Source organism: Triplophysa rosa, linkage group LG13 (assembly GCF_024868665.1).
Source record: "Triplophysa rosa linkage group LG13, Trosa_1v2, whole genome shotgun sequence".
NCBI lineage: Eukaryota > Metazoa > Chordata > Actinopteri > Cypriniformes > Nemacheilidae > Triplophysa > Triplophysa rosa.
Window position 1 is genome coordinate 10,782,134 of NC_079902.1, and position 72,089 is coordinate 10,854,222.

Genomic DNA, 72,089 nt, shown 5'->3' on the forward strand with positions numbered 1-72,089 from the left:
CAGAATGCCACACCTCTCAGAGTGAGCTCATAGGGTAGACTAAGAAACTAAGGGTTCACTCTGAAACATGCCCATCCTCCCTTCCCTAACACACGGATCCAATCTTACACCGTGATGATTCATCTTTTTTCCCATAAGGCTTAGCACGTCGATAACCAAAATGATCCGTCAATGATCCCCATCACCCCGTCATCGGCTTGTCTGGTGTCTAGATTTTTCGCTTCTTACGCTGGCCAAACACCTGTGTCTAACCGAGAACAGAAGTCTGTCGTGAACTTATGGGTGCGTGTTGAGTCAGAGCCTTTGGTGCTGATAAGCAGATTTTCAAGTATTTACAGATTGCAATAACTAAACCGTATGGTGTCGTATTGTCGGAACAACATGGCTTGTGTTCCTCTTCTAAACGTCTCTCAGGAATGTAAATCATTTCTGTAGCTCAGCCACATAAGGAAACGTTGTTAACTCATTGTACTTCCATTTCAACTAAACCTTTACTATTGTTACCACAAAGATTATTGTTCTCTACGTGTAAAATATTGTTTCTTTGTCCAGCTAGGTGTCACTGAGTTACAGTGCTCATATTTTATTCAGTAGCCAATGCATTGAATTTTATTTAAACTTCCATCACATACATGAAGTAAGTTTGAAATCCACAGAGAAGGCCATTCTGTGTGTGGTACTGGAGTGGCCTGAATGCTCTTTATAGATTTAAAGGCCAAACATTCTAGCTTGAGAGCACTTGTATTGTAGGGTTGAACAACTCCTTGTTTGGTGTGCCAGGGAAGAGCAGCTGTTTGTCTTGGTCTGCTCTGAAACCCTGACACCAGAAAAACCGTCTTGTCTAACTCAAGCTGTCATATTATTTTCTTATAAGACCGCCAAAATTATAGTCAAACCAAAAATTACTCAGACACCAGATATCATGTTTGATATTTTTTACTAGTGGGTGCAGGGGCCGGATTCACAAAACTGCTCTTAAAGCCACAATATGGAATATTTGGACCGCTAGATGGCGCACTTTCGAAACAACAACAAAAGGCGAAGCTAAATGACGTTATGCAGGAGAGTGGAATTATGGGACATGTCGTTTTCACCATCCAGGCGTATAGAGATCACCCATCATGTTCACGGACGGGGTAATTAATTAATTTTATTTTATGTCATCGTATTGAATTAGCTTGCAAGAAACGTGGAATGTAATGCTACGTTAGCCCGTGACTGATACAGGCCCTTTTCACAATGACGTCACTTAACTTCTGCCTTTTCGCAAAGCAGTGTATCATAACATCCGTCTTGCAACAAACAAGAAGAAGAAGAAGAACTTCCGTTCTGCCGTCGCGGCAAGAAAGAACCCACAGCATTTACAAGTAATGTTACTGGCTACATATTTTTGTGCGTATACTGTATTTCATAGGGTAACTGCATTCATAACTATTCAAATAATCTGTGCATGAGTATTTCGTGTACAATAAAAAAATGTGCTTACCTGTCTATTAAAACACATGTGAGAGAGGAGTCTATGTTGAGTCCAAGTTGGTCGCGAAGCTCTCTCCTCTTAGAAAACGCTTTTATTAATATTAAAAAGGATATTAATCCTTGTTTTATTTCTTCGTTTGTCCATAAGCCTGCTCGCCTCATTTGGCCTACATTTACGCTTTTTTGGGGTTCCCTTTACTCGCCAAAGAGTAATCGTGATCATAATAACAGAACAACAGATGCTACGTCCCAGATGCTGTATAACCACTTCCGCATTTGCGTGTTGCCTCTACAACCGGAAACTGAGGGTAGTGTGGAGCACCGGGTATTCATTGATATGCGACAAATACAAGGGAGACAAGGGACGGGCCATTATTTTAAATAGGAATTTCTCTGGATTTGCACATTCTTGGGAACATTTGGAATAATGTAAGTACACAACTGCCTGAAATATATCACACTGTGCAAGTGATTTTTGGATATTTCATAACAAAATTATTCCATACTGTGGCTTTAAGACAAAATATAAGATTGTTTTTAAGATAAATAATAGGAAGTTCCTAAGAATGTTCATAAGTGCGATTCTCAAACATTTCTTAAAATGTTCTCAAATATTTTCTTAAGAACATCTTAATTTTTGTCGTAAGAATAAGATAATATGATTACACTCGCTTGCTCGTGTGGCAACTGTATATGTTTATCTACAATGAACTTTGTGTGTAACAAGCACATCGCATTCTTATATAGCCTATATATATTAGCATGTGATGTGTTAAACGGCATTTACAATCGCATAATACTTGTGACACTCTCCGTTTCGAGTCACTTTGTCCCAGAATAATGTAAAAAAAGCTATAAGTAAGGGGACGTCAACATTATGATTCTGGCTCAATACAATACACGTCACATGTGAAACAACCAAATACATGTATTAAACATCTTTCCTTTTGAGATTTAAGACAACAGTGAGGCTGTCGGAATTTTAAGGTGATATTTACGACAGCTTTTGCTTAGAGAATTTGGATTATTCTTAATTTTTTTCCTAAAATCAATCTTAAGAACTGTGTTTAGAAGTTTTTTTTCAAACATACATAACATCTCTAACATTTTTCTTAAAGGTCCAGTGTGTAATTTTTGGGATGATCTATTGATAGAAATGCAATATAATATACATAGCTATGTCTTCAGAGGTGTATAAAGAGCTTACACAATGAAGCGTTATGTATTTATTACCTTAGAATAAGCTATTTCTATCTACATACACCGCGGGTCCCCATGTTCTGCCGTCGCAGTGTTTCGAAAGGAAGGGGTGGAGTGAGTGGTTTGGTTGCAATTCGCAACCTTGCCGCTAGATTTTACTGACTGGACCTTTAAATTAGAATTTAAGAAAAAACATGGCAGAAGAATGTTTCGTGAATCCGGCCCCTGGACACTGTAGTTCATTTATGTAAAGCTCCATTCAGACCACCAGCGTCAATGCGGGGCGATATCATTCATTTCGATGGTAGCCTGGCGACATCCAGCGACACGAGCGACAGTCACCATTGGCCTAGAAATCGCAACTTTTCATTTTCCGCCGGTCTTAGCACACGATATAACTACAGAATTAAGAGTCCAGTTTTAAATAGGAAAAATATCGAAACTCTTTGAACGCGATGCTGCTGGTCTAATTGGATTCAATGATCTATGCTAAGCTATGCTAAAGGTGCTATCGCCAGGCCCGGAGATCGGTCGAATAGATTCCAAAACGGTAAAACTCAACTTATTAACTCTGGGGGAGTTGGAGAATGAGCCTATTTCCAAAAAAAAGTGGAGTGTTCCTTTAAGAGCCAGTTGCGATCGCGCCATGGCGGATTCGCTACTTACACGGCGAAATTTGCAAGAGCAAAGACTGGACACTTCTCTAGAGAGGAAACGCATCTGCTCGTGCGTGAGGTTAAAGCGTGCGAGCAGATCATCTTCATGACAAGCCGGATTTTTATCTTCATGTACACAATAATAATCTTTCACATTGTATTCCATTTATTTTTTATATTTGGCACGTTTGTGTGCTGCTGCGCTTACCTCTGTGTAATAAAGTGAAAGCGCGTTGTATGTGGACCCGCCCAGAGGCACATTTTCTACTAATGCGCTTTTTTTAATCAAAAAAAATGTTGCGCCATAAACTCTAGAATACAGATTTCTTTGGTGTTTTTTCAAATAATTTATGTAGGAAGAGTAATTGTTTCTTTTTTATAAAGAGTGTGCTTAGATTTTTTTATGTCCTTTCATTTGTCACCGTCCCGTATTCGGGACACCCACGTTTGCGTTCATATTTTTGCGAAAATTCTGATCTAATCATGACAAACTATATATCGTTGGAAAGGTCTGAGACTCTAAAATACATTTATCAACAGTGTTTTATAAAATAAAGTATGTAGGAAGTGTAATTGATTCATAAATGACAAGAGTTTGTATCAAAAATAAATACATCCTGCGGAACACCTACATTTACTTCAATACTTTGCATGTAAATTCTTATCTTATCATGACAAACATTATATCGTTGGAAAAGCCTAAGACTCTAGAATACACATTTGATCCGTTTTTCGAAGGATAATCTATTTCTAAATCTAATCTGTTCTGTGGAACAAAAAAAGAAGATATTTGGAGAAATGCCTCAGTGGTTTTGTTTCACTATGCAATAGAGGTAAATGGCGGCCAGTGTTGTTCGGTTCCCAATTTTTAAAAAAATATATTTTGTGTTCTGCAGAAAAAAGTAAGTCATACAGGTTTATAGTGACATGAGGGTGAAGAAATTATGAAATAATTTTCATGCTTTGGGTAAACTATCCCTTAAAGCCAGTGGCAAAACAAAACACTATAAACGTTGTACAGTAGGTAGGGTACACTGAATTTGCTTTATAAAAACAAAGCGCATAGTCTAGACAGAAACCCCTTCCTCCCCATGAGTGCGCTGGATGAGAAACTGGCACTGCACTGACTGTTTATTGTGTTGCCATAGCAACAGGAGGGACAACTTCATGACAGTGTGGCTGTTTATAGACTGGGACAGTCTGCAGGGACTAGTTTGCCTATGTGTAGGAGTATGTGATCTAAAAGCCACGGTTATCTTATACACAAGAGAGTGTGCTTTCCATTGTTAAGTGTTCTTTATAACAAAAATACTAAGAGGGAAAAACTGAGACCACAATCTGTTGAAAATATTAGTTCAGACAGAATTTATTTATGCAGTACTCCACACAGAGAGACAAGGCAACGATTTAAAAAATCATTGATCATATGCTTGCCTTTACCTGTTATTGTTGAATATAACGAGAGGCAATGGTTTAGGGCTTTGTCGTCTCTCCAGGAAGAGCTTGGTATGCTTTGCAGACAGAGTATTGCATCACTGAAGTACTGACCGCTGTACTTTTATTACAGCAATTATCAGTTTCAATCCATCCAGGAACCATTAAACACTTTTAGCACTTTACACCCTTAAAAGGATTCATTCTCCCCAAAATGAAAAGTCATTTACTTTACAAACTCACATAATGAATTACTCTTTCTTTAAGGATGTCAGTGTTTAACATTATGTGGTACAGTGTAGATGTTATGCATATTGTCATTCAGTGGAATTGCATTTCTGTATAAATTATGTGATTGGGTTCAATTCCCAGTGAATGTACACAGTAACAATAGTTTGTATACCTTGATGCCATGATGTGTGTGCCAAATGTAATACATAAACATAACCAATATAAGAGCGAGTGAACAGTTTTTATTTTTGGGTGCACTATCCTCAATAATTTTAAGTAGGTATATTATAAACATTAATTTCCTGACACGTCGTGTTAAAATGATTAAACCATGACACTGTACACACAATATTTGGTAAAATGATGCACCAGGAACAGTCCTCAAACTCTTTTCTAATCACCTAGTGCTTAGAATGGAAGACCGGGATGCTTTAACACAAAACCACTTTAGAAATCAATGGTTAAGGATGCAGGTTAAAGCCAGATGTTAATGAATGTTTTCGTGTATGACCAGCCCACACACATCACAGCATTGTCGAAGAATGAATGTGGCCGGCTGAAAGTTTCACACATGATCAGTTCTTTATGAAACAACATGCGCAAGATGCACATTTAAGCATACGGACAACACAGCAACTGCCTAATATTGCCTAAAATACATCGATTGTTGGTTCGTGTTTCTATTGCCTGACACGTTTACAGTTCTTGTACGGACCCAAATAAATCGTGATGAAGTTTGCAATGCTGCATATTTTAAAATGTACAAGTGATGAAACGTAGGCAAAGCATAGTCGTTATATGAACAAAAACATGGAAAAATATATTAAGTATATCATAATGAAAAAGTTTGCTGAATGATAAGATAAACAAAATAGATTTAAGTATTTCATTTCCTTAATTAGAACCGGTCTGAATATCTGACATACAAAATGTACTCATGCTCCTCTCATTGGCCATAAACAGATTACAGACTGTAAACCAAGAGTGATGTGCAAGGTCACCCAACACAAAATTATTTAAAGGCAGTAGAGACTCAAAAAGATTGAATTTGAAAGTTAACGCACCTACTTTTGCAAATTGCCTTTTGTTTGGGAAACTGCATTCTTAAAACTGATTTTGATTGAAAATACAAAAATATTTTTCTGATCTGTAAAATCCTTCAAATGCTCAAAGGAATGTCTGGAGGAAGAAAGTAGAGCCCTAGAAAATGGGAGGCCATTCTCCACCCATGAGATCACATACTGAAAGATACATGTTAGTGGGAACATACCTGTAACGTCCAGTGTGTCTGGCACAAACATGACATTGCAATACTGTTCAATCTAGATGAGAACATACATCGGGGCAGCAGAAGAACATTCCTCACCTACTGTATTTTACTCTTCCAATGAAACAAAAACGCCTCAATAAATAAATGATAAATAGGGCACTTGATTGATCATTTTAAAATTCATCAGCTTTTATAAAAGGTAAACATACCGTTTTTTTCAGCTAATGTTAAACATGTAGGCAACCAAACATTTTAAAGCCATTAATGAAATTCCTTTTTTAACATAATACTTCCAGATTTGAATCATTCGCACACTGGAAACAAGTAACATGGTGCCATAACCCCTTTAAATGTCACTGGCTTCTGCTTCTTCCATTAGTCCATCGGGTTGATGACTGGAATAAATCGTCCTAAATCCAGCAGTTAGCCACAGGTGTCATTCTCCATCACTCTTTTGTAGATGTCTGTCCATCACAGATTTGTGATAGCTGGGTCAATTCAGAGGCGGTTCACATAGTTTCCAGGAAAGGTTCCAAAAAACTTGGTTCTTCTGGATGTCCCTAAATTTTTTAAATATGACAAATATGCATTTGTGACCCTGCTTGTGAAATATAAACTAAAGTATTGTTTCTTGTGATTTACTGTTTTCAACATAAAATATATTCTTTACATTATGTAGAATGATTTTGTGAAAATATAACCTTGATATCTTTAATATTGACCTATTCAGGGTCAGGGCCATGTCAAAGATTGAACTCATAGTGAAATTAAAGTAACACCCAAAGATGAAAATTCTGACATCATTGACTCACCCTCTTATTTCAAACCTGTACGACGTTTTTCTTCTGCAGAACACAACAGAAGATATTTTGAAGAATGTTGTTAACCGAACAACGGCGGTACCCATACACTTCAATTGTATTGAAAACCATTGTCGTTCAGTTACCAACATTATTCAAAACATCTTCTTTTGTGTTCTGCAGAAGAAAGAAAGTCATGCAGGTTTGAAATGAGGAATGGGTGAGTAAATGATGACAATTTTCATTTTTGGGGGAACTATCACTTTAATGCTTGTAATCCAATTTTGATGTTTCTAATTTTAGATTATGAGACATTAGCCTGGATTACACAGACAGTGTCACATTTGTGTCTAATCGATTTAACCATCTATCCTGTAGTTTAACACAGCAGATTTTCTTTGGAGTACAGCTCCGGCTAGTGGCAAGTAACGGAACTTCACTTAAACAGTCTAGTAAAAAGAGTTTCCAGTTTTACCCACAAACCATCCGTCATCGCACTTCTCCATGACGTCAACAATATCTCCATCCTTGAGTTCCAGCTCATCCTCATTTCGTGGTGTATAGGTATACAGGGCTTGAAATCTGAAAGACAAGCGCTCAGAACTTCAGTGCATACAGAGTATAACAACTAAATCACAAATTAAACATATCTTCAAAACAATATTTTACATTTTGAAGATGTGTAACACATTTAGAAAAAGCTAACTACATGAAAAACGAGTTACTCACGGTTCTCCTACACCTTGAAGAGGATCATGAACATATGCTTGTCTTTGGGACTGAAAAATAGAAAACAGGAAAGCACATTTTAAATGTTTCTGTCTGAGGTTTCACTGTATGTTCTTCTGATAGGAGCAGCCGCAAAACCTCACAAAAAAAAACATTAATGCAAAGCCTCAAGCCAGACCTGGATCAACTGTATATCTGAACTTATCAGGTCTGATCAAGCACACCTTAACACTATTAACTAGTTAAAAAGTGCAACTGCAAGTTTTCTGCTTGATCGTATGAAATACGTTTGAGATCCAGGACTACCGGGGCAAAACAAATCTCGGTTTCTAAGCCCTTAACCAACATACTGTATGACACAATATGTCTGATTTAAAGGGACAGTTCACCCAAAAACTCTATCATCATTTACTCCCCCGTCGAGTTGTTTCAAATCTGTATAAATTTTTTTGTTCTGATGAACACAGAGAAAGATATTTGGAAGAATGCTTGTAACCAAACAGTTCTTGGCCACCATTGACTACCATAGGAGGAAAAATGACAATGGTAGTCAACAGTGCCCCAGAACTGTTTGTTTTCCTACATTCTTCAAAATATCTTCTTTTGTGTTCAACAGAACAAAGAAATAAAGCGTTTTTCCTCCTATGGTAGTCAATGGTGGCCAAGAACTGTTTGGTTACAAGCATTCTTCCAAATATCTTTCTCTGTGTTCATCAGAACAAAGACATTTATACAGATTTGAAACATTTCGAGGGCGAGTAAATGATGACATCATTTTCATTTTTGGGTGACCTGTCCCTTTAAGGACTTCGAAACAAATGCCTGAAATTCTGGAAACGAGGACTGTACTCCCCTTCTTTGGAAGGAAATGTGGGGAATAGGTGGCTTGCCTGGCCCTGGGGAGTACACCTTGTTTAAGCTGTGTACACAGAAGAAATCATTGGGACATTCCCATGAGTTATCAAAGCACGCTCTGAACACACGGCTTAACCAATACAGCGTGAAAAAGCCAGTCTCTTCTGCTGGTTTGAGCCACAAAACACTATCCAGCACACATACGTCTGCAGAGATCCACTGTTCCAGATCCAAAGCGGTCATGCAGAAAAAACAGTTTAGACACGCATTTATCATGCAGAATCCAACCTGTGTTAGGTATTAAATGTTATTTCCTCAAGTAAAACGTGCCGATACAAACAGACAAGGCCGACAAAGTGTTAGAAGTATCCCTCATAGGGCTGCACGATCATGAGTAAAATGATAAATCACGATTATTTTGCTCAAAATTGTAATTACGGTTAATAAACACGGTTATTTTGTCAGTTCAGAACTTTTGTACTATATTTAACATAACATTTTGTGACCTTCGGAATGGAAAAAAAACATTTTTTATTTCTTGTTTTATAAATCATTACTATTGGTCACCCTTCATGTTTGTCTGTGGGTTTATGCAAAAAAGTATTAAATTAGTAGAAATGCAGTGAAGTTTTTTTTTCCTGTAAAGTGGCAGTTTAAAAGATACACGCTTTGCGATGGTTTTCTGACCTTATCGGGAGTTTTGTGCTTGCTTTTAAAACATTAATATCACAACGATTATGTTAAATGAATCGTGGGAATCATCAATCGTTATCACGATTAAAATACGATTAATCGTGCAGCCCTAATCCCTTATTTATTACACAGTATTGGATACGGTACAGATGAAATGAATTGTATAGAGTACAATAATATCAACAGATCATAAGCATACAATAAGTATACAAAACATCTTGTATATCATGCCCTAGAATAGTTATTTCTAGGTCTTGTATTGCAAAAAGTAACATTGCGAATTCCCAGGTGAAATTCATCGGATGACATGATTTGTGTAGGGATACTTTGAAAAGCGTAAAAACAATTTCTCTCGAGTCAATGAGCCATTACCACACAAGGTGCACATATTCCCTACCCTATGAGATGATGAAAAGTTTTGACCTCTAACAGGCGATCCGCAGGACCTCCTAGACATCACGGGGCTACGAGGGGGCTTACCGACAACCGCAACATCACGCCTTAACACAGGCTGAAAGAACCAGAACCATGAGACTCTTACATGGGGTTTTATGAAATCAATGTAAACACAAACAAAACAATATTAACATGAATGAGTGAACCAGGCATCAAATTTAAGAATGTTCTTTGGACTATTAGTGCATGAAGATAATTGTGCATCGGTCTAAATGTTTCTCATTATGTATCAGTTGCTCCAGCCAAGCATCCATTACGAGCTCGGTGTATTATGTTGTTATTTGTCCCATTCTTTCAGGAAAAAGCCTATAAATCTCACTTTAAGGGTCATATGATTATGGGTAGTGCAATTACTGTAAAACGGGAGGATTGGAATGAGGGTGGTGGGAGTTGGATGATTCATTATTATTCAATCATGGACATATTTGCTAAAATGACTCCACCATTCTATTGAACATAACAACTTCCTACATGTCAGACAAATGTTCATTCATTTACAGAATGAGTTCATTATGCTTACAAAAATATCTATTGGTAATATATACTGCAACAATGATGCACTCCGATACACATCAACGTTACATAGGCCACTTAGACTGAAAATGTTAGAAGCTATTAAGAATAGGGGGGGTAAGATCGGAGTGGGGTGGGGAACACATGGTACAAATCTGTACTGTCACTAACAAGCACCTTGTCATTACCTTGACCTTTTGGGAGCGAAAATCCTGTCGAGAGGACAGTTTTGCAGAGGGAGGGGGAGACTGTGACACCCCAGGCAATGGTGGGGTGGAACGTGGGGAGGGGGGAGAGTATTTAGCTGATGTGGGGAGTATATACGGCAACGACATCTGTGAAGACAAGGGAGAGAGATGTGGAGAGGCATTTTGGGAAACTTTACCCTGCTGATATGAACATATAGGATTGTCTACAGGGCACTTTTCACGAATAGGTTACAACGCGGATCCTCGAATGCTAAAAAAAAGTTGATTGTAGTGAGCCAAAGTAAAAACAGAGAAAATGTAATGAGACTACAGTATATACTTGTCTGTCAGTCATGCTACAGGTTTCACAATGTTTTTATTTATTATCTATTTTTGAATGCTTTTTTATTTTGTTTTAGGTAGTTTATTTGATTTTTTTCTTTTTTGTGTCAATTTTAAGGAGTTATATTTTTGAAATGGGGAAATATTACGCTTTAAAAAGCTTGAACATCATTTTTGGTCATTAAAATTAGTTCATAACTAGTCTTTACAATGTAAATATGAATTTAATAGATTGTCAGAATCCTTACATTGTTGTATAATTAATTATTTTATTTTTAAACATTTTGAGAATCTATTAAATTCATATTGAATACATTGTAAGCACATCGTGAACCTACAAATTATTGACAAATTTTAATTGTTTACAAGCATAATAAAGCAAAAATTACAAAAAAAGTTTTTAAACTTGACACAAAATTTTTTTTAGATGCATGTTTTGTGTGAAAATTAAGGAATGTTTTTGTAATTTAAATGTTTTTTTCTTTTTCTAATTTAATTCTAAAATTAATCCATGAATAGGATTCTTATTAATTCAATAAATTCAAAATTCTTACATTGTAGCATAACTAAATTATTTTTATCATACAATAATGTGAGAATCTACTGAATTCATATTGAATATGTTGTAAATACATTGTACTACTAACCTACTAATTATTGACAATAGACATTTATTTTAATTACCAAAATAATGTGCAAGCATGATAAAGCATAACACAACAAAAATATCACATTCTTTAAACTAAATGTAATCACGTTATTTTAATTATTTTCATTTGAAAGTTTAACATTTATTTAAGGAATTGAACATTAACATTAAGGAATGTTGATTTTTTTAAATGTTATGCTTGCACACAGTTTTTCAATAGATTCTCAAAATTCTCACATTGTTTTGTGAATTTAATTAATGCAGTCAAAATAACATACAGTACACAATCATTCTCATAAAGAAAAATGGGATCTGTGCTTCAAATCCTTTAAAAGAAAGTCCTGGAAGTATAACGTATTCGTGAAATGCACCACTGATGCTTTTGAGAATGTAGATATTATTATACAGTTTGGAGATATCACCCCAATGAGCTCTACCTCAAAATCTGACCACTCAATGTGGTCAGGTAATACTGGAGTAAACGTATTTGATGTCAGGGACTGGCTGTTGTCATCATTTGTGTCCTCCTCTATAAACAGTTTAGGTAACTTTTCTGTTATTTCTGGTTCCTGGTGATAAAATCCCTCCTCTTCTACAAACGCCCCCTTTGACTGGCTGGCTTTAATGATGGACACTAACTCCTCGCACAGGTCATCCTCAGCGTCTTTTGGAAACAGGGTGTCTTTGTGAGACACGTGCTCCTCAAAAACAGCCAAGTCAACAGGACTGCACAGTTTAGGAGAATCTGTTTTGCCTGATTCGTGGTGCTCTTTGCTATCCGAGAGCTGCAGTTCTTTCAGAGTTAAATCTGATTTTTGGATGGGGAGAATCTCTATGACACTGCTAGACCTGGGGCTGGAGTCGAACGTGGATGAGGTGGGGGAAGGAGTGAAGGAGGCAGAAGTGAGGTAAGGTTGAGGTGATGGGCTGGGATCAGGAGACGTGTAGGACTTTGGGGAGGAGATGGGAATGAAGTGGCCCTCTTTGAGTGAAGGAGTGGAGTTGCGGGGGGTGAGGGCTGGAGAGCGGCCCAGCATGGACGATGCAGGAGAGGGGGAAATGGTAGAATCCAGCCCTTCAAAATCAAGCTGGAAGTTGGAAGGGAAGGGAGGAGGTGTGGGGGCAGGAGTTCCTGAAGGAGACAGACCCAGAGTGAGGGCCAGCCACTCGCTGGTGATGGCCTGAAGGTGCGCTGCTCTCTGTGGGCTGGGTGAGGATGATGAAAGCGGACGGAGAGTTGGGGATGGAGGGCTGTAGAGGGTACGTGCAGATGATAGCTTGAAAGAGAGAGACAGAAATACAGAGTGACAGTGGAGATACACACTGAAAAACAAGAGAATGGAAAGAAAATGAAAGGGACAGAGGGAAAGATGAAAGATTTGACTGTTTCATTTTCCATAAAGAAAATACCCCTTAGAAAACAAGGATTTAAAGCAATAATTCAAGCAAAAATGAAAATTCTGTCATCATCTAGTCAACATCAAACCCTGTATGACTTTCTTTCTTTCATAGGAGCACAAGAATAGATGTTCTGCAAAATATCTAACTGTTCATTATTGAATTACTGTGAAAAAGACAATTTTTACGCAAACAAGACCATTCAACACAAATGCTATTGTGTGGTTGCTGTCTTAATAATGCATTAGCCCTTTGTTCTCAACCTTTTTGACTCCAAGGCCCCCCATTGTATTCACCAATATTTAAACGCCCCCCCTCTACCCAATTTCATCACCACATTTTTTTTAGAGCTTAATATAAACTAAAAACTTTATTAATTATAAAAATGGCCAAATAATAAGAACTATCTTGTTTTTTTAATGTATTTCAATGCTAACTTTGTCGAATGAAACAAAAGTCAGCTGGGGCTCCCTTGTGGGCCCCGGCCCCCCCGTTGAGAACCACTGCATTAGCCCTCTGGTACTATTTATTTATCTATATACCCTTCTACCCCTACAATGTCTTCTAAAAGCATGTGTATAAAAAAATCAGATTAACACGAGAAAAAAGTGTCACATTAGTTCATTTCTACAAAAATCATACAAATAAAGCACAGCAAGTCGTATGGCTTTCCCAGCTTTTAAAGGGGTCGTATGGCACGAATACGTCTTTTTACGTGTCTTTGGTGTGTAACAAGCTGCCCATGCATGTATTAGACACGCAAAATTGCAAAAATTTAAGTGTCGGAACAAAAGATGCATTCGATCTAAAAGCGAATGCTCACCCAGACCTGCCTGAAACGCCTCGTGTAACCACACCCCCACAAATCTACGTCAGTTCGTGGTATGAGTTATGACCGCCCAAATGTATACGCAAGTAAGGTGGCCGTACCTGTCAGTACAATTGCTTTGGAACCTGATGTTCCAAATATGGTAAGAGGCGTTACATTTCCATCACACGCTTGCAGTATTCGACCAATCACTACGCACTGGTTAACTGGCCAATCATAGCACACCTCGCTTTTCAGAGGGATGAGCTTTGTAAAAAATCTGCGTGTTTCAGAGAGGCGGGGCAAAGAGGAGATACAAACATGCACGGTATGTGGAAAATACAGCGTTTTTGAACCTTAAATCGTGTATACACATTGCATTACATCTAAAACAAACGATAATATTAATTTTAGCCGTGTCATATGACCCCTTTATAAAACGGTCAGTTCTGGTCCTTGATTCTGATTGGCTGAGCGGAGTTCTAAGATGTTATAAAATACCCCAATATATAACGGCTGACCTCACCACATAGCCTAAATATCATTTTATTTACTTTATTTTATGAAACCTTGCTAAGCATATGGAATAACCGTTTTATAAAAGCAATAAGCCCCGCTAAGCAGTGGGTTACAGTGCATTTTATAACAGCTAAGGGCGTTGTGGCACGACGCGAAGCGGAACCCACTGCTTCTTGGGGCTTGTTGCTTTATTAATGCCAATACGGGATATTGGCATGAGTGTGATTAATCTCATTTAATCCTGCTGAACCCATCGTATGTGAGCAAAGAAATAAACCTTCACTTCTTGCTTCTATAGATCAAATGACAACTCATTTAATCTGAATTTATTTTACACAACATGTCAAAAGTAATCTAAAGATGATAGAGGTGATCTATTTTGACACTTGGACAGTTGCCATCCAAGCCAGGACTAATTTTGTCTTTGCCACCTTGTTGGCACTGATGTTACTGCTAATGAACTCTGGCAATATGAATAGCATGATATTAATAAAAGGTTTTACGGTCTTGACACCACTGTTTTTAGCAGTTGATAGACTTAACAAGATCAGATCAGAGTATATAGTCAAAATCTCATAATACTTAAAATCCAGAAATCACTACCTACCATGATCAACACCTGAGCTTTAGAACTGTAATATGTGATTTTTTGTGTATTTTAGATTTTGTTGTGGGTGAAAACATACCCTACTGTGCAGTCTGTCACTGGGGTAGCTGGTGGGTATACTGGGCCCAGGAGGTTGACCGGTACTTTGTACTGAAGACTTCTTAGTAACATCCACATAAGACACTGGAAAAATCCCTTGTTTGTTTGTACCCAGGATCTTGCCCTCATACCAGTTCTGATCCACTTGACGCAAGAGAATGACACGCTCACCCTGAAGAACACAACATGAAACATTAACGGTGACATTTTTAAACATCATGAGTAAGGCATGTCAGTTCAATAAATTCAATTCTTCAATCCAAAAAGAATGAAATGTGGGTGGGGCTATACAGCACAGTGACAAAATACACTAGGAGACCATCAACATGTTATGTGAGTTTATCACATTTAGGACTAAATGCATTGTAGAACAGTATCCATCAGTAAAAGAGGCGAGCTTTTAAAAAGAACAACAATAATAGGAAGCTGCTTAAAGTATTTATTGATCAGTATTTATGATGTCATTACTGAGAAAACAAGAGTTTTACTTTTCTTAATGAAAGCTCCACATTGGTGTCAGCATTGAAGTTGTAGCGAGCGACTGCTTCTCCGATTTCTTTGCTCTGGGCTGGAGGAGGGGGTCTCGCTGGCTGATGTCTCTCTGAAGGAGAGATTTTCTGAACAGACACAAAAACAGAAGAGGAACAGTGAACAGATTACTTTAGAAGATAGTAAGTTAGTTTCCATAAAAAGATACAAAACTGTTCAAGTTTTTACAGTTTCTTTTGTAAATAATACTATCTGTACACAAAAATATAACTCTGTGAACATTGTCATTTCTTTCATTACCAAAATAATATGGAAATAATATGAATATATAAAAACATGTGCTGAAAAAACATGAAAAAACGTTTCCTTCCTTTGCAATGAATTTCCTTCACTTTTTAAAAAACATCCCAAGGTAAGACCTGAAAAACCGGGCTGATAAAATGCCAAAAGGAGAATTTAGCAAATTCTAGACATATGCTGGTTACTTTAAAGATGCTAGAATACAACAGTTTTGATTTCTTTTGGATGCTTTTAGTCATCACGTAATTTATAGTTAAAATTATGTTAAAGTCCCAGTGAAATTAAAAATGACAATTCTTATTTTTTCATGAAATATTGCAGCGTTTATAGTAAATAGCTTATCAAAGTGGGTCATTTTCTTTTTAAAATTCACTGACCCTCATAATCTTCATTTAAAATCTGAAAATGCACTTCCGCCCTGAAATGACTATACATCTGAAATGACGTAAACTAGACGGCTTGGCCAGAGCATCCGTTAACTCCTCCCCTTCAACTGTCAGTCTGCTGCCAGTTTCATTTCAAAATCATTGCAACAGCTGTTTTTACACATCCAATCAATTCACAGCTAAAAACGCAAGCCACGCCCACTAATTTTCTCCTTGGAAATTCCTTTTCACTCGGAAATGTGTCAGAATACGGAAGTAGAAACGATCGCAACTTCCGGTTCACGGGGAATTTAATCTCGGCGAAACTATGCAATATTATTATTATAAACTGTAGATAAAATCTAAATAAAGAATAAGTGTTTCAAAACTTTTGAATGGTAGGGGTTAATATAATTCATTTTAAAGGTTTGCAGAGTACACACCTCCACATATGAGATGGGAAAGATGCCCACATGTCCACGGTACTCTCCTTCATACCAGTTATTATCTACTTGCCGGGTGATGTACACAGTCTCCCCTTTCTTAAACGTCAGCTCTCTGGATGAAAAAGCAAATTGGCCATACTATATATTGTGGAAGCACAAAATTGCCCAATACGAAAAATATAACAAGAAGATTTCCCCAAAGCTGTTCATACTTGGCTGTCTGTGCTTTGAAGTCATATGTTGCTCTTGCTGGCAGTTTCTGTTGGGTAAACAAGATGGAGAAATCAAACTCATTTTATCTCAGCATGTAATAAAGTTTATTTACCAACTGGTTTAAGTGTTGGTCCAATTTTAGTGTTTTTACAACAGAGCAATCACCTCTCTGATGTCAGGGGTCTGTCTCCTCCTTTGTGGTATGTGGCTGCCCACATCAGGATAACAAAATCCTCGATATGTGTCCTGGTCTGGAAATGAGACACAATTGAATAAATTTACCCACAAGCCTCACAGAGGATCAACACTATTTCATGCACGGGAACATGGATGGGGTTGATGAAAGAGAAGCGCAACACAATAAATAAAAAAGTAATTAAACATAATATAAACATAATAACAAACATACTGAATAGTAGCAAGAATGACTTAAACCTGATATTCTGTTTTTTTTTAATCTCAGCAGTTATGTTACAATACACCCAACCTTCAGACAGATCCCTAGTATAGTGTATTTATGTTGGACTCCAAATGGTGAGCTGGCATTTGTGCCAACTGCGGGCAAGCCCTCAGAAGGGTCTTCATTTATAAACTCAGAGAGCTATGCAAAGACATACAGAAGTATGCATTTGACACAAGCTATCGAATGACTAAAGATTATCACAATAAAAAGACTTCCTTCGCTCAAACAAATACACTAAAGCCTCAGGTACTGAACCTGTCAAGTCCGAGAGAGAAAGCTGTGTTAGCGCTCATAAGAGAGTATGTTTCTGCCCAAGCCAATAAAATCTGAAATCTGTTTTTAGACTGCATGCTTCAGCTGCCAAAGTCATATGTCCAAAGCTATTTATGTAGACAGAAACTTCACAAAGTTCTCTCTTTTGTGGGGAGCTCACACCAGGCTGAAAGCTTACGTTAGACTTAATCACAAAAACATGACAAAAAATATACAAAATGATGTGAAATAATAAGCAAGCATGGGGACAATTCACAAAGAAAAGAACAGATGTCATTCCTCAGAATGTAATAATTCGTTCCTCTAAGCAAGCACATTCACAAACACAGATGGAACGGAGCAATGGCGGTGAAGCAGATGGAACGAGAACTCAAACACAGGGGACAGCGGGGGATTTGGGACACCAGAGACAGATGAAGAGGTTCCACCTTCATAGCAGTATTCAGAGTTGTGGTTCCTCCGGTTGTTGTTGCGGTCTGTAGGGTTGTGAGAGGCACTATGGGACAGCCACGAACACTCGGGTGTGTGGATGCACTGATTGGGCATGCCGTCTGGCTGTGGGTGGTATGAGCGATCCGTAGGGCTGATTCTACCCAGAACGTAGAGGGAGGAATTCCGTTCAGGAATGTCGGGAAGCAACTCCGCCAGCAACCTATGGAGGATGCTGTTATCCGCCAGGCTGCCCCTGCGCTTCTCAGCACGTATGTGGTCGTAGATGTCTTTCAAGGCTGAATCTAAAGCCTCGTGCATGCAGCTCCTATATTTCGGGAGTTGGGAAAAAGGTGACAGGTTCTTCCGGCGGAAAGGCACTGGGCTGACCAGGAAGGCAAGTTTGCTGAGTCCGAACTCGGATTCTTCCAGTCGCAACTGTTGCCTTCGGTTTTGCTTGGCCCTCTCGTGCTTAATCATGGTGGTGAAGCGCGTGTAAGACGCCGGGCAGCGACCCTTGCAGGAGCTTACGAGCTGCCGTTGATAATGATGATGGTGCCCTGATCCACAGAAGCTCTCGGAGGAGGCGAATGAACAGAGATCAAAGTCCCTTTCGCTGCAATAAGACGAGCCTTCTATATGTATGAAGTCGTTGAGGTCGGACATGACGGCATCCTGTTCGCTATCCGAACAGTCGTGATGCATGGAGGATTTTTTTAAGTGGTCACTGGTCACTTCGATGTGGATTGGCACGTGATTGTTTATCTTGGGGTATTGAGGTCGCCCTTCGGGGGGGTTCCTGGCGGGTGGGTCTTCATCCAGTAATGACTCAATTGAGATGCTACGCTTGGGACTGTAGGTTCTTTTGGAAGAACACGTGGTCAGGCACTCACCGCCAAGATTTGGCATGGATTTGGATTTCTGGATCAGACTCTCAAATTGAGAAATCCGGTTGTGCACCATGTCCCTAGGCACCTCCTCGTTGCAGTCGTTAGAGCCAACGCATCTATCCCTACGTTGTTCGCTTTCATACTTATGGATCCTGGATTTGACTGAACAGATCACGGTGGAGTTGATCAGCTCTTTCCGGTTTATGTGATGCATCTTCTTGTAGAGTTTGAGGAAGCCTGGTGCATCATGGGCCGAGCGGTGCCTGGTCCTCTCTCTACGTTCTTCAGGCTCCCTGGTGTCACTAAATTCCTCCAGTTCCCCGTTATGCAAAAGTGACCGCGTGCTCTCTGAACGTGTCTGTACTTTTTCTCTCCCTTGACCTTCAGACAGGAGATCATCACAGCTCCAGGATTTAAGTTTGGGAGATGCCTCCTCAGTGCTTATCCAGTTTTCGTGGACTGTTTGCCAACCATCCGGAAGGCTTGAGAAGCCCTCCGCGATTGGTATAGCTGTGAAATTTTCATTTTGCTGTTTGTTTTGATATGTGGATTCTGAGGTAGCACAGTTTGCACTTTGACAGTTTATATGTGCTGAGTGCATATTGCTTACATCCCCACCTTAGATATCCAGCACAAGCAGCATGTTAAAAAAGAGATATGAGAAGACATTAAAAGGTAATTGACCCACAGAGGAGAAAAGTCAGGATGTTTATACTAAGAAGCCCTGGAAGACAACCGGGATCTTGATCAACAAGCCCTCTCTGCATAAAGCGGTAGCAATTGAAATGCAACACTACACTGAGGAGCGATTTAAACACTAAATAATTCATCCAACTTTAGTCATGCAAAAGGAAAGCCTTTTAAAATTCTGCCCGCGCTGCAAGGAGCAAAACAAGAATCGTCTGGGAATTTTCCCTGTTGCCAATTTTTCGAAATAATGTGAAGTGTGTCTGCTTCTCTGATGTCTACCTTTACTTCTGGTGGAGGCGGGGGAGCTGGGGCTGGTGAGGGGGGTCCTCTGGGTACTGCTGCTCCTGGACGGCTCTGGGGGTCTGACAGAACTCTGTGTTGAGCCCACATTACTCTGGGTCCTGGGCTGAGAGGATACAGGTTCAGATTGCCGTCGTCTCTTGTTATCACTTGCAGAGCTGAGGAGTTTAAATGAAGTAAAGACTGAAGAAAAGTTATCATGTATATAGACTAAAATCAATGTGAATAGCGAAATATTCTGAATTAAATAAATATCTGTTTTTTGTGGCATGCTGCTAAATTATAACAAACTGGCAGTTAAATGAATAAAAACTTGAAGCAACTACTTTAATGCACTTTTTATGCATTTCTTGTTGGTGATGATGTATGATAACCAGACATTTTTACATTTACATTTATGCATATCCAAAGCAACTATACATTTGTTTCTGAGTATGTGCAATCCCTGCGATCGAACCCGTGAACTTGTATTTCCTCTGATTCAAACCCTTGACTTGAAATTGGCACACAACTGAAGGGTCAGTGAGGAGGGTGAGGGTTTTTTATTTCACAAGAACAAGGTTATTCCATCTGTTTCACCCTAAACTCACTCACAACAAGCTTTACAAGTAACAAACAAAATGTACAGACAATAAAATATGGATTAATAATGTCACTGCATTAGCTAACTAAATTTCTAACCTTATGGCATTAAATTAGAGAAGGAACATTTTTAGCAAAAGAAAAGTTAAATTTAAACATTTTTTTCAGTTAAGGTGCTCAGTTGAACAAAAATGATTAGGACCACATTTAATGAACTACACAATTGGTTACTCCACCAGGGCGTGCGATTAATCCGCTAAAAATTACCTTGAGACCAGTTGGTTTCATGCAATTGGAAAAACCCCAGAGAAGCGTTCAGCCTCATTTGCTAGCAGATGTTGCATTGATCGACTATATTCGTAAGTCAAGCATTTGTCTAAATGGTTTCCGGGGTCAGTGTACAGTAGACCTGCATACATTGAACAATATATGTGTGGGTGGGTGGACCAACTGTACCTTATCGGCCTTTCAAGGCTCCTTTCTTTGGATGGCTGATAAATAGAGGTCTGAAACAGATGAAGAACAAAGAATCAAGTTCTTCCTTAAAGTCCACACTTACAACACATCTTCAGCATTCCCAATTCTCCGTTCCCAAATCTGACAATGATCCAAAATCTGTGAAAGTCCTAAATGCCGTGACACAGACAGCCCCGGCCAGTCCCAAGACGGCTAGATGTGACAGACCACTTACAAGCGTTTCTATGTCGAACAAAGCAGGGAATTCCTTGTACGCATGGCTGGAGTAGATAATCATCTTTCTGTTTGTTAATGCTCCGAGCGGTGTTTTATGGAGTAGCTCTTCAGACCAGCAGCAGACACCCCTAGCATTTTTTTAACCCTCTTTAAAAGTAGCCCAAGCATGCAGTACCAGGAATGCCATCCCAGTGTGACACATTTACATTCAGTAAACATAAATACAGCTCTGAGTGGGGCTGCAAAGCCTCTGTAATCATTTTTAGAAGTTCTCTGTTTGGATTTACAGCATTCCTCAAACCATAACTGTACACATCGTGAGCTAAGTTCTCATCTTTACTTTCACAGGTCTGTAGTAAAGTTCTTGTATCTTGTGGTACATCTATTATAAACTTTCAGCTCACGCTCTTATAAAAGGTAACGCAGAGAGAAAAATGGTTTGCAGTCGGAGTATCCTCACAGTTTGGGGCAGCATGCCGTGGACATGGTCAGCAATGAATACAAACAAAGTAACTGTCAGTAGTGATTTTGAGTATTTCAGCAAAGGCAATAAGAATGATGATCTGTCAAAGTGTCAGTTAGCTACATTTACAATGACAGAAAAAAGCTCCTGAGTGAAACAGGATATGTAGTGCTGTAGATGTCCATAGATCCTTCACCTACTACAAACATAAATCTACAGGGTGACAGAGGAAGTGTGTACTGTCACAGGATGAAATGTACAATAAAAGAGAAGCAGTTATTATGTCAAACAAAAGAAAGATCTAATGTGGTGTTATAGTCAGTGTATTAGGACAGTGGTTCTCAGACTGGGGGCCGTGGTGGATCCAGGGGGACCACGGTTTTTGTGGCATTTAATGAAACATAGAAATGTATCACAAATTTTGTGTAATCAAACCTTAAAAAAAATAAGTCCACCAACCAAAAGAATTGATGTTCCAGCATTATATAATTGAATATGCTTTTGATTTAATTAAAATTCAAAGTATAAGATTATACGTTTTTATTGGGGGGGCACAAAGGGATGAACCCAACACAAGTGGGGTCTTACAACGAAAAAGTTTGAGAACCACAAGAGACCTGAAAGCCCCCCCGACGAAAGAGCTAACAAACACTAAAATGATTTTAAAGTTGCCATGAAAAGGAGATTGTCTTTTTTTCCATATCGTGACGTACTGTATATACGAATGAAAAAACTTCCCAAATGAGAAAAACATGTAGGATGGGACTTGATTTAGTTCATTAACTGATTGGATCTTTGAAAGTTGGGTGTTGCAAACAAAATGGAGTCAGATTTGTAAGCCAGTTTGCAATCAGTCAGTCATTGAAGCCCCGCCCTCGCGCCATTCCTCATGACCAGAAGTGAAGAGAGGACGTTTCGAGGGGGGGAGGAGGTTAACGTTTTTGATTAAAGATTACAAGTGCAAATGAATTAAAAAATAATAATTATATGTGCACGGATAAATAATTTATATATAAATACTGCAACACTGTGTAAAACTTAGATTAGAATTATCATTTTTAATTTCATGCCGACTTTAAAGTATCCCAACAAAGAAAAGAAAATAAACTGAACAAATGAGTCAATGTATTATTTTGCGTATAATGAATAAGATCTGAATATGTTGACTGGACAAACAATCCTACATTAAACAAAAGCTTTGAAAGTTCTCAGCATGCATATGCAGCATATTAAATAGTTTGGTTAATATTTAGTTTTTGGTGAATTTATGCCATTGTTGTTGTTGCTGTATGTTGTATTTAGAGTTGTTTTTTAATGAATGATGTTTAATGATTAATGTTTTGACTGCTGAAAGTGCTTTTAACACAACGTGTTGTGTTTAAGTAGTTCCTTGATCAATGTTTTCAGTCTCTCTAAAGTCGAGGATGTGTATAATCTAACAAAGTTAAATAAAAACTCAGTTTCATTTGGGTGAATTAAAAAAATCTGCAATGCATACACAAACAAATGCAATTACATGTACACAATTTATTTTAACAGTGTAAAGTAATTATTTCCTAAACACATTTTTCCTAAACACATTTATCACACTCCACTGCAAAACTGAGGCAAGATGTCACCAAAAACAACGAAAAAAAGGGTTTAAAACGGTTTAACATTACGTTCAAGATGCAAAATGCCTGCAGTGATCAGAATTGTTTTACATAACCGCAGCTGTCTTTCTGAAAATCTCCATATTTTGTGATTTTATGTTTTGCAATAAACGATTATTATTAGTCACTCTTTTAACCATGTCTGTCTACACTATTAAAATCCTTACAGTGATAGATCACCCAAAAATTAATGTTCTGTCATCATTTATTCACCCTCTTATCATTTCAAACCATTATGACCATTACCAATGCAAGTGAAAGGGGGCCAGTTAACAACATTCTTCAAAATATATTTTTTGTGTTCTGCGGAAGAAAGAAAGTCATAAAGGTTTGAAATGACAAGAGGGCGAGTAAATGATGACACAGTTTTTATTTTTGGAGTTTAAAGAAATGAATGATGTCACCAATGAGCAGGTGTGTCAATTGAGGCAAACTCGGTCATCAGAATAGGTCTCATAATTAGCCTTGCCCTTTATCTGTTCATTTACCTCTGGTGGGGTTTGAGGAGAGCTCTCTGGGTTGTAATCGAGACGTTTTTTCGGAGGCTTCAGTGGGATAGCGCAGGAGGTGGAGCAGAGATGAAGGTTGAGTGACAACAAGGGAGAAAATAAAGTTACATGACTGAGGAAAGGAATGCTGGGAAGGCCACTAACTAAAGTAAAACACACCACACACTGCAGCATCGTAACACAACCTACAGCACGCCGAGGCTCACATATCACTATACTAAAGCTAGTACTACAAACACCTTGCAAAACGTGTAATAAATGCCAAAAACGTTGCTTGTAAATACAGCAAAGAGTGAAAGTCATGCAACTTAATCCCACACCGCATTAAATATCTAAAACAGTAGATTAATGTAAAATCAGCAGTGTTAAACCAAACACAATGCTAAAATGCTGGTGGAAAGGAGCAAAGCTCATTTACACAGAACCTGATATTGGTTATTCATCAAACTGCCCCATGTGTCTCAAACATATGTCCGCTCATTCAAAATCAATCGTTTCAGACATGTGTGCCACGAGCCGATGGCACGTATCTGACCTTTCCAACCTCACACCAAACGCAAGCGGCATGCTAGCAGCACCAAACCAAAAACACACAACTAACCACACTTACCGGCCGCCCAAACTCCAGCTCAGCAAAGAACTTATACCACGGCTCATTCTCTAAATCTAAGTCCTCTGGTTTTAAGTTACTCGTCTGGTGAAGAGAATGAAAATCGATGAAAAATAGATGGAAGAAGTGTTGGAAAAAGTAGCCATGGTAGGGGGAAAATTATAGACATAAAAATAAATTAGGAAATTGTTGCTTGGTGAAGAAGGCATTGCTAGTAGTGTTGATGCATGATTCTCTTCTATCCAGCAGAGGGCAGGAGTACACCACGCATTCTCAATGCAGAAAGGCCAACAGCTCCATCTGAAGCAAATTGGTTTCTCTAACCTTATTAGTGACCTTGACCACATTACACTGTCAATGTATCTGTTCTCTTTCACCTAGCACTCTACTCATGCTCTGTCAAGCATTACAGCTCGATTTTAGCAAAATACAGTGAACCACTATCAATTAGCTTCAACTGCTGTCACGTAGGGCTGTCACAATGATGAAATTTGGCTGACGATGAATTGTCTATTAAATAATTGCGATAATTATTATTATAACGATTAATTATCATTTATTTATTCAATGTAACTAGTAACATTCCCTATAGAGTGACCTTAACAGAAAAGACTGTCTTAACAGAAGAAACTTGAGAGTTGAGGATGATGTCGTCTTGCTGATGCAGTAAATTGGGAATCACTTTAATAAAACTCATAAACACAAATCTGATACAATTCAAATGATGAAGAAATCTCATTCGAACGTAACAGTGAGTGTAGATCAAGGACGGTGGATGTAAAATGCTGCAGATCACCCTTGTTTTCTAAGGATTTACAATAATTGCGGTTATCTGAAATAATTGTGTTTGTCAAATAATAATTATAATAAAAATAATAATAATTGTGACAGCCCTACTGTCATGTAAATTGTAAATACAATTCTATTAATGGGCAATTCCAACGTTATGGACGTGCCATTTTGCGTTATGGACGTGACATAAAAATGCTCAGAGAATGAATTTGTTACGAATATATTGAACCATCTGTTTATATTTTACTGAACCCTTGTTGACAGAGTCTAAACATAAAAAAATGTCAGTCTGTCAAAAAAATATATTTTAAAAAAGGGAAATAAACATGCGTTATGGATGTGACAAAAAAGGACGCGGTTTTTGGGAGACAATAAACTTTGTAGGATTTCTGTAAAATAAAATGCACAATCCTGAAGCAATAATACCCAATGAATGGAGAAGGGATGCCTCTTTATAGAACATAAAATAGTTACTTTATATTAATTTTCATGTGTCCATTTATGAGGAATATGTAGCGTTATGGATGTGACAATCCTGAAAATGGCACTTACCTGACTATGAAAAATCATGCACTAAAAATAAAACAAATGCTTTACAAATTTGAAGAGAGATCTCACATGGGTATTTGAACCACCAAATCCTGGCTGGTGCATCACTGACAGAGTTGAATGCATTTAGCTTTGCTGACATTGTGTACTGTGCAACTGACAGTACTAAATTTGTAACGCCTGGTTCACAATCTGTCTGTACCCATAAGGCCATGGGGCATTAATTCTAAAATCAATATTTGGCTTGAAATTCTAAATACACACACTGTGCAAAAAAGCCTCATACACTATGTAATATCACGGAAAGTTGATGTACTTTTAGCTGACTTAAAACAAGCCATATAGGCTATATCAATATTTCTTACTCTCGCAATGTATTTTACGTAGTCTCATTTCGTCTGTGTTTTCCCAGAGTTTTACATAAAAATACCATAAACTGAAACCATTATAAGTTCCCTGGTTACTCACCACTCTCTCCTGCTCTAAAACAGAAGACTTCCCAGGCTCATAGTCAAAGATACTCCTAGGCTCCGCTCTGTATTTCCGCGTGTCCACCTTTCTATCCGGAGGCTCCCAGTCATTCCTGGGAAAAAACAATGAATATTAAAACTCTCCGAGACAAGATCAAACCTGGAAAATCAAATCAGAAAATCCTTAAAGTGAAGGATTGTTTTATAAGACTGGACAGATGGTTGTTACATGTCAGGTGTGCTTCTGCCCCTGTGTGTGTCCCTGTCTTTGGCTCTGTGCTGTGTTGATGTTAAAGTTGGCAGAGGAGAGCCCACAGGCGTTCTGAAAGCGTATATGCAGTTATCAGAGACGCTCTGGGTGATGGGCCGGTAGGTGCTGGTTTTAGGTGCAGGATGAGCCTGAACTGGATTGGATGGGCCATGTTTATCTGACAAACATAATATAAAATTATTACAATATTAAAATATATTTTTTAAATATTTTGAGAAATATATTTTAGCGTAACATGGAATAATGAGTTATTATTTATTTATTTGTTTTACTTATCAAGTGTTCATACTAATAATTGTTATTTTTAGTTGGACTCATGATAGATTTACACAAGTTTTTTTACACAAGTTACATCATGTAGCTTTTGTATAAAGTGAAACAAATGGAAACATTGTTTAGCAGTAGTTGTACCAGTATTTGTAACAGGATCAGTGGCATTACGGGACCCACACAACTCAGCAAAACTCTCTGCAACAAAACAAGCAAATCTGTAAGCAGCAAGATTATTAAAAATACATAATGAGATGCAAAAGAATGTGTTGATTCTTTGACCCCTGAAATCTTTTAGGTTTTCCCCTCGACAGTCTTTTTCCAGTAATGATGCAGCTATAATCCACAGCCTGCTGAGCAAACCTATTTTATTGCTACTCATTTTTAGTTGCCCTTCTCTGCTAAGAACTACACCCCGAGGCACACAGAAAATGAAAGCTCTTCATCTTGTCTGACTTTATTGCAGCAATGGATATTGTACAGTCTATTCCAAGTTGCAATAATAAAATATTTTTTCCGTTTTATGTACTCTTGAGATATCACCTGGTAATAACAAAAGAATAAACAACATGCATAGTAAATGCATGAACGTGCCAACAATACAAATATTTGATTCTTTTTTCTCCAAATGCTCTTGTTATTTCTTTATATTCGTTGTGTTTGCAGCATAATTCATAGAAAAATAAATTAAAGATGTAAAATATACAAGACTCAGTCTTACCTGGTTTAGGCACCACATGAATCTGTTTAAACATGGTCTTGTACCAGTCTTTTGGCCTGTCAACAGTCTAAAGCAACAAACAAACAGGATTTTTAGATTACGGGCCTTGCCGGTGCTTAAAGATGAAGATTTCAAGGTCCAAAAGCATATTTTAAAAACAAATACAAATCAAAATGTGCTTGGTAACATTGAATCTAAAATGCTGGCAGCACAAGACTGCAAAAATGCTGATGCAATGTGACACATCACTGTCTGTTGGCCCATCAATGATGCTGAGCACAGCTGCCTCTGTTTCCCTCAGGCTAAATAAAACCCAGTGTGGGAAACTGCAATTTACAGCACAAATCAAAACAGCCAGTCCCATGTGACTGAGACAGATTAAAGATTAATTCAAGAACTGCCCCTTATAGGTATGTGCTTCCCACGATGTGTCCAGTGCAACAGAACTAGAGGGACATCGTAAAAAATATACATAGGTAACTTTTAGGGTTTTTTTTGTATTGTTGAAATTTTGTATTGTTATGACGTTAAGAAAGCCATGCTGGTAGAAATACAGTTATATGTAATGGTGGCTGTTATATGGGTTAAAAATTGTAGGCTTTTGTACCCGTGTGTGGTTATGCAAAAATGTTACATGGTAAGAAATGCCTGTTCCAATTGGCCATTTCAAAACATCTGGACATCATAATTTTAAGTAGATTTCAGTAGTTGTTTTTCATATATAGCATGATATACAAGATATTTATTTATTGGTAAATAAATCAATTAACAAACATAGCATTTAAAAAATATATACTTACATTGTTCACTCCTAGTTATAAGATTCTATAGAGTAATGAGTCTTAAAACTCTGGTATGACTTACAAATAAAATAAATAAATAAAAATACGACTGTAAATGTTTGAAATACCAAAGCCTGTGTTAGTTATAATACATATAACAAATGAGTAGCATCCCATAACAGCTGTCACCTACCGTTCGTATTGCAACTGGGATCCCGGATTCATCCACAGGACCGATTCCAGAAAAGATCGGAGCTTTCCCCGTTGTTGCTTTTCTGTCAGTCTGTGGAGCTCGAGCAGGGAAAGTGGGTTCCACGTTGGTGTAGATCGGTGTGCTGGATTCAGAGGCTGACGGGAGGAAACAAGGGTCAGGTTGGGGTGTGAGACTTTTGAGTAATTCCCCTGTCACTACCCAACATTCCCATGTCAGTCACTGGAAAATACAGCCAGGTCAGGGATAGAGCAGCAATGCAATTTCAATGCAATGAAAACAGCAATATGGTCTGTAACTATGAGACAAAGGCCAACCTCACACACGTGCACAGACGCTCTAATCCCAGTCGCTCAGCTCCTCCCTCACCCCCGACCGCTCTGTGATTCAGATTTGATCTTAATCTCCCGCATTTGCCACTTGGGATTAGAGAAATCGCTACACAACGCATATTCAGAGCCGAGGGTATACACATAGCTTCACAAACACTGAGGAACGGCCATGCTTTCTTACCCATTTCTGTTTCATTAGAGCTTGAGTGTGACCTATCAGAAACCATGAGTGCTAAATGCTTACAGCTGCACTGTGAGGCATATAAACTATAGGACCCCAGGTGGAACTGAATAGTAAGAATGACATAAACATCAATAATTCCCGTTCTGATATATGAATGTGCTAGAGTATTTAATCTTGTTTAATGAATTATTTAAGACCAACATTGAGCATTATTGACCACTTTATTTGAAGGGAAAAAGGCTAAAGGTTTAATGTGGTTAAATAGCCTATGGCTGTGGTTATATTAGTTGCAAACGGGATGCATGCATTTGGTTGTTTTGTGTGACAAAACACAAAATCGGAAAAAAAATACACCAGAATACGAGAACGGCAACACACACGAGCACCGGACAAGCATCAGTACTCACCAGTGCTTCGGGTTTGCTGCATTGCTGTAATGCTGGGGCTCAGTGAGGGAGGAGGGGGGTATGTCGAGGGGGAAAAGGGTCTATGGAGGTGACTATGAGGACTTTCTGGTACACTCAGACCACCGTTCACAGTCATCTGGCTCTGCGTAACAAAAAAAGAGATGATAACCAGATTTAGAAAAGGTAAATAACACAAATTGAGGCTGGATTATTGTGATACAGAATTCGTCTGTAAGATCAAAGATGACAGAGGATAAAGAACAGAATGACAATGAAAACAAACTCACATAAGCAAACAAAACTTTTCAAGAAGATATTAAATAAAACTATGTTTTATTAACAAGACAGAATTTGGCTTTACCAGGAAAAACATATTTTTAGGACAGATAAAAAAATGTTAGTATCAAAGCTGTAAAGTACAAAAAGGGACATTACAAGAACATGACAACGGTAATGTTATAAAAGGTCCATGTACCCACATCGTATCCTTTAACCCACAGTTTTTGATAAAGAAAGTGTGTTAGAGTAAAAAGTTCATCACTGTTACAACAATATCAAGAGATCTGAAAGTGCCATGAATGTCCTCCTGAAGAATAAATGAGAAGAGGTGATGTTAGTTTTGTTACCATTACAGATGCTCCAAAGCGAAGAAATGGCAATGCCGGTAAATATGAATAACAATGAAGAAGTGACACCGAGTCTGTTGATCCATGCAAGAGAAAAATGCACAGAAGAATGAAACCAAAGTGGAAGAGATTAAGACTAAAGAAAGCAAGCAGAAAAGCGCCTGTAAAGCAAGAGTCAAAAGGGTATCAGATAAATCATTTCTGCGATTAAAGGGGACATATCATAGTATCAGGATTTTTTCTTGCTCTTAAAATAAAAATAAGACTAGGTGTGGTCAAATACTTTTTGAAAATAGGTTTTAGTATTGTGACACATCATAAACCAATATATCATAACTGGATCGCAATTGAAACAAAAATTCAAGACACTTTTTGCCACAAGAAATCTTTGGGTAACATTTAAAGTTGCCTTTATAAAAAAAACCTCCTAAGAAAGTGTAGAATATGGCCCCTTTAAAGTTGAACATCTGAGCTAAGAATCCATAAGAAAGCTGAAAGGTAAAACAGAAAGAAAAGGAGTGTTGAACCGCTGAATAGTTACATTAAAGTTGCCAGTTGCAGGTGAGTAAAGCCTCATGTTTTCTGTGGCAGCACTCATCGGGCTGAAAGTTGGAGAGGGGGTACGAGAACCTCCCAGTTCCTGCACCGCGGTGGATGCTTCGCTCTGAGCGCGGGAAGAGCAGCGACTCTGCCCCAGCAGAAGCTCTGAGCCCGGCGAGGGAGTGCCTGAAGGGGGGGTCTTGAGTTGAAGGTCAGGAACTGTGCAGCTGATGAAATCAGGGGAGACTTGAGGCCGATAAGTAAGTGACTGAGATGTTCCAGAACAGTTTTGTTTGAGAAAGACTGGCACCTCAGGCTGGATGACAGAGAAGAGATTGGCACATAAGACTGAGCAGTTGGCACTATGTGTGTGGTGACACAGCTGACGGCGATGCGTTAGAGAGGATGGAGGTGATGTGGGTGTGTTATAGAAGGGGTTCTCAACTTTTTTGACTCCAAGGCCCCCCAACAATATTCAAAGGCCCTCCTCCCACTCACAACTCAAAATTTTTACCTATAATTTTTTTCTGTTTGTAATTAATTGGACAAAAGTGTTTATTAATTATACAAATTCCCAAATAATAAGAAATATCTTGTTTTTTAAAAATGTATTTCAATGCTCATTTTTTTCTAATCTTACATTTTTAGTCATCTTGAGGGCCCCCTTAAAAGCCAGCTGGGGTCCCCTTGTGTTTTTATTTTATGTATTATCTATTTTATGTATATAAAAATTGTTGCCCAACCAGAATATGTGATTGCCCTCCAGTCCAGCTAGTCTAGTACCAGCCAGCCTGATTGAAACTGATTTTGATTAAAGAAATAACAAAAATGATTGTCAAATCTGACCTTGACCACCTTACGTGTGCATTAGCAAAATGGTGAAACCATATTAGTCATGTTTCTAAAGCACAGCATGGAATGCAGAGATGTCATTACACTAATGCACATGGAATTATAAAATCATAACGGGTACCACTGATGGAACTGTAGATGGCAGTGAAGGACAGGGACGGGATCTGCTAACCAGGAGTTTCATCCTTTTAGGAGGGGTGGGGGGTCTTAAAGACAGTGCCTGTGCGTGCCGTCCTGATACCTGAGGCCTGGGGTTAATGCGCGTGGTGAGGGAAGCTACGTGTAGCCCCGGGTGCCTAGACGGAGAGCGCAGGTAGATCTGCTGTGCTTGTGAAGAGCGCAAGGTTTGGTCCTCTGTGGACATCAGTCTGAGAGAATGGTCATAATGCTCTTGTGCCTGATTAAGAAAAGTTTTGGGGGTTAAATACAGAAGTGTCGCCGATATAGTTTCTGCAATGGCGCTGTGAATGAGTGAGTGTGTGGATGTGGTCACCTTGAATAATGAACTTTGAGAAAAAAGTAGTTGGCCATTTTGTTGTGGGATGTGTGTAAGGGTGCAATATTTTGCTGTATGAGCAGCATCAGTGTGTAACTTAAAGGTCACTTTTAAAGGAGCTGGACATTTGAGCATAAGAACACACACACAAAGTAGGAAGAAAAGTAAAAAAATGTATATTAGAACCTAGAAATTCTGTGCATCAAGAAATTAAATGTACATTGATATGATACAATCCTTAGTAAAAGCAATTTGTTTAAAATGAAGATGACATTAAAACATTATTATCATTCAGTACAGTTTTAACATAATACTGACAGAACTGCAATGCACTTAGCCTTCATACTGAACTGTCTGCTAGAAAGGGTGTGACGGGTACAGTTAAAAATGTCATTAATAAAATCTGTCAGATGGAATTCCACAGGCTTTCCTGTGGAAGGAAAAGCTCCATAAACAGAGAGGAAAGGAAAAACAAATGTGCGAAGTAAACACTGCGGAACCTACCGGCGTGGGAGACTTTTTATCCTGAAAGTTGAGTCGGACGCTCCTGTAGCCTTTAGCTGCAAGAGAGGATGAGCACAGGTCACCGTTTCTCAGACCATCACCGGTGCTGCTGGACTTCCACAAATCTAACCCAACATACACAAACATTCTAAAAACATATTTTATGATCATTTAACACTTGAACATAACTATTATAATGTACAGTCAATATTGCAAATAAGGTGATTAGGTATTAGTTTTCCGGAATGGGTTTATTTTATTTGCCGTGGAAAAATTAAGAGACCATTTCGAAGTCCAATTTCAGTTTTTCTGAATTTACTGTTTTGGGTAAAATGGTTATTATTGTTTTATTCTGTGAACTACTAACAAAATGTCTCCCAAATTTCAAATAAGAAAAATTCTATTTGCATTAAATGAAAACTGGAGAAACAGGTCAAAATAACAGAAAAGATGCTCTGTATTTTTTCAGACCTCAAATACTGCAAAGAAATCAAGTTCATATTCACTTTTAAGCAATACAACACTAATATTTGTACATGTATTTAGAAAAAGTTCAAAAATATTTTTTATGTGATTTTTTGATCACAGTTTTTGTGTGTCTTGTCATGCTGTCAGTCTTTCACATTGCTGTTGGATGACTTTATGTCACTCCTGAGGTTTGAACAGACATTGTACTGGAATGGCCACAATACATCCAGAAATGGCGATTTAATTAAATTTTTTAGTGGTCTCTAATTTTTTCCCCAGCTGTATATTTTTATATTTTGTAATAACCGGCTAACTGTACATTATCCCGCTTTTTGTAAAATAAATAAATAAACAAAATATTAATTTGAGTTAAAATTATATTGTTACTTCAGAGGAACGAGACTATGGAGAGACAAAATAAACCAGCACAGGAAAATCTGGGACAACATTTAGTTACTGTATACAGTTTACTGACCATTATTTTAAAACATTTGACCACAGAATGACACAACTGACCATCAAGAATTCAGTATTCCAATGTGCAATAACTATTTTTAACAAGCCATATTTATTTATCGTTGAAAAAGTGTGCTATTGCTTACCTGAATCTTTTTGCTGTGATTCAGAGTCTATGCAGAGGTAAAAATGAGATAAACATTTGTTAAACAGTAGCAAAAGCTTTATTTGCACAGTGTACTGAATGCAAATCAAAATGCACGCAAGTATAAAATTCACAAAGCAGAGGTCACATGATTCCTGTGTGGATCTTTTTGACTTTTTAATCTTTAGAAGGAATTCATTAATGTTTGGTGAACTGTTTAGTGCATTCATTTCATTCTTAATTTATTCCACAACACTGCCTCAATGGTTAAAGCCAGATATGAATGGAAAAGAGAGAAATATTAGTAAAGTATTAGTAAGATACAAGACAGCATTAGTAAAGTCTGACAGGTGAGAACAAAAGGCACATATTATAAAAACACACACTTCATTCTTAAATAAACACTTGACACGAGTCAAGAGTCAATCCTGCTCATTTCTTTTGTGAATAATTTCAAGTTTGTTTAACACAACAACACTTGCTCATTAACAGCAGTAGCAAATGAACTGTGCTTTAACTTCCATCTTCAATGGGAAGTGTTTGCTCGGGTTTGCTCGCACCTCGCCTGCCCGCTGTGTAATTAAACAATGGAAAATATGTGTGTGTGAGGTCATAGTCCAAGAGACCGCTTAAACAAAAAGGGTCACCCAAGAGGAAACAGTGCCGAGAGGAGATGGAGGGAAAAAAAGCCTCAAGTATACAATTGTTGCTATGGAAGTGTACAACTATGGCAACAATCTGGCCAGTATGAGCTGCTTTTTCCCTTTTTAACCAAAGGAAAGGAGTTCCAGCACTCTACTAAAACATTCCATTAGGAACTGCTTGAGTCAGAGAAAGTATGGGATTGTGAGCAAGAGTACAACATAAAAAGAAAGAAAGAGAGAGACATACAGAGCAGCACAATAAAACACAGATGTGGCATGAGTGACGTCTAGTGCAGTGAAGAGGAATTCCTGCCGGCAGTGTGTGAGTCAATACACTGTCACATACTTTCAGATTATCTTAAATGCTCCACTGCTCTGAATATAATGTTAATGACAAACAACCAAACATAAATGGGTCAATGACGTGCTCTGCATTCGTTTTATTTTTTTGTGTAGATCTATTGAAAATACATTAAATGCCATTTATAAAAAAATGACTTGCAAATAAAACAATACACATTTTCTATCATATTGCTTTCTTTTAATTGCTGAATTTAAAATGATTTCACAAAAAAAAATTTGTTGGTGTACCTGATATTATATATAAAAATCTTTAAAAAATAAAGTAGCGCTTCATAATATTGAAGAATAATGTGATATGCCTTAACATAGTAAATAATGCAATATGCAATGTGATTCAACCATGCTTAAAGTTTGTAAGATCAGTTTCAAAATTATTTAAAAAAACGTACAAAAAACGTACCACTTGACAATAAATAAATGAGTATCAATTTATTGCAAATAATAATAATTATTATTATTATTATAATTGGTAGTAGTAGTAGTAGTATTAGCAGTAGTACATAATAAACAATTAAAAATTAATAATGAAAATGTATGAATTTATTACCCTTCTGATTTCCATACTGTAAAATGCACATTCGCATGTATTATTATTTATTAAAGTTATAAATATAATTCAAGAAAAAAACATGAAAGAAATTTGCCATAATGTTCAGTTATGACTTTTATTTAAAATGTAACTTATTACACTACTGACCGAATAAGAAACACTTGGTAAACTTTTATTTCTAATTTATAATGAATTTAATTATTGGCTAGCAATTTCCTTCTGTCTGTGATTAGTGATCTGTGTTTGTTTCACACTTCAATGTCTAAACATTGTGTCCTCAATACGGTTTTGATACCTGCGAGTGTGTACAGGTTTGGTGAGCTCTGGATTCTCTTCATGGGGGTTAGAGTGAGTGAAAGCGAGGCGCTTTTGCGGATATATCCTCCACTGTCTGTGAAAAGCGCAGTGGCACATTCTGACACACAAATGCACATGCATCAGCACAGCTGCAGGGTAAGATGACTGTAATAATGTGACACATGCAACACAAATAGCAGCGCAAAAAAATGTATATCGTATTTGTATATCAGCATGCAGGTGATTTTAAATATAAAGTTTATAATAAACAGATTCAGGTCAGCAAAACATTTTATAAACTGCTGCATTTCAAGCACATCAAATAATATGATTAGTAATATGTACACTTTTTATCACTGTAAAATTTCCCTGATATTCTTATAATGACAAGAACCCCCCTCTGTATACAATCTATCTCAAGTTTGGCCTGAAAATGTTTCTAAGAAGGCTTGGCACTCAAGATATACTGGGTGCAATCATGTTGGTACAGACATAGCCTGACAGGTTTCCTAATAAGTCACTAACTGCTATACCTCTGGATGTCAATACGACAGTCTGGACATTAGTGTTTGTCAGACTTCCAGAGTTTTCATGGAAAGTCAGCAAAGAAAGAGAAACACCCCCTGCACAGCTTTTCCCAGAATCCCTGAGATGAATACAAAATCACATTCTCTGTGCGACATAAACAAGTCTGCTCGAGTGAAGACGGTAAAGAAAAAAGAGATGAAGAAAAGCACTTAATCACTGACTCTTTTCTGCCTCGTAAAACTTGTTCAGAGTCAGTTTTGTGTAAATTATTTCGTGTTTCTTGGTGGGCAATGTTCCTTCAGATTTTTGCTGAGCAGAACATGTTGCTAGTGGGGCAGACACCCTTATTAACCCAAATAAATTACTAGAAATAAATTCAAAATTCATACATATGTACTGTATTTGTTATTATTAAAATAATAAAATAAATAAATAGAAAATGAACAATAAAGATACAAAGGTCATACTTTACTATCATTCTATTAGACTGCCTTGGGTTTTTTGTCATTTTTTCAACCATTTAAAATAAGAATAATTCAACCTCACCTGTGTTCATGTTGAAGATCTCTGTGTCTCGTGGTGTCTTGATGTCACACAGTCCTGTAAAAGCACATCATTAAGAATCAGTCATCAATCCCTGTTCCTGGGCGAATAAAACACAGATTTATGTCTACGCACTAAGCAGGTAGTGTGGTATTGGCGTCCCATCTCTGCACGGTACGAGAGCATGCTGGCGAGTGTCTAATGCGGCTGGTTAACATCCCTCTCGGGATATGGGGCCCTGGTGTGAAAGGTGATACAAGCCCAGCGTTTCACGCAGCATGGTATCAAAATACACACCATAAATACACATATATTCACACACATTCTTATATCTTATATACATTTCCACTTTTGGTGTGTTAAAGCTTAACAGCTCTTTGCAAGCGATGTACTGCATTCACACACTAGCAGGGTGGTATCGTAACAAATTAAACCCTGTTTACTTTGACCTAGATTACTCATTTTTCAGTGATGGATTAACAGCCCATGTGACCCTATTCTTAAAATATCTCACTTATTTTAGCACGAGCTGAATATTTCAAGAATGGTCTATGATAGGAACTCAGTCATTTAATTACATTATTACATTACTCAACTCCGTGGCAGTACCAGGGCGGTGCAAATATGCAAGATAGGAGACACCGCGAGTGCGTGTTCATGTCCAAGATCCATGTCTGGGTTTCGGAGTGTCACGACAGACACGTGCGTCTCTTTTTTTACTTATAGACCACCCTGTCATTCAAATGGCAAAGCGCGCTTTACCTGAGACCATGGCATGCCATGAATTTACAGGTCATGAGAAGTGAGAGGCATTCATGGGAGTAAATTCGAGGGATGTTAAATCTCTTTCGGCAAAGAAGCGATAACGCGACGACATCTTTGTCCTGTGAGAGCTACCGTAGTGCTTCGAAAGGGAGTGGTGAAGTGAGCCATTGGTTGCAATTCGCAACCTCACCTCTAGATGCCACTAAAATCTTCACATTGCTCCTTTAAAGGTAAATTAAAACAGAAAATTTGTATTCAATACAGATTTTGTAAATTCGTAACGTAGAAATGAAGAACCGACAGACATGAAATACAGTGTTGTTTACCAACACAGTATCACCAGTAATGAATATTTAGTAACTGCCTTTTAATCCTCATCCCTCAATAAAACATTGGATCAAATACTACTGCTCCCTGCTGTGACTGAGGTCATCCCTAAAATAAATCTTCAGACACCATGGTCAATAAATCTGGTTAAAAAACACAGGGGCCTGTGACACCACTGGACTTGGGTAAATCACAAGTTGTAATGACCTGTCAGCAGTAAATGAGGAAAAGATTATGATATTAAGTTTCAAGGGTGCAGACTTGCGGCGACAGAACAGCTGGAGGGAAAGAGAGCTGGACTTTCGCCGAAGCAGTGGTCACAGCTCTCCATTTATATTCATGACCTGGGCTTACACTGGTCATTTATTTATCTATCGGAACATTAGGAATCATCCTGCCTGGGGAAATGTCATGGCCAGCCGAGCCAATAGGCCAAACTCATTACCATACCATCAATAATTCAATGTGGTCATCAAATAAATAGTCCCACCATGAATGTGCCCTGAGGAACACGCACTAAACATGAAGGCTTCCAAACAGCACTGTAGAGTGAAAATAAATGAAAATATGCAAGTAGATTTGAGAGAGTGTATCTGAATAAGTAACATAATAAAGTGCAAAAAAGTTTTTTGACAACATCACATTCAGCTGCTTTGACAATGTGTATTAAAGCAAGATAAAATAGTTGAAAATAATGTAGGTCAGGGATTAATTTTCACTTAGATACAAGTTTGACTGGATGACTGATGTGGCATGTTTGTTTTATTTTGTATAAGTTTTACATTTTAAACCCGGCTTATTTAAAAATGCATTTACATCATTTGTTTTGATGTTTCCATTATTATCCACATATATTATTGACATGCAGTCATAGTTCAATCTTAATGGTCCAGTGTGTAATTTTTTTGAGGGTCTATTGACAGCAATGCAATATAATATACATAACTGTGTCTTCAGAGGTATATGAAGACCTTACATAATGAAGCGTTATGTTTTATTACATTTCTAATGAGCCATTTCTATCTACATACACCGCAGGTCATCTTGCATGGAATTCACCATGTTATTTCTACAGTAGCCTTAAACAGTCAAACTGCTCTAGAGAGTGTGTCTCGCAAATATGTTATCTCCTTCGGAAAAAAAAGCGGAAACATGACGACATCTTAGTCCTGTGTCAGCCACCATAGTGCTTCGAAAGGGAAGGCAGAGGGGTGGAGTGAGCCGTTGGTTGCAATTCTCAACCTCACCACTAGATGCCACTAAATTTCATACACTGAACCTTTAATAAACATAGTTATACAGGGACTGGAGCGGAAATAAAACATTTTGAATAATTTTAGCTTATTTTCATTTTCAGACCAACTACAGTACCACCACATTCAAGACTCCTGTATTTAGCACATGCTGAACTATTCATGTTAATTCATTTAACAGTACATACGTGTTCTGTTTGTACAAACACGGTCCCATGGTGATAAGTGTTGTTCTGTTTGGATGGCTTATTTATAGTGTGATTTGTCAGCCTCCGGAGTAAGAACGGGAGAGACGCCATTCTCACCTCTTAAGGTTTAAGCTTAAACGCCTGTTACCAGAAGTGATGTCTGAAACCATGTCATGCATCTCTATGTACTGCTCAAGTACCAGAACAGAAAAAAATAAGTACAGCTATGTTTGAACAGAGAACTCAATGTTTTGATGTATTCGGGTTTTAACATTCATTAGTCTGTTTACTTGGAATGAATTATTCAAATGGCCAGCAGAGTAATGTTTTAGAAGCTATCATTCGCAGTCTTCAAAGAGTCACTGTTTATACAAAGACTATTCAAATACAGATATATTCATGCAGATATATTCATTTTTTATGTTCTGGCTACTATAAGAAGCATAATGCAATAACAGTAATAACATCTAGTGAAGTCTTACCTGCAAAAAAGTTTATCATGGGTCTCCTTAAAACAATTATTGAATGACTACACTAAGGCTTCTGCTTTCCTGCTGGTAAAAACCATAACATCCAAATAACAGACACTGTCTTATCCCCAAAGAAAAAACATTGATATGCTGGACATGCTGCTTGCCAAAAAAGGAAGAATCTGTTGCTTTTCATCTGGGATTTCCACACAGGCTATTTATGAGCATTTAAGCCAGGACACAACAAGCTCTACGTTCTCTCAAATGTGAACATCTAAATCAAAATTGCCTGCACAGAAGAAAGTTTGTTGCTGTGCTTTCTGTTTCATGTAACATGTCCCACACATATTTTCTAAACCCCCAGATAACTGCTTAAATTGCTCCCATGTGTTTTAGCAATTTCATTGTATATATAGCTAAGCTCCTTATAAAAAAGTGTTATGTAATATCTGAAATTAAGTATGTGAGTTGATCAAAAAGAAAATGGTACAGTACATAAAATATTAATAAATAACTACAAACTAGCTATTGTCCAATTTGCTCATTAAATGAATAAAATTGTTTTATAAATAATAATGTGATGTTATAATTTAGGTCCAGTGACCTGTATGCATATTTTGTGGTAGGGTTTTAAACAGAATAATGGCTAAATCATCTTCATTTTGTGCTTTTAACATTGATCAATTTATTAACATGTCATCTAATTAATTTGATTAAAATTGGTTATTCATCAACAGCCTAAATTTCTTTAATAATTAACATGATGGAATTCAAATGAGTAGAAAATAACATACAAACTGTAATGATCAGTACATCAAAACCTTCAGCTTGGAAACTCCTCCAAATGTAATGACATAGCCACATACATTACGAAACCCTGATTCTCCAGAATACTGTCTACTACTACACAATCCAATCCATATTTACCATAGTAACCCTGACCACGCCAATAATCGAACTTCTATTTTCGAAACTTATGTTAGTTGAGCTTTTGGTTCATGCAACTAAGAGTGTGTCACAACCAAATACGGCACAGGCCATTTCTGATCGGGACTGCAAGTCTACATGTTCTCCAACGAGCTTAAATGACTGTGCAAAGTGCCTAGCACATGATCTTACCACAAGGGAAGGGATTGAGTTAAAAGTGCCCCTTGTGATTCAGTACGTTCGTGCCAATAAAGCGTTCCCTGGCACCCACATGAGGGTGCGAGTTGTTAGATATTGGCCCAAGCTGGGAGTCGATGGGAAGAGAATATGGGGACATCTGCCAAAATCTGTGTGTGACCGCTGTCGTCCAGATGTTGGAATCAGCAGGTGCTCCTGGGGGGTCATGTGACAAACACATTGGTCGGCAACGTCTTTGTCAGTCGCTTAACATTTACGCGGCAAAAGTATGAGAGCTCTAGCCTCCATCGTCAAAACAATCTTCAACAGCCACACAAAGGGTTCCTGGAAGAGACATGTTTGGCTACAGCTGTTATAAATATTGTCTTCCTTTCTGGAATTTAAGGCACTGCAAGTTTTGAAGATAAGATTTGACAATGGTAAAATGCTGATAGCAGAAATCTCAGATAAGATTCTTTGAAGGGAGCCTATAGCCTAGCAAAGGATTTCAAAACATCTTCATGCAGACAATCAGACATCACAACAACAACAACAACAAAACAACAACAGAGGTTGTAACAAAACATTACCCAGTTAAACACAGCTATTATATTCTTTAGTGGCTTTTGGGATCTATACAAGACCTAGAAGGCCTTCCTCCCTCCTAATGAGTAAAATAACCTAAAAGCAAAATGTCAACAGTTTTAAAAGCTTGTATTACCAAAAATTACAGCTATTTGTGAATAATAAACAGTAAACCACTCAGAAATACAATGCAATTTTCAGTATCCAAGTATCCGTTCTGGTCCCACAGACCTGCAGAAGCATGTCACCAACCTAAACAGACCACCAATGATGTGGCAAACAACAAGACATATGAACGATATACGAAGATATAGCTTTGCATAATTGTTTTCTGTTTCATGTCAGATTTATCACATAAGTAAAACCCCTCTCAGAACTTTCCAAACATTGTCTTACTTCCTTACTTGGTCAAGCTGTCACCTATGGTATCTTCAGCATGCTTTATCTTTTCTAGTGGTCTGATGAAGCACACATGAGCTGATATCTAAACACAAAAATATCACAGCCGCCATGATAAAGTTATTTCTTAACAACAGAGAACTCTTTTTTTATTCATTCACAGGAAAGAAGCAATGAGATGCTTTTAGGGGTCCTCATACCGTACACACACCATGTCCAGCGACTGAGACAGGGACCCCAAACATAGTGCCAAGATAAGCAGCCAGCGCTCGGCCTGCCAGCACCTTCTTCCAATCGCAATCTGACATATCTAAATGGGCTGACATTTACAAAACAAGTTGGACTCATTCCTCCAACAGAAGCACTCCCCTGGGTTGAAGATCCATCCGCTAATTAGGTGTTTAACCTCCGGAGGCTCCCAAAGTGTCAGTCTGTTAAGAATACGAGATGAGAAGATCTCTGGCATGATGCTGCCATGTGTATGGAATCAAAGACATTGACACATAATTCAAAACAATCCGATTAGCACAGGCACCTGATATCAAAGAAAGGTTAACCGAGCCTTGGAACGGATTGCATTTTACTAGTAAATCCTTTGTGTTATTTCAGCATTCTTCAAACAGAGCTAAACAACAAATTAGCTCCCAATACATTTCTGAGAAGATCTAAAGGGATTACGGATTTTGATTCACGCCATTCAACAACGGTCCCATTCAACAGGTTTTACAGCGTACTGAGGAGTTAAAAAGCATGACAAGGGTACAGTTTCAGGAAACAGGGACCGGGCACTCCTTTATTCTACAAAGTTAAAAATACCACAGTCACGAAAGAACCCTCCCCCATAACAAAAACAGGAGCTGTGGAGTTTGCCATGCCTCCTGTAAGACATCTTTATGGAAGCATGTTGTGCTACTGTAGGGATATCTCACCGAATCGCAACCTATCTGCTACAATTCTACTCTTTAGCATTTTGTGAGCATAAAAATGACTGAAGTGTGATGCCTGTTTATTTTTTATTAAAGAGATAGTTTACCCAAAAATGAAAATTCTACTCAAGCTGTTCCAAAACTGTATAAAATTTCTTTGTTTCACTGAACACAAAGAAAGATATTTTGAAGAATCTAGAAAAACGAACAGTTCTGGGGCACATTTGTAGGGATTTTAATGGTATTCAATGGTGCCCCAGAAATCTCAGTTGCTAACAATTTTCAAATTATCTTTCGTGTTCAACAGAACAAGGAAATTTATATAGGTTTGGAACAACTTGAGGTTCATTTTTGGTTTAACTATCCCTTTAACTGAAACAAAAAAAAGAACATAAGGTCACGTTGAAAGGACTGCGGTGTCGTGATGGACAGTTAATCAATGGATGCCTTACATTACAGGGCGAAATGCAATTTAGCTGAAATTAATAAATGTTGTCAGAATGATGGCAGACTGCAACAAAGGCTCTTTTTTAAGTATGACTCAAAGGTCTTATTGCAAACCTTTAATGAGGAACCCCAACACAAGAATGTATGAGAAAGTAACTTACTGTATTCTGTACAGTGAACAGCATTTTAAACAGCAGTGGTACAACGTATACAAATATCTAATGGTCAGGTGAACCAAATGTGAACCAAAACTCCACCCTGACCTGTTATTACTTATGGCACATTAGAAGGTTGTTTGTTAGGCTTTGTAAGGTTGACAAGACCCCCACTGAGAAAATTCTCAAAATATCTTCTATTGTGTTCCACAGAAAAATACCACTTTAAAGGGACAGGTCACCCCAAAATAAAAAAATCATAATTTACTCACTCTTTCTGTTCCAAGAAAGATATTTGGAAGAATGCTTGTAACCAAACAGTTTTTGGCCACCTCTGACTACCATAATAAGAAAAATTACAATGGTAGTCAAAAGTTCCCCAGAACTGTTTGCTACACAGTCTTCAAAATATCTTCTTTTGTGTTCAACAGAACAAAGAAATTTACAACAAAAAAATTCCTACCATGGCCAAGAACTGTTTGGTTACAAGCATTCTTCCAAATATCTTTCTCCGTGTTCATCAAAACAAATAAATTCATACAAATTTGGAACAACTTGAGGGCGAGTAAATGAAGATATGTACTATAATATAAAAACTACATAAAAAAATAAATACACTCACTGACAACCCCAAACACCATTTAAAAGTTAAAAACAAATCCTCACCAGGCATTAGGACTGAAGGCAAGCGCTGGGTCCGAGCTGCAATCAGCAAACGTCCACACTTCTGTGTTCAGCCCAGAGGATCCGCTGCGATTCAGGGTTAAAGTCCCAGACCGCAGCCGGTTTCTGGAGGTAAAAGATGTAAGAAAGTGAGAGGCAATCCCCCTCTCTGAGCAAGTGCTGCAGTTCGATCTATTTTCAGATGGAGACATGCACGTCTGAAGGCTGGAAAGTTACTCCATGCCTCTGGGGGAAAGTGACAACATATACAGATCTGTGCATATAAAGATCCACACAAGTGGTCAAACCCCTTGGCTATGCCAGGACACCACACCACACTAAACCACGTTAAATGGAAAGGTTTAGAATAACCTTCATAAATTTAAGAGCTAGACATTTTTTATATAAAAATATCTTTGTTCATTTTTACCAGTTTTTGGTAGTCTCGTTCATGCACATATTAACAGATGCACCATTCTTACTTCAAACACACTTAAGATCTACAGTTTGGTCATTCAAGCCATGATGTTGCCACTATTTTTGTCTCTGGAGCTTTTTGCTGATGACAGTTCTCATTTATCAGTGTGGCCAAACTTCAAGTTTAGAGCGAAGTGAGTTATTGTGAATTCACGCTGCTACATCACGAAGACAAATTAACCACTCAGCATAACACGAAACAAATGAACTGTGTTAATCCCTCAAGGTGACAAAGGAGGTGCCAACGGAATTTCGCTAAAGAGATGTTTTGTTTTTTCCTCCGTCTTTTGTCACAAACATTAAAGGCCACATTGGGACAAATTTCACACTTGATTACCCCGCAAAGAGTTTTTTGTACCGATACTCACTTTTATTTCTAACAGCAAGCAAGTGACAGCCATACAGAAGGTCTGACACCTTCTAACCTGTCTCCCCCTGGCAGCCCCTCCTTCCACGGGAGATGCCGTCACCCGGGAGCTCAGAGAATGTGCAGAGACTGAAGGTGTCAGCACAAACCTGAGCCAAAGAAAACCACCCAGTGAATCTAACATCACTCCTATGCCCGTGCCCGAGATGTCTCAGGCGTTACATCGACTGAAGTCTTTAAACCGTATCTGTGAGGAAGGTATCAGGTCATGAGCCGAGTTAACAAACATTTGCCAAGCTTTCCTCTTTATTTATCCAAGTATGTACCGGTCTTACAAACATTTATACAACATAAGAAAAATCTAACCGGAATTTCATATCTCAACTCACGATCAAGCTGTGTGAGCTATGCTATCCGCATTGACTTAATAGCTCTATACTCTCACTGTGTGACATGACATTGTCTTGTTTGTGTCTTTTGTTTATTTCACTTTAGGAATAACAGGAAAATCCTATGAGACAATGTTGATAGTGATCCTATCCAACAAAATTCCTGTTGCCAGAACATAAGAAGTAAATGTATAGTAACAAAGTCTGCCAAGAATGAGCTTATAAATGACAACATACCCATAAGATGTTAAGCGCGTGTTCATTTACTGTGGCATACAAAACACAATGTGTGCAGCTCGGCAATTAATAGCTCTTGAGATTTTAATGAATTCAGCCCTTCAAGCTTATCGGAAAAAGCCATATTGTTTTTAATAATACAGGAAGAACGGTCAGATGAATGGTTATGAATGAATGAATGGTTTGAAGGATTCACAGGATTATTTGAATGCTTTATATATTACAGATAACAAAACTTTCAACACAGACATCAAAGACGTATTTTTTAACCAATTTATCATTATGTAAGTCACTACTAAAACAAGGTTTAATTTTGCGCTTTTAGGCATAGAAATGACAAATGTGAACCTGGACCACAAAACCAGTCTTACAGCACGGGAACATTTGTAGTAATAGCCAAAAATACATTATATGGGTGAAAATGATAGATTTTTCTTTTATGCAAAAAATCATTAGGATATTAAGTAAAGATCATGTTCCATGAAGATATTTTGTAAATTTCCTACTACAAATATATAAAACTTGTGGATGCATCGAACTTGCAAACAAAAATGGCCAGAAACACGCCGACAGACTTCACTCGCTGATGCCCGCTCTTTGAGAATTACCCACTCATGTTTGGTATCTACTGTATGTAAAGCTTAGTATGTGAGCTTCTGGTTAACAACTTCAAAGGCAATTTTCTTAATGTTTTGATTTTTTTGCACCATCAGATTCCAGAGATTTAAATAGTTGAATCTTGGCCAGATATTGCCATATTCTAACAAACCATACATCAATGGAAAGCTTATTTATTTAGCTTTCAGATGATGTAAAAATCTAAGTCTAAAAAAATTGACCCTTAAAGTGACAGTTCACCCATAAACAAACATTCTGTCATCATTTACTCACCCTCTTGTCATTTTTGCTGTCCAGGGTCACAAATGTTTTTGTTCTTGTTAACTGATAACATGTTGGTAAACCTTTGGACAGCTGGAAAACCTAGCGTCCGGTTTAGTTCAAATATCACAAGGCTGAATCATGAACTGTGAACCATAAAATTCCCCTTATTGCTCCTGATATACAGTAGCCTATGTACAACAATATTTGCAAGATGTGCAGATAAACAAAATATATAAGTCAACACCATATGGAACTGCCTAATAAACCTACACTTGGAGTTTTCAACATTCAATTCCATCATATAATTTACTTTTATTGAAAAAAGCAGCAATAACATTCTACAAAATTTGCCATCTTTTTCTATGAAAAACAGTCATAAAGATGAACACAGCGGTTAGTAAAATTACAACAGAATTTGAATAATAAAAATATAAAGAAAAGGAATAAGTAACGTGTTCTTTATCTGAAACCGAAAATAGAACAACATGTACAGAACATGTATATCTACCATATTATAAAAAAAAGCTGTGCACCATTTTATAGATGACAATAACACCATGTGCGCTTTGCCTTTAAAAAAATACGTATTATTACGTAGCTCATCGACTATATTACGTGGTACACATCTGTAATGACCTCACTGACCTTGCGACTGCTCTAGCACATCAAATCATGTGACACGTTAATGACAGTCGCACAGCAACCACTGACAGAGGGTTCATGTTAAGCTCCAGTGAACATGGGCGCAACGTCCGACTAATTTAATCATTAAAAACATCCTGTGTTACAAAATAAGAGCTTGAACCGGACCGCACATCTGCTAGCACGATATTTTGTGGGTCTGTCTGTCGCTTTTTGACACTTCAATGTATCCGCCTGGCTTCCACACCAGTCTCTATATGACCAGACATTAACAGCAAACCAGCTCAATTTTGTATAATAGCATTGGGTATCTTAATGCTTATTTTCTAATATAAAATGCATATGCGTATTGTTTAAAGCAATAAACAAACAGCTGCATGGTAGAGTATTACATTAGCAAGGTAAATGCGTAGGATCGACAGACAGGGAACATAGCCTACATGCAGATTAAAAATTTACACTGAATAAGGCGTCTGCCAAATGCATGAATGTGTATTTTCCCTGCGGTCGTGTTTTTTTTTTACTTACCTCATATATGTTATGCTATCCCGAAGACTTTTAAATGTCCCAATACATTATTGTCCCGCGAAGCGAAATAGTACACGTGTGTATACATCAAAAACATGAATCCATTCTCGCGCCACTTCTCTCGCTCAGCTGCGCAACAACAACAAGCACGAACGGCGTTGCTATGGCCGCCAGTCTCAATATTCAGATTGAACAGACCCGCTTTCTCGATTTAAGAGATGAAAACACGGATCAATAATGAGGCATGCCGACCCCCCTCTTGATGCACTTGTTTTGGGTCGACAGAAGTGAAGGTCTCTCATTGGTTTGGAGAAGATCCTGGTAGTCATAGCAACAGCCAACAGAGAGCATGCTTTATCATGGGATGGTAATGAATAGCGCAGTACCCCTCCCTTGTGGTGGATATTTACTGAGGAATGTTTCCTGGAGGTATACACTAAGTTAACTCCGTGGGATGATGCTCAGTGGAAGCTCATTGTGGAAATGACAATAGACCTTTCATTGAAGTGACAATGCCTTCAGTAATTGTATTTCATTCTGTGAATGACAATGTTTTGGCTCACTGTGCAAGAAAATTACATTTTATAATTTCTAAATAAATCAGAAAACATCACTGGTAAAGGGATTAAAGTTCCCATGAATTAAATATATATATACATATATTTTAGTTAGCTAAGTGGCTAAGTGGGGACGGTTTACCCAAACATAAAAAATCTGTCATTATTTACTCACCCCTGAGTTGTTCCAAATCTGTATACATTTCTTTGTTTTTATGAGCAGAGATAATTATATTTGGAAGAATGTTTGTAACCAAACAGCTTTTGGCCACCATTGACTACCATAGTAGGGAAGATTACAATGGTAGTCAAAAGTGCCCAGAACTGTTCGCTCCTCTATTCTTTCAAGTATCTTTCTCAGATTTTTTATTTTGGGGCTAACTGTTCCTTTATAAACAAGTGTGCTAGAAAGAATTGACAACATAAGATAAAACATTCAAAACCTCGCTTTTGGCCAATACAGAAAGAAAGATTTTGAAGACATTAATTTGCACTTCAGTGTATAGGCTGTGAAATAAATGAAACCCTACTGGCTAGGGAGTAGGGCTGTCGCGGTACCATAAACATGTCTTACGATACTACACCAGTTGAAGTATCTCGATACCAAGTTGTATCACGATGCTGTGCCATGTTCATAATTCAAATCTATACAAAAAACACAGATTTAGATTGACTGTAAACTGTATTATACTTTGCACTATAATATTTCGTTGTATTAACTGTAGTAATTGGATAAATTGTAGCAAATACTGTAGTATACTTAAAAATTTACTATGGTAAGACTCAAAAACACTAGTGTCTATGAGTTTTAGTAGTTTACTGTAGTAAATACTATAAAGTACACTAGATCATTTTTCACGTGGGAATTCATTCAAATGTGGGACAAATTTAATTGATACAGCAGTCTTTATTAAGGGAAATATTAGGCTTACTTTAAATGCAGAACTAAAACGGCCAGTAGGTGGCGTCAATTTTCCACTGAGTTAGTGAATCATTTAACCAACTCGTTCAAATCGCTAATTAGAATCATTATCTGGTCCGAGTCATTCAAAACACACATTCATTTAGGAGATAAACACCGCAAAAAGGCAGATGTAAGTGTTCAAATGAATATTAATGCGCATATGCAACATTACCTACGGTATTGCGGTATATCGTTTAAAAATAGAGAGGCATCGCGGGTATTTTGAAGCTTTAGCATCGCGATGCTACCGTAGCACCGGTACACCGTGCATCCCTACTAGGGAGGAGGAACCCAATATGTCCCGCCCTAACTTTCTGTTTCAGTAAAAATTGTCAATGAATCGAACAAAGTCACACATTTCAAGGCAATTCTGAGGATTTTTAAACATCAATTATGTTTAGCACGTGCTACTATGTTTTTAGAAATTCTACTTTATATTTAAATGAATTTTAATTAAAATTTTTATTTTTATTTTACAATTACGACAAAATTATGACATACTACCCTTAAAACCACTGTACTCTGACTATTATTCACATGCCTTCATGTACATTCATTGACGGTTGGTTGGTTGTCTAAAATTGCCATGGTGTTGTTCATTTTTGTGCCAAATATGTAAAATAGGTGCACAGTGACACAGAACACTAACAGATATTGAACTGATACCTTCGACCGATAAAGTTCTGTTACTGTGATTGCATCAAGCAGGTCACCTTGTAGACATGCCACATGTTTCATCAAGTACCATTTTGGGGGTTCCTTGTCCGTGCTAGGATTGCTTGAGCCTGTCAGACATTCGCTCACACATCTAAATTTAACCAGCAAACTGTCAACTGCACTACATGTTTCACTTTGTCACCTTCAAGAGACCAGGCAGGGCCAGATAGTAGAATTAAGTGGAAGATAATCAGTAATGCTATATTTCCGTAACAAAATGTTCATCATATCAATGGACAATGGTTTGAACATTAACATATGACATTAAAATCACATCATAAAATAGCATGTTTTTATATCACTTTTCAAAACCAATTGCCCTGTGATTGTGACACAATATCTATCCATAGTTTTGTGCAGGTCACAGCAACCAAGCGGAATATCAATGAACATCAAGTGAAACAACTCAGTGGCTTTATTCGGCTCTTTAAGGATTGCTGACATTCCTCTTTTGTTAATCTTTTTCACATGGAAATGTTTGATTTCTTTTTGGGGTTTTATAAGGAACTCTGGCAGCTGGTGGAGAAAATAAGGCACATCAAAAGGGCGAAACATTATTGCCTCGGAAGTACAATTTAGCAATATATTGCTCCCATCTGTGTCCACACTGCTTAGCTAATAGACAGAGGTAAATCTAATCAAACCACACAAATTCAAACTACTACATATACTGTGTAAACATATATTGTTATGCAATGCTCTGGAGTAACCATTTAAAAAATGTATTACCCAAATAATATACTGTAGCTGATATGGGTGAATTTTGAATGCATGGTAATTTATGACACAATTACAATTTTATTTGTATTTTTATGAGGTAATAACAATTTGAGAGAGGAGCTGAGTCCTGAAATAAATGACCCACACATCTGTTTTATTTACCCCTTAGGCCAGAAATATACAAATAGGATTTTGAGGAGAGCTGACACTGCCCCCTACTGGTAAAGTATATGTAACAGACTTTTCAAAAGTTCACCTGTTCATCCAGTCTTAACAGAAATGATGATGGAAAGCAAATTTGAAGGAGAGATGGAATAAAATCATGCATTGGAATCAAGAAGAGTTCAACTGGAGGAGGAGGATAGCAAAAATTGTCTGAGATTGCTGGGTTAGCTGCTTACAGTATATAGACGTGTGATGACTAATTTACAGTCATTCTCATCGCTTAATCGCATTGCCGGCAATCTGAAAAACCCTTAAGAGTTAGATCAGCAGGCCCTCTTACAAAGCATCAACATCCCATTCTATTCAGTTTTCTAAGTATCTTTGCCCCTAATTCAGTATTCTTCTGACAAAGCACTGAAGAATAAGTCGAGCCTGAGGATATTTTTCTGTTTCTATCACTTTTCTATCACTAGGATTTCCTAGACCTGAATCTAACATCTTCACGCCTATAAATAAATTATGTGTCTGCATCGAACATCTTGTCAGTGGCCGAGTAAAAATCAATTTAACAACAGCAGTGCAATCCAAATAACATAAATCACTCTAATAGATCTATAAACAGGAATTCATAGCATATTCAGCAGATGACAGACTCTGACTGTGATGATAACACTTTGTGGCAGTGAGACAGAAAAACCATAAAATCCCAGAGGATGCTTTAGGAATGTCAAAACGCTTTGTAGAGATTCCTAGTGAGGATAGTACTCATGAACATGACCCCAAAGCTAAAGTAACTGAGAGATGCATGGATAGCAGTACAAGCAACACCTGCTTATCAGTAAACATATCCATCAGAATTCCTTTCATTGTTCTTTAAATGGTCTAATGAGTAAATGTTTCCTCATCAACGGTACCCCTTCCCCCCTGCAACAGAGCTCGGTTAACCCTGTGATTGTAGCGGGACCCCCGAAGGATAGTTTTACCTATGAACAGAGAATCCTCTGTCCACTTATAGATGCTTCCATGTTCCTCTTCCTTTGTTGCCCTGCTCACACACCCACTCGGGCTGTAATTAAAATCTGGCCCTACACAATGACTCGAGAGAGGTGAGGGACTACTCTGGAGCCACAGGCTGGGAAAAGCAGGTCATACCTGCATACACACCTATACACAATACCCACCAACCCCAACAAGGCCGCGAGTTCACAGGAAACTAAAACCAGTGAAATCTCCTGTAATGGAATACCACGAGGTTCTTAGGTTTCACAGACACGTTGCTGCTAAGCATTCTAACAGAAATGTGACTTTCTTTAAATTTGTTACTTGGTGGAAAACTGCTGAATTTCAAATGACCTCAAAATAATAACCTTTGGAATGCATGATGACATGAAGTGCTAATGCAAACAAGTCTTACCAACAAATCGTTTTCAGACCTGTACTTACTTTTCGTTCAGGATTAGGGATTATATTGTTGCAACGTTGCATTTTGTTTCCTTTGTTCAGCATGGTTTGGTGTCACAACAAGATAAGCAAATTTTTTACTGTGGTAGAAGAAACGCCACTATCGGTCCCATAATCCACTGCGTTCTATGTCCGTAGAAACAAACGCTGGCTCACCTTCGCAAATTCGCTAAATACGTTGGGATTAAAAAAAACACAATCTTTTCTTTTTATTCAAGAAGATAAACACGATAAAGTAACAGAGGCTATATCAACGCGGGGACGCTGTGACATTTGTAAATAACCCAAGTCACGCATAAGGAAACGACCTGTTCAGAATTATTATACGCTGTTTTACTCCGGTTTTAGCTCATAGCAATATTTTCTAATTTTAAGATCGTTCCTGGTCTAAAAAACAAGACATTCAACTTTTTCGCAGAGCAAACATTCAGGGTCATTTTAAGATGAATAGTGTTTTAGTTTTTACTTAAATTTTAATCATATTGGCTTGAATTTTGATATTTTCAGTCATATTTTAGTTTAATTTTAATTTAAATAATTGCTATTAATTTTATTGTTGTTCAATTTAAATTCATTTTAAATTGATAATTTTAGTGTCTAACTTTTGCTTTATTTCTTAGGCTAATCTTTGTTTAGTTTTTGTTTTAGTTAAAATACTATCTGGCCCTGTATTTTATTTGATTTCAATTTAAATAAATGTTTTCACAGTTTTAGTTTATGATAGTAACCCTGCCTGAAATTAGAATCGTTTACAAAGGATCAGTCAAAAATGGCAAATGTCAAAAATGGATTAAGACAAAGCAAATAACTGGAGAAAAACAGAATAACTTGAAACTGAATTTGAACTCCTGCTACTTTTTGATATAAATGTGTGTGGTGTATTTATGATTCTTCTGAAATGTCTTACATTAATACAGGTAAGAGTTTTACGGGGTGTTGTGTAATGGAAGCTCATTCAGAGAAAGAGAGAGACTTGTCTGTGTTTTTATCTAACTCCTTAAATGTTTACTTGAAATCTCACACATGTTGCAAACTAAAAACTGAATGTAAAACACTGTTGTTCAACAATAAAAGGCACATTACCTTCAACTGAAGGCATTTGAGCTCTGTTTAGCAGTGTGGATGTTTCACTTGCTTCTAGCGCAGAGAGAAGCACAAGCTCATTAACACAGCTTTTGTCTCCTACGTCCTCCACACGAGAGCTCATGTCATCCACAGCTGTTTTTCCAAACACATATGTCAGTCATAGACCGTCTGCAATATTCTTCTATTGCTCCAGGTTGTCCTTCTGAGTACTGTAAATTTAATCCAATCAAAACCATTTGCCTCTTTATTCAGCGGCCAGATTGTCTCCTCTTTGTGCTTGACCTTCCACTGCAGATGTAGATTCAACAAGATGCCACAGATTCAGCCAAACCTGCTCTGAAAGGTGCAAATGGCTTACGTAGCCCTGAGTTACATCCTCAGCCGGAGCTCATGTTTATCCAGGTAAACACACGGCTTCCAGCGATGGAACGAGCATTCTCTGTGTCTCACGTTTTACAAATACAATATACTGCCTATGCTTAGCACGTCATTTGTCCAATGGGAGCTCATAAGCTGTGGAGGAGGCTGGGTAATCGGCATTAAATTAAAGCAGATGGGGATGACAGAATGCATGAGGACAGGTTATTAGCAGTGGTAGTGAGCTGCTCAGTGGCTACGGGTGGCAGTAATCCATTTTGCCCAGCCTTTGCTTCAGTCACTTTAGCATAATACCTGCCCCCTTATCCTGCAAGGTTATTTCTGGTGTGGTTTATTTCTATTTTAAAGGATTGACCGATGAGATTCAGTCATCTTTGTTTGTTTAGTAAAAAAGGAAATTGACAACACAATAAATTGTTTTTAATACTGTATATGGTTTGATGCAAATTCAGGCAAGGTCCTTAGCTTTCCTCACAGTAATTAATTTATAAATTATATTAAATATATATATTCATATATGAAGGTTAAGGTTAAATGTATTTATTTATTTTTAATACTTATGAAAAGACTAAATGTACTTCAAACTACATCAATCACAATCCCAGTGACGCCTATTTGTGTCATCAATCCCAAAACATGCATAAGTGGAAAGTGAATCTGTCAGGTCTGATTGGACTGTAGACATTCCTCCTGTGGCTACTGAAAAGTCTTAACAAAGACGTAACGCTAGGGCTGGCGGCACCTTAAGCATGAAGCACAGTGTGAATGGAGGGTGACCGGGGGGCTTGAGTTATGGGCGTATCACTTTCAACGTGACCTTTCAGTTCCTCTCATCACGGGCCCTCCCAAGACGACGCCAGCTATTCATCTCTCCACCTCCCAGGATTCACAGCCCTCCGACCTGATGACCCTGAACACACAGTATCCTCTTGCACTATTTATACACACTTTTCATAAATAAACTTGCCACCGAAGTACCCTAAGCGCACAGGCTCAACGTGTGGGCCCTCATATGTGACTCTGTGAATCAGTAAATTTTTTTTTTTACTTTCCAACACCAGTATATTTATATATCTAACTCCACCAAAAGAAAGGTGATAGCTTAGTGTTATAGCTGATATATTTATTTATTTGTTGACACGTTTATAAGATAAAATGAGATAACACTGCTGTGCAACAATATAACATGTCTTTAACTTTAGTGTTTGGTATTTTTTGCCTACAGGTTCCAAGACAGTCTTGTGTTCCATGGTTGCACAGTATGCTGTCCATGGCTCCATCTTGTGATTAATGTGGAAATGGCTACCGTATGACATTGTTCTCATTGTATTTGAGTAGTATCTGACTGCAGTATCGGAGGCTGCACTCTCAGGACCGCATTTCTGGGGACGCATTTCTAGGACCCTGCGACAATGGAAGTGACAAGACGAGTGCATTTCCAGAATGGACGACAATCAGTGTGTGAGTGTCAAATTTGAATTATTTGTTATTAGTTCAACATTAAAAACATTTTACATTTTATTGGAAAGTTAATGTAGCCGAAGTGAGTTGCTAAATCTTGAATGCAATATATAGCCACAATATAAGCTTCTAATGCTGTAAAATGAGTTGTAAGTACAGTATATTCGTTTAGCGAAACTGCAGCACGACTGGCAAGTTTATGTTGATTTTGTGACTATGGGATGATTATTAATTCTAGACCTAGCCAGTAGAATAAACTGTAGCACTCTTCGTTGTGAAACGTTGTTAATTACTCATTGTTTTTCCATTTGAAGTCATTTAAATTAATCTTAATGTTTTAATTGTCTCGTGCTCACAGTCAATTTGTTAATCCCACGATGGATGTCTCTTCATTTTGACACTGTTTCTATAATATTGATTCTTACATTTGACATCATAATAATTGACTGTTAAAATACCATGTGCTAGATTTTGTAATGTACTCTGTAGTCTATTCAAGGACACAGCTCAGTGCAGGCAGTAGTATGACAAACAATTAATAAATAAATTGGTCAAGTACTAGGCTTCGGCCTAATTTAAGTCTATTTATTTATATTAAATGAAAAATGTATTTGACCTATTGGACTCTCTCTTTTCAAGAAACACAAAACAATCCAAGAAGGGAGATCCTTTCCTCAACTAAAGAAATGCACCACGTGCTGCCAGGATTTCCACTGCCCGTTTTGCAGCTTTTCTTTGTTTCACCCAACAAAGTTGAGCAAAGTAAAATCCCATTTGGAGAGCCATTTAAAACGTGCAGTTCTCCATAAAGGTATAACATTTGCCAACATTCTTTTGGGTAATGCAAATTGAGTCATGTACAGTATGTAGTATGGATGCATGAAAAGCAGAATTCATGTAATTCAGTTTGAGCAATGAATACAAACTCCTGCATTTATGTTTTATTTTTGTTAACCAAATTCTTTCAGATTTTTGGTATTCATAATTTACACTGATGGCCATCATAATAATACTAAAGTTTATTGTTTTTCAAATTTAGGGTATACCATTCACAGATGTGGATTAGTTTGCCGAACAAAGTGGCATTAGCACTGCATCCACTGTGATTCTATGGTGCTACGTAAACCGGACTTTATGAAGCATTTGTCTTTTTGCAAGGGTAAGCACCCTGCCACAATCACCAGCATCCCAGCTCCGACTATTTCCAACAGTTCATCTGTGGTGTTCTGTTTCCAGAGGTATACATGTAATGTATTGTGCGTGTTTCTGTCCTTTCATAGCCTAGTACTGTATATTATACTGTATGCTTATTATGTACAGATCTGTGTATATTTCAATTTACCATTTTATTTTGATAGGCCATCATATATGGCCTGGCTGGGCTGAAAAAATGGTCACTGCAGGATGCGGAGCAGGCCTTCATCTCTGGTCCAGAATATCATCACAGGTAAGAGTATAATTCTTTTTACACAATGTCCAATGTTTTGTAAGCGTTAACAGTATTTCTGTAAACCCAGCAGTGATTATGTTCTCCATTTTCTATTTCAGTGAAGTGGAAGATTTTAATAGAGGGATACTAAAAAAATTGAGAAAAGAGGGGAGAACATCCAATTGGTACTGGTGCATACTTGGAATCTGCGCTTTAAATATTTAAAGGTCAGGAAGAGTAAAAAAAATGTTTGTGTGCTCTGTGGTCACTAAGAACCTTTAAATATGAAATATAAAATTAGAGAGTTGAAAATGTTCAACTGAATGTTCATTATTTAATTCACGTCTCTCTCTTTCTCTCTACTCCTTTATCTCTCTTAGGATTCAATGAAGACGTGGTTGTGGTTCATTTAAACATTTTAATGTCTGTTCAACTGTTCAGTTGTGATTTTAAATAAACACAATCTTAAATCTGTGCCCAGAGTCATCATTGTGTCTTCACTCTGTACTTGAAATGTGGTTGATCTAGTGACTGAAAAGTTCTAGTTATTCAACTCCTGAATAATAAAGCCATTGGGCGCCTCATTCATGAAACATAAATATATGAGTAAATTTCGGGTAATTTGCGCGTAAAACAGACCTACCCGAAAACTTTCCTCCTCGTTTCACAAATATTTCGTAAACGTCAGATCTCATTTTAAAATGTGTGTACGTTAATGAATTCCAATCATTCGTAAAAAGGGCGCGCATGCACGGGTCATTCACAATTAGCAATCCCCACCTATGAATTACGGCTACGCAAATTGCGTATCTAGGAATGCTGGATTTCTCTGGACTTCATTATCTGGTTTGGCTACATTATATTGCATGCATGCATAAGAGAGTAATAGGCTACGCTTACCAATAAATTAATCAATTAAACTGTGTCCACCAAAGCGTTTTTAGCCACCTTAAATAATAATACCTGGTGCTCTTCTGAAAGCGACCAGCTGGTGGCGCTTGAGAACGCTTGGAGGCACTGCGCGTTATCCCCGAGATGCGTTGGTTGCTGTGTTTTTAAATTTCCGCAACAGTTATCCTACTTATCTTATTTTGAAGAATATTACTGACTATGAAAATGCAGTAATAATATTAACTTCTACATTGTTGTGTATGATGGTTGGTCAATGTAGTGTTTGTCCCTCCTCTCCTCCATTGTGATTGGATGGCTGTGTAAAAAAGGACAGTGACGAGCACTGCGTTTTAACCAGTTAAAAAGTAAAAATAATAAAAGACAGGGCAAAAGAACTCGTGAAATATCATTATGATAAATACTGCATCAAATTGCAGTGTCGTCAGTTTGTCAAAATATAATACAGAACGTTACGTGCGGTTTTACGCACCATTTTCACGTGGTATGGAGCAGGGCTGCGTTCAGCCCCGACAAAACGTTTTTTAAACGGAAAAAAACACCCTGTCCCACTAGGGCAGCTGAGAAGGCCATTCTTTGTGTTCTTTTTGAAGAATTTTCGGAGCCTGATGAAATCGGTATAAATACATGTTGAATACTGCAAAATACATCTCTTCTAATATCTTCAATTGTTGAGTTTACCGAGCTGCAGCAGACACATTTAAACGACTTTACTTGGACCCATTGTGCGAGCTGTCTCTTTAATACCGCGTGGCTTATATGTTGCTGCTGATTTGGGCTGACATTCTTGACACACCCACCAAACAAGAGAAAACGTATCTCAAACCCTGTTGCATACGGTTGCAAACCGTTTCCAGGAAACGTGTCGTTCAACCCGGAAACCGTAGCAAAACGTTGCGTACCGGTTTGAGCTTGAACATGCCCTAGGTGTACATTTCTTTCGTACCAACTAACATTGAAAATACGAACAGTTTCGTGAATCCGAAAATTTACGTTAGAATGACTTTACACAAAATTTAGTTCTGCTCGTGTTTCATGATGAGACCCATATTGCACCCAGCAGCAGTACTGTACATCGCTTTCCTTATCGGTGTTAGTCTCATTAATAGATTATATTTCATACATTTTACCACAATAAAATGACACCATACAATAGTCCATAGGATTGTAAAACAGACGCTATAGCAGCATCAAAAAAAAGTCCGATCTGAACACGGCCTTAAATGTTCTATATGGATTTTAAATTAATTAGATGTTCATTCACATTGCAAAGTATTTATAAATATGAGTATTTTAAAATAGCAATGTGCACATAGAGCAGATTTAATGCCAAATAAATACATTAACTGCGCAAAATTTTGTGTAATTTATCCTTAAACATATTATTACACTTTTTACATAGGCCTATAGTTATTGACAGAAATTGCATTTACTTGCGTTTACATTGATAGCATTACATTTGTCAATAAAAAAACGACACAACATATAGGGATCTAAACATTTAATAAAAACGTGTTGCGTGTGTTGGTCGGGTCCCTGCTCTCTCACGCACTAGCCGCTGCTATATTTTAAACATGTAGTTTGTGAATGGATTTCTGCCATGTCTATGCTAATATATAACTAATGTTACACTGCCACCCAGTGTTTAAACTGGTTTGCTGCAATGTTCTATTTATTTCTTAGTTAGATTTAAATTAATGATGTATTCTTAAATGTGTATTTCCCTAAAAAGATATTGCATCTGAAGAGATAAGGATCCCTTTAAAAGATTTCCAGAATAGCTAGATTTTAAACCAAATACATTGTAATGAAAAAAACGTTTCCACCCAACGCATACATATTTATTACAGTCAACATAAATTAAAGCACTACAGTAAATTCAGTCTTAATGTGTAAATGTTAACATTTTAATGCTCGTTTCCGAAACTGGGATGTGTCTATAATTGCTATTAAAAGCTAGCAATGCAAAAAAATTACTGAAAGGTCTAGTGTGTAATTTTTTGGATGATCTATTTGCAGTATAATGCACTCAATGCATGGAGTGCTGCCTACGTATTTCCGGTAAAATCTCAGGGGGCGGGAAAGCTTCCGGGTTGTATTCACCCATAGCAAATGTGCTTTACCAGCGCTCGTTTTGGGGGGAATTAACGTGTAATATAGATAAGTGAAATACATCGTATTGTTAAAATACTATATATTAAACATGTAACGGTGCTATATTACAAAACTTTAATTTAGTCATGACCTGCAGGCAGCGTTTAAATACACACGTGACTGTGGTTCCGTCAGGCAAGACTGTGTCGTTTTATGAAGCTTCACAGAGATTTAATAATGTTCCGAGCATGGATTTACTTTATTACACGTAAGGATTTAAACCTTAGCTGGCACTACAGTTTGTTGTCATCACATTGAGAGTGCAGATGTGATTGAGCCACAGCACGTCAGCTACTGAAGATCAAATGGTCTATTGGTGAAAACGCTAGCGTTAGCTAATGCTAAAGAATAAACGTAACACTGGATACATAAATTTGGTTTTATTTGTACAAATTGTGATGTAAATAAAAATAATGTAAATATATATTTAGACATTAATGTACTGTACATATTTGTTTCTGTACGTAGGCCTAATATGCATTATATGTGCTTGTGCAGTCATCCATATCTTAGTTCTTAGTGTGTACTTTTTTGTGTGTAACTATTTATTTATGTATTAATGTAAGCTTGTATATAATAATAACTGATAAAGAGAAATTGTTTGGTAAAATGCAAATACAAAAACTATTAAATACGTCAAACAAATGCTTTTGATTTAAATAAGGTTTCATATTGGAATATTGTAAAGTAAAATATTTAAAATTATTCAAATGAATGGACTATATGAAAATCTCACAATACACAGTAAAATTGCTCACTACTATTTCAAAAGATGTCCCTGTTCTTCTTATGTTATCCCGGCTCTTAACCATTTCTCATATTTCTTGTGGTTAACAGTACTACTTTTTCTGTGATCTTTGGAAAACTTCACAAAATTATTAAAACAATAAATTGAAGCTTTAGGTGACAGCTATCCTTTGGTGTGTCCTGCTCCTAAATTTTGTGTCTTCTCTGACTTCATCATAATTCTGAAACATGTCGTCCTCTCCCTGATCTCCTGTCATCTGATTCTGACTGGGAGCTGAGAAAATACATATAGCCTAGTATTAATGATTTGAAAATCACACTCCTAACATAACAATGAGGTAAGTGAGAACGTTAAAATTTATTTTAAAAAATCAATTTCATCAACTTAAGGTGAATTGTGTAACACAACAAATTAAAAACCGATTCAGTATTTAAACAATATACCTTTTATGAGCCAAGCGATGTCTGTTTCTTTACAGCAAACCTGCATATTAGAGCCATATGACAGATGTGTCTTACCGGGAACTGTATTATTGATATCTGGTCAGATTCATACAAATTTGTTGTTTAAAGGTAAATGTATTTAAGGGCTGAAAATCGTTGATAAACTCCTTGTAAAGATGATGCCATTCAGTGTTATCCAGCCTTAACGTTACGTGTTACATGCTAATAGCAATATCATTTTAATCTTTAATCTTCTAGTGAGTAAGACACACTTATAATATACATAGCTGGTAGAGAGCTGAGATGGTTTAGAATGATGATGTTCTGGTAATGGCAGTTTTTCTCTGCAAACGTTCAAAAAGTCGGCAAGTGTGTGATGCCTATTTTTTTTTAAATATGTTCAGGTTTTAAAAGTCGTGTATTGTGTCCCAGTCATTACAGAGACGAGTCACATAGAAGGCTTATTGAGTTTTTCGAATCCTCAGAAGGGGCGAGGAGAGAAGTGAGGCTGATTATGGTTGAAGATATGGTTCGGATGCACAGTGGTATACTGCGTCGAAAGTTGATAGGCATCCACAGGTTCATCGAGAGGTATGGGAAACTTTTCTTCATTGTGTGAGGTATCTTTTCTACAGACAGCAATTGCTTGGTGCTTTAATGTTTGCAGAAACAGCATTCACAGTGTTTTTTTGCATGTGTTTCTAGGTTTCCCTCCATATTTTTAGTTTTTGAGCCCAACCATCCTTTGTGGAAAAATCTTTCCTGAGAACTGCTTCCCTCCTCGTCTGGACAACACACCCAGCTTCCACCGTACCCAGTTCCTAATATATAATAAATACGGTGAAAACAAACAATGGCACGTCTGTTATGGAAGTCGTGCAACTTGTGTCTATTGACTGACGATTGGCTGTTTTACAGTCTTTATTGACTGACGATTGGCTGTTTTTTACTGGAAGGCGGGATTTCCTTCTCTAAAGCAGCCTTTATCCAGCGTCCCATTCCGAGTATTGGCAGTGCCGTATTTTGTTAATCTAATCTATTATCTTTGATAGAAGCCAGTAGCTGATAATGATTTAAACCAGGGGGTTCAATCTGTGGTCCCCAGAAGGTCCTAAGTGGTCCCCAGAAAATTTCATCTTTATGAAAAGTTTAGATCTTTTGAGAATTATGAAGTAATGTTTAATTTAATATCAAAAAGTGAACTAAATGTTTGTCAGCAACACAGGATGAATACGATGCACACTAAAGTACTTTATGAACTGGTATTTAATACGGGGATCAGTTCAAGAACAATACACGTGGGAATTCCCAGGTAAGTAAATATTCAGGTAAGTAAATCCACAGGTTGACATCCACAGGTAATAAATCCACAAACACATACACGGATAATAAATCCACGGGTAGGTAAGCAACTGGGTCTGAGCTAGCGATAACAAAAGACAACTAGACTGGACAATGAGACAGGACAAAGGTGAGTTTAAATAGAGCCTGGGGTGATAGGCTGCAGGTGCGGGCGTAACCAACGCGCAAAACATCAGGCGTAAAAGTGTCTTTTTTTAAAAAAACGCCTCGGGCTCGTTTTTTTGCTTTGACGTGCCGCGTTAAAAACTTGCCGACCAATGAGATTGGTGCTTTTGTTCACGTGCCTGGAGCTGCTGAAGTTACAGTAAAACACGACTTGGTGGAGCTCAAGCACATAAAGGTCTATGCTTGAGCACACATTGATGAAGAGCAAGTAAGATGAATTCTTCTTCTGTGTGAGAAGCGAGTGTCGGAAGCATAAAGTTGCGCAGTGCCACCTTGTGTACCGGGGTGTACATTAAGCGCCATCTATGTCAGGGAGTGAATTTGCACGTTCATTCGGCTCGTCGCCAGTGAAAATCGTTTGGGTATGAACACCGAAAAACGTCTTGAAAAACGCTGGCGATAAGCGCGTGCGATTATCGTCCCGGTCTGTACCTACGTTTAGAAAACCTGACTCCTGTAGGGCGTGTGTTTCCCCCCCAAACCAGTTAAGCACAAACCACGCCTTCGCTGTCATGACTCGTAAATCTAGCGATTTCATTGGTCAACTCTGTTAATACTTGAATATGTTGTATAGATGAAAAGATAGAAAAGCTTCAAGGGCTTCGAATATTATCTGCAAATTTAAAATAGACATGTAATCTGCACCATATTATTTGTGTTTTTGTTGTGTTTTCTTGTATTTTTCCATTATTAATTCTGTGTACTGATGTCATTTATGTCCAATTTTGTATTTCTCAAATTTTTATGTATGTTCATATGCAATGAATGAATGTAAAAAAACTAAGGCTTTGTTCAGACTGTCACCTCAAATCCAAATTTTTTGCATATCCGGTTGAAATCTAATTTAAATGATTTATTGTCCACACTGTGTATAGCAACTGTTCAGATCTGTTTCACGTGGCGTGAACGTAACGTAACACAAAAGCTACTCCAATCCGATCTGAGTGGTCAGACTGAAACGGATTTCCAGAAATGCGATTTGAATAGGATTTCAAACCACATATGAATGTAGTCTGAAACAGATTTGTAAAAATCGGATTTCATGTGATTTTTGCTGTTCACACTTGCTAAATATGATTGGATTTCAATCGGATATGCCCAAAAATCGGATTTGAAGTGACAGTCTGAACGTAGCCTAAAGGCTGTTTGGTAAATACACCACTAAATCACTAACGCTGTCTACCGGTATCTGATTAGATTACAAAAAAATGACACTACTCGAGTGGCTCAGAGTGTTTAGTGTATAACGTTATTGGTTGCTTTGAGATTAGATATACGGGTTTGAAACTGCCTTGGGCCAAATACTTTTCCCATCACATATCAGATCATAAAGGCATTTATTTTCAATAAAATAAAATAAAATTTGAATAGTGGCTAACAAGTGTTTAATAATAAAGTGTAGGGTAAGGGTTTTTTATTATTATAAAAACTTGGCTTTTGCTGACTTTCACTTAGTGTAGCATATAGTGCTAAAAATATGCTATTTGCACTTGGTGTGAATAGCATCCATCGCACCACTGCCTTATTTTAATAACTTTTGTGTTTTTAAATGTTGGACCATTTCAGTTAAAACGTTGACAAACTAGGGACAAACCATGGACAAACTTTCTGTCAGCGTTAAGTAGCAGGATGACTTAATTGTACTTTTACAGAACTGGTTATCTCCCAGGTATATTTCGGCACAGATCGTTTATGCAAGGCGAATCAAACCCGGACCACACAAGTGGCCAATCAGCGCTATAATGTAGCTGACCAATGAAATCGAAGCAGAGACATTATGGGTACGGTTTTTGCTCAAGGGGCGGTGTTGCGCTTAACTGGTTTGGGGAAAAAAATCATGCCTGTAGGCCCGGAGAGGTATTGAAATATGTCGCAGTGTGCATGTGTCAATACCCGCGTGTATGCCTACGAGTTGAAAGCGGTGTATTTTGCAAGGCTGTGTGTTCGCGTACACGTAAAAAAGAAAGAATTATGCCACAGGCTTTACACTGTAAGAAATTTGTATATTAACAGTTTTATGTTGCAGTTGTATTAAAAGTTTTATAGGACCGTCATCTCTGCTTAGACAACTTTTGCTGGCCATAACGGAGATATGAGAAGCACAAAATTTTATCCAGCTGTGACTGTTTAATTGCCATTATTAGTATTAATTAGTAGTTTGATACTGCTTATATGTAAACAGAGACACTAAAACATACAATCAAACTGTAAGCTGTGATTTCTGTAAGAAATATGAGTAACATGATATAACTAATCACAAGGAATTCAACAAAGAAACAAACAAAGGAATAAAAATATAACATTTTTAGTAATATAACTTTTTGTAAAATTATACGGTTCTTTCTTTAATTAACGTTATGCATTTTCACAGTAGCCTACTTAACAATTGCCATCTCTAAAATCTTTCTCCAACTTCGTGCTTTTACCATCGATAACATGTTTAGACACAAGATTCAGAAAGAGAAATAAGTTATTAAGAAAAAGGCACATAATAAATTCTATTGTATGGACACAAAACCAATGCAAGTCAGTGGGGACCAATGGTTTTCTGTTACCAACATTTTTCTAAATGTTTTCTTTTGTGTTTTGCAGAAGAAAGAAAATTAAAATGATGACAGTTTTTTATTTTTTCATTTTAAAGGCGAACTGAATAGTTATTGCATATGTTATCATATCATCACTTACCTATGTCATTCCAAACCAAAATTATATTTTTCTGAAAGCATAGAAGATTGTTCTGCTCAGTTATGCATTAATATCAAATGACTATGCACTGTATAAAACGTTGTTGGATTACAGCATAAATGAGAGGTTGTGTACTAAATTTTTAAACTTTAACAGTGCATTTATAAATGTGTTCATTAATGATTAATAAGTCATTTACAAATGCATTATAAAACAGTTATAGCTGCTTAAATAAAAAGGGGGATTCTAACGGTATACCTGCCAAATAGTGAGCTATTTTAACTCACATGTTAAAAATGCTTAATAAATGTATTTATCCATTATTTATTTGACTCGAAAGCAGATTCATTATTATCTTGATGTTGTTTGCAAAATAGTCGGGCCACTTTTTAGCCACTTTTTACCGTCACGCACGTCTCTCCTCACGTAAGCCTATTTCTGTCGGGTAATCATTGTGAGAAGATTAGGTTGTACATCCTTGATTCCCCCACGATTCCTCTGGTTTTAGGGCATCCGTGTTTGTCACAGCATAATCCTCACATTGATTGGGTGAACACTTCTATTTTAGCGTGGAGCCCTGCTTGTCATGTGTCTTGTCTTGGTCCTGCTCCCTCTCCTGTCTCTGTGTCTCCTGTGTTGCAGGTGGATGTCGCCGACTTAACCGGGGTCCCGGAGGAATACCATGATCTGCGAACCGTGTTCTGCAAGTCTCGCGCCACGTCTCTTCCGCCGCATCGACCTTACGATTGCGCCATAGACCTCCTCCCAGGCACTTCTCCGCCCAAGGGTTGGTTATTTTCCCTTTCGGCTCCTGAAAGAGAGGCCATGGAAAAGTATATCCGCGACTCGTTGAATGCCGGACTCATTCGCCCCTCCTCCTCGCCAGCCGGCGCGGGTTTCTTCTTCGTGCAGAAGAAGGACGGCTCCCTACGACCCGTGTATCGATTATCGAGGTTTGAAAGAGATTACGGTAAAGAATAAATACCCCTTACCCTTAATGTCGTCTGCCTTTGAACTTTTACAGGGAGCTCGGGTCTTTACTAAGCTAGACCTCAGCAACGCATATCACCTGGTTCGTATCCGCGAGGGGGATGAGTGGAAGACGGCATTTAATACACCATCGGGACACTACGAGTATTTGGTTCTTCCGTTTGGACTGACCAATGCTCCTGCCGTCTTCCAGGGCCTCATCAATGATGTGCTGGGTGACATGATTAACCGCTTTGTCTTCGTGTACCTGGATGACATTCTTATTTTTTCCCCCTCTCTCCAGGAACACATCCAACACATCAGAGAGGTCCTCCGGCGTCTTCTTGAGAACCAATTATTTGTCAAGGTGGAGAAGTGCGAATTCCACTCCGATACTGTTTCGTTCCTCGGCCATGTGATTTCACCCCGAGGCATTGGACCGGACGATGGTAAAGTCAAGGCTGTCGCCACATGGCCAGTTCCCGACTCTCGTAAAGCCCTGCAGAGGTTCCTGGGGTTCGCCAATTTTTACAGGCGTTTCATCCGGGGTTTTGGCCACGTGGCCGCACCGCTCACCGCATTGACCTCCACCAAGATCCCGTTCGCCTGGAACTCCCTCACGCAGGTAGCCTTTGATAAACTCAAGTCCCGATTTGTCTCTGCTCCTGTGCTCTGTTTTCCAGACCCTGATCGGCAGTTTATTGTCGAGGTCGATGCGTCCGATGTCGGAGTAGGCGCAGTCCTGTCCCAGCGTGCCAGTCATGATGGAAAAGTGCACCCTTGCGCTTTTTTCTCCCACCCCCTCAGCCCCGCCGAACGGAATTATGATATCGTAACAGAGAGCTGCTGGCGGTTTGGCTAGCCCTGGGAGAGTGGCGTCACTGGTTGGAGGGAGCGACGCAGCCTTTCTTGGTCTGGACGGACCATAAGAACCTGGAGTACGTCCGTTCAGCCAAGTGATTGAATTCGCGTCAGGCCCGCTGGGCGCTGTTCTTTGGCAGATTTCACTTCACCCTGTCATACCGGCCTGGCTCCAAGAACGTCAAGCCGGACGCTCTCTCCCGCCTGTTCGAGGCCTCAGGCAGAGAGAGTCCCGTCGATTCCATCCTTCCTCGGGAGAGGGTCGTCGGGGCTCTTGCCTGGGAGATCGAGCGGCGGGTGGAGGAGGCCGGTCGCGGGTGCAGCTGCCAGGGGAGTTCCCGGTGGGTTGGCTGTTTGTTCCCGTTCCGCTGCGTCTATAGGTCCTCCAGTGGTGTCATTCCTCCAGGCTGGTTGGCCATCCAGGAATCAAGGGGACCCTGGCGTCCGTGTGCCAGCGGTTTTGGTGGCCGTCGGTCTCCATCGATGTCAGACAGTTTGTGTTGGCTTGCCCGGTCTGCGCGCAAAGCAAGACCGCCCGCCGCCCACCCTCAGGTCTGCTCCGCCCCCTCCCCATTCCCTCCCGGCCGTGGTCACACATAGCCTTGGATTTTGTCACTGGCCTTCCCTTGTCTAGAGGGTACACCGTAATCCTTATGGTGGTGGACCGATTTTCCAAGGCGGCCCACTTCATCCCTCTCCCCAAACTCCCTTCCACCCGTGAGATGTCTCAACTGATGGTGGACCACGTCTTCCGCCTACACGGCCTTCCGGTTGACGTCGTGTCCGATAGGGGTCCTCAGTTCACCTCCCGGTTTTGGAAAGAGTTCTGTCGTCAGATCTTGGCCTCAGCGAGTCTGTCGTCAGGTTTTCACCCTCAGACCAATGGGCAGTGTGAGCGAGCCAACCAGGAACTCGGACGGAGACTCCGCTGTCTGACATCCAGCAACCCCAGCTCCTGGAGCCAACAGCTCTCTTGGGTGGAATACGCTCACAACTCCCTACCCATCTCAGCCACAGGTATGTCCCCATTTGAATGTTCTCTTGGGTTTCAACCACCTCTGTTTCCATCCCAGGACCTCGATGCTGCGGTTCTCTCAGCTCTGGCGTTCATCCGGCGGTGCCACCGGCCCTGGACGAGGGCCAGAGAGGTTTTGGCCCGAACCACTCTGAGGACCAAGACAGTGGCGGACCGTCACCGGATCTCTCCTCCCGCCTATGTGTGCGGTCAACGGGTATGGCTCTCCACCAAGGACCTGCCTCTCCGGGTGCCTTCTCGCAAGCTGGCACCCAGGTTCATTGGGCCATTCCGGAACGCCAAGGTGGTTAATCCAGTGGCCGTGCGGCTCAAGCTTCCTCCTACTCTTGGTCGAGTTCACCCTGTTTTCCATTTGTCCAGGGTTAAACCCGTAGTTACCTCTCATCTCAAGCCTGCCAGTTCTCGGCCCACCCCCGCGGCTGGTGGACGGCATTCCGGCGTACACCGTCAGGAAGTTGCTGGACGTCCGCCGTCGCGGCAAGGGCTTTCAGTACTTAGTGGACTGGGAGGGTTATGGCACAGAAGAGAGGTCGTGGATTCCCTCTTGTGATGTGCTGGACCGGTCGTTGATCATGGACTTCCACCGGAGACGAGGTGAGCCCCCTCCCTAAGCACCTGGGGGTCGCTGGTGGGGGGGTACTGTCACGATCCTGGTCGGGGTAATTTTCTGCACGTGGGTTGTTTTGTTATTGTCGGGCACGTGGGGAGTCATCGGCTAACCACATGCTCGGTGTCTGCGTCACGTACCCCGCCCTCGTGTCTCCGTTAGGCTTTCCCTGCACGGGTGATTTTCCACTCGCACCTACACTCCTGTTAACACTTCACTCATTAAGAGATCTCGTTCCCGTAATTACCCCACACCTGCAGACTATTCCCCCCTCGTTATGTTTCTCTTTATCTTCCCTCAGTGTCTCTCGTCCTGTGTCTGACCTTTGCGTGTTTATGCCAGTTCAGACTGCCCTAGGTTTAGCTGTGGCTTGCCTACAGTTCCTGTCATAGTTTTGCCATAGTCATTGCCTTTGTCTTAGTTTTTATCTGGAAAGTATTCTTACCTCATACGCCTCTGTCAAGCTTAGTTCCACCAGTCTTTTCCAGTTTTCTCCTCTGTGACGTCGTCCCCTGCATCTTTTTATTCTCTGCAGCTCCCGTTGGCGCCCCGGATGACGATCTCCACTTCCACCCAGCACTGTACCAGCGGAGCCAGAGCTGCTACCCTCGCGGGTGTTTAAAACCTCTCTCACGTCTTGAGTCTCGGGTCGAGTGGTCTTTTCCCGAGCCCAGCTCTTTACCTTCTCACGCCGGCGGAGGATCTACGACTCTCCTCGGCGATCTCCTCTGTCCAGGTGGACTCTCTCTCATTCCCACGTACGAGGGCTGTCGCGGTCTGGCTTCTTGGACAATTATTTCTGTTGGACTATCAATAAAGTCAGGTTCACCCCGCATCTGAGTCTCTACTTTGTCTGCCATGACATGTTGTCCATAAAGCTCACTTACTATTGTAGTGAATATCCAGACTTACTTTATAGTTTAGGCTCTTTATTGTGAAGGCCTAAGAAAAACAATAAACTTGAAAAAAAAATCTAATGCATTTATGGTTAAAATTTGTATTGGTCTTAATTGCCGTTTTAATTGAATTTGTGTTGTTGTTTCAGCAGGGTGATGCGTTACTGAGGTAATATCTTAAAGCAGTGTTGGGAACAGGATCTCTCAATGACAGATCCCGTAGTTGTTGAGTGACAGATCGTCACCGGGCAGGCAAAGCGCAGCTCCCATCATCTCAGCGATCTGTTTAACAGAAGGTGAAGCTGTTAGCCTCATTCATTAATGCAGGTGACCGTAGAGCACGTTCATCCACCGCCGAGAGCGAAACATCAACATGATTTCTCGGACAAAAGTTATCGCTATTGTTTCGAACAGTCTCCGCAGGACTCTGAGGGAACACTTGAATGGAAGATAAGACCAGCTCGGGACAATATGAGTCCAGTCCGACAGAGGGATGACATCTTGAAGTAAGCCTCATTTCTACTGTCAAAACTTTTGTTGATGTCTTAGAAAACAGTAGCCTGATTGGTTGATTATTTTCTTTTTTTTTAAAGGAAGAAAAAACATTTTTGAACGTATTGTGCGTCTTTGGTTTGATTTTTATTTGGTTGAGAAAGAATATGATAATATAACATGCGTGGCAGCATGAAGGGGCAACTTTGTTTGTTGCAACTATTGTTAATAAATATTGCAACTAAATTGGGGGAAATTTAAAGCCATGTTCTTTCATGGCAGGTAAGACCTTCAATATTTAATTGAAAAGTGCACGGTGCTGCACACTTGGATAACTAATTAATACAAGACTAATGTCATAGAGTCAGGGTATAGTCTTTCCCTTGGCACAAGCATATCTAATTGCCCGATCTACACCAGCATTTAGTTACGACTGAAGTCCCTTTGCAAAGCTGATCTTTGAAAACTGGCGAAACAAATTTGTTTTTACTTTCAATGCGCTCTAACAGTATAGCCCTCATTGAAAGAGACACGTGCACTGAAACGTGCTTGACTTGCATACAGTTAAATTTAAACGAATGAATGTTTGTTGTTACTTAAAAGGATGTAGTTTTCTCAGATATACAATCAATATATTTTCAGTTCATATATTTATTTCAGTTTTTCAATATAAATTCAGTTCAAGGGAAACCAGTGGCATTGCTGGGTTGCCTTTACTGACCCACTTTCAGAACACCAAAACCTGACAAACTTGCTCAATTGAATGCAATATTTTACTTAGTTAGATATGATCCTTTTTCATACTTTTACATGTTCTAAACATGATCATTGCTATTTTATTCTTATGCAAAAGATAATTAAAAAAATATTTGCTGTAATTAATGTTTTGTGTTCGAAGCTTCTCCTGGGAATAGTATAAAATTTGACAAGCTTGTAACTGAGTGAAATCAGTGTCCTGTCGTGCTTGCAGCTAAAAGACAGACACTAGAAAGAATGCTTGTCAGTCAGCTGAGCCTTTCTGCTGCCATGCTGCTCATGCATGTTTCATTAGGTCCTGGCTGGCAACCTGCTGAAATTATTTGCTGTTTGCTCGGTGAGTGACACATGAGCCACTACTGACGCTGAGCTTCCTCTTTGACCTCTGCCAGACGTTGAAGCCCTCACGCTGGACTAATTAGTTTTCCCTTTTCTCTGTGCTACGTCTTGTGTGGCAATGGTGTCAGTTTGTGTGTGAAAGAGTTTCTTTCTTTTGCTTGCTCCCTTTTCTTTTACTTCTAAGGTCTTTACATTATGATTGAGTTGTATTCTTTTTTTTATTTACCATTGGGATGTGAATGTCTTCTGCAAAGATGTTGCCACTGCGTTGACGTTGAGAGATATGGCTGTGTGTAACATAGTTTGACCAGAAGGTGGAGTTGCTTGCTTGGGGATCTTGTATATGGTTATCTGTTTGATCATAAGTGCAATTGACATGAAATACTACAGTGTGACATGCTGTACTCTACGTAAAAGAATATCCTGTAAGTAAAAAATTACACAATAATGAAAATACTTATTATATAACGAAGACCCCATATTTCTATTTATAACATTAGAATTATGTAATGAATTTAAATTTAGCCTAACCTAAAACCTTAATGATTGCATAAATAAATCTGTGGATACCTTACGCATCAGATGTGCATCAACCTACTCAATGAATACATTGTAATCCCTAATGTTGTTTTGGAGGCACTCACCTCATCCAGCATCTTTAACCTCTTCTGTTTTTTTAGACTACTCAATAGTTTTAGAATTATGGAAACTTTAAGCATGTCATTCCTAAAATCTCTTTTAATGGTTGTTTTAAAGAATGTTTAACATGGCCTCTTACGGTAAACAACTTGTGGGTTGAATTGAGTCATGCAAGGGAGGGTGGGAAGTTACCCGTTACCTGTGATGTGGCACTGTAGCGTGTCATAACACTCCCTTGATGGAGCTACAGGAACAAATTGAAGCTGCTGGTAGAGATAGAGATTTACAAGGGGATCACAGATAAGACAATTGTACCCATGCACAGTGCATTGGGCTTTGGGTGGGTCTCATCTTTGACCACCCTACCCCCTGTTCTCACGCACTACCCAGAGAGCTACAGGGCAGCGTGCCATCATAGATACCCAGGACTTCTGGTAATTGGGTAAGTTATGACATTTTAGCTTCTTTTAAAGAAATAATCTTTACAATACTCTGAGTTTGATGGATTTGATCATTTTATCAGCAAGGCTAAGTATACTTATATGGCTATACTGTATATTGGTTATATATTAGTATATAAAGTACATATCGGCTATTTAAATTATAACTTTTAATAATGCTTCTCTTTATAATTGTCATTGATTAGTAATATTGTAACATATCTTGTGTCACATAGATATATTTGTGAGCTTAGAAGACCCAGAGAGACATTTATATAATACAGAACCATGTCAAACCAAGCAAACAAAGCTACATTTTCAGGAAACTAATATACTTTGTGCTTTATTTTACTGTTCAATTTTACTAGCTGGGGATTTTTGTCGTCGTAGTGATAAATGTGACACTCCAACAAGACTGTATATTGTACTTAGATCTTGTACCGTCTAAATTATTCATGACATAATTGGCAGCTGAATTAGAGACAGTTTGAGACAAAGAGTGAAAGCTTGGAGTCGACAGCATCACGTGACCTTCATATGCCTTCAAACCAAAGA

General features: G+C 38.5%; 2 protein-coding genes and 1 long non-coding RNA gene across 4 annotated transcripts in view; 2 read left to right on the forward strand and 1 right to left on the reverse strand.

The window, feature by feature from the left end:
* Window positions 1-4,691: 4,691 nt before the first annotated feature.
* On the reverse strand, window positions 4,692-47,431 carry sorbs2b (sorbin and SH3 domain containing 2b). 2 transcript variants are annotated; one of them, XM_057349326.1, is made up of 30 exons: window positions 47,096-47,431; window positions 43,577-43,699; window positions 36,295-36,348; window positions 35,219-35,338; window positions 33,368-33,394; window positions 32,298-32,422; window positions 31,470-31,694; window positions 30,447-30,761; window positions 29,280-29,421; window positions 28,339-28,493; window positions 27,364-27,430; window positions 26,784-26,840; window positions 26,331-26,529; window positions 26,100-26,214; window positions 24,291-24,374; window positions 23,660-23,716; window positions 20,820-20,869; window positions 19,761-19,939; window positions 17,901-19,409; window positions 16,902-16,987; window positions 16,736-16,782; window positions 16,521-16,635; window positions 15,412-15,540; window positions 14,904-15,095; window positions 11,930-12,769; window positions 10,502-10,648; window positions 9,742-9,855; window positions 7,797-7,846; window positions 7,543-7,649; window positions 4,692-6,827 (listed from the first exon to the last, which is right to left on the reverse strand). In XM_057349326.1, exons 2-30 carry the CDS (start codon window positions 43,581-43,583, stop codon window positions 6,766-6,768), a joined length of 5,376 nt encoding a protein of 1,791 aa, XP_057205309.1. In that variant the 5' UTR covers window positions 43,584-43,699; window positions 47,096-47,431; the 3' UTR covers window positions 4,692-6,765. The 2 variants fall into 2 exon arrangements, with proteins under 2 accessions (XP_057205309.1, XP_057205310.1); XM_057349327.1 differs by lacking the exons at window positions 23,660-23,716; window positions 24,291-24,374 and having other exon boundaries at window positions 31,419-31,694; window positions 47,096-47,430.
* LOC130563639 (uncharacterized) lies at window positions 34,230-39,654 on the forward strand. The gene is made up of 3 exons (XR_008964146.1): window positions 34,230-34,332; window positions 35,235-35,376; window positions 39,429-39,654. It is a non-coding gene; the product is annotated as an uncharacterized LOC130563639 (long non-coding RNA).
* A 21,758-nt stretch (window positions 47,432-69,189) lies between the features above and the next one.
* fam149a (family with sequence similarity 149 member A) overlaps window positions 69,190-72,089 on the forward strand; it is a 12,417-nt gene continuing 9,517 nt past the window's right edge. The window contains 1 exon segment of the mRNA XM_057350194.1: window positions 69,190-69,374. Coding sequence (XP_057206177.1) covers window positions 69,190-69,374 — 185 coding nt within the window.

Excerpts from the sequence above, each read along its gene's own strand:
- sorbs2b (XM_057349326.1), bottom strand. Across the intron at positions 9,856-10,501 it reads TTCGCTCCCAAAAGGTCAAG|CCTGTGTTAAGGCGTGATGT; the intron begins GTAATGACAAGG and ends TGGTTCTTTCAG. Across the intron at positions 7,847-9,741 it reads ACTTTTCATCATCTCATAGG|TCCCAAAGACAAGCATATGT; the intron begins GTAGGGAATATG and ends TCTATTTTTCAG.